General features: G+C 44.6%; 2 protein-coding genes across 7 annotated transcripts; one reads left to right on the top strand and one right to left on the bottom strand.

Moving 5' to 3' along the window:
- The first annotated feature begins 11782 nt into the window (after positions 1-11782).
- Positions 11783-33033, top strand: ppp2r3b (protein phosphatase 2, regulatory subunit B'', beta). Of its 5 annotated transcripts, XR_004611778.1 has the most exons (15): positions 11783-11980; positions 12475-12870; positions 23985-24170; positions 24483-24586; positions 25246-25348; positions 26772-26846; positions 26947-27033; positions 27533-27689; positions 28258-28306; positions 28401-28490; positions 28587-28762; positions 30064-30182; positions 30266-30372; positions 30990-31169; positions 31965-33033. XR_004611778.1 is itself a non-coding variant. In XM_034561245.1 (14 exons), the coding sequence occupies exons 2-14, from the start codon at positions 12517-12519 to the stop codon at positions 31108-31110; spliced, it is 1728 nt and encodes a 575-aa protein (XP_034417136.1). In that variant the 5' UTR covers positions 11787-11980; positions 12475-12516; the 3' UTR covers positions 31111-33033. The 5 variants fall into 5 exon arrangements, 3 of the variants coding, with proteins under 3 accessions (XP_034417136.1, XP_034417135.1, XP_034417134.1); XM_034561245.1 differs by having other exon boundaries at positions 11787-11980; positions 30990-33033; XR_004611777.1 differs by having other exon boundaries at positions 11794-11980; positions 28401-28762.
- A 770-nt stretch (positions 33034-33803) lies between these two features.
- si:ch211-269e2.1 (cohesin subunit SA-2) lies at positions 33804-48382 on the bottom strand. Of its 2 annotated transcripts, XM_034561797.1 has the most exons (32): positions 48236-48382; positions 47836-47935; positions 46949-47036; positions 46219-46374; positions 45819-45915; positions 45619-45695; positions 45460-45531; positions 44164-44368; positions 43732-43883; positions 43577-43650; positions 43360-43483; positions 43132-43230; positions 42563-42642; positions 42359-42466; positions 42126-42246; positions 41926-42043; positions 41509-41612; positions 40146-40238; positions 39950-40036; positions 39456-39665; positions 39181-39263; positions 38989-39076; positions 38808-38888; positions 38109-38192; positions 37797-37971; positions 36109-36245; positions 35419-35520; positions 35171-35322; positions 34930-35058; positions 34656-34846; positions 34481-34556; positions 33804-34394 (listed from the first exon to the last, which is right to left on the bottom strand). In XM_034561797.1, the coding sequence occupies exons 2-32, from the start codon at positions 47883-47885 to the stop codon at positions 34259-34261; spliced, it is 3549 nt and encodes a 1182-aa protein (XP_034417688.1). In that variant the 5' UTR covers positions 47886-47935; positions 48236-48382; the 3' UTR covers positions 33804-34258. The 2 variants fall into 2 exon arrangements, with proteins under 2 accessions (XP_034417688.1, XP_034417689.1); XM_034561798.1 differs by lacking the exons at positions 45460-45531; positions 45619-45695; positions 45819-45915; ... (2 more) ...; positions 47836-47935; positions 48236-48382 and adding an exon at positions 44481-45408.
- Positions 48383-51922: the final 3540 nt, after the last annotated feature.

Genomic DNA, 51922 nt, shown 5'->3' with positions numbered 1-51922 from the left:
TTTAATTAATATGTCCCTGCAGGTTTCCATATCAAATCAGTTTTAACACCGCGCCGTGCACTTTGAGCCAATAAATTACGATGAAACCCCCCGAAATAAAAACCTGCTACGGAAAAAAGATTTTAAGGTGTACAGGAGCGGCGCTCACTTGAACTGTGTTTACATAAATTGCTCATTGTTGCTTAATAAAACTGCATAATTTCAACCACATTTGGGTACGTTTGAAACAGTTTCAATAAGCCACAATGGATGTTTCTATTTTCTGCTAATAAATCTCTCTCTGCTCGCGAGATAAAAGCCTCAGCTTAGCTGGTTATCTTCAAGGGCAGCGCAGTGTTAAATGTGCTTTAAACACAAGGAGATAAGTGTAGGTGTTGTAATATTGCACACGTGTGTGCGTGTGTGTGCTGCTGGTGGCATTTAAGGACTTAAAAGTGCTTCACTTTCCATCAGAGTGTCATTTGTCTGTCAGCATTTCTGTCTGTGTGTGTGTGTATGTGTGTATGTGCACGTGTGTGTGTGTGTGTGTGTGTCACCCTGGATCCTCGAATGGTTGTTTTGTCCTGCAGCTGAGGGTGTCCCATTCATCATGTTGAGAGGGAACCGAGAGGCCCAGGATATGAGCACCGCTGTATTCCTCTCATAATCAAAGGTCATACCGGGGCTCAGTGTTCAAATTGCTTTACTTCACTGCAAAGCAGACGCACATGCACGCGCACACACACACGCACACAGATGAATTAGTTGTCATGCCAAAGTTACGGCGTGACAAATACGCTGCTCTAAAAACGGGTCTCAATCCAAACCTGCTTGAGTTTTGTCCGTAAACAGGCTGCGCGTTTCCCAGTGACCTCTGAATGTGTTCTTTATCTTTAATTCTCCATCTGCAAGCTTCTTTTTATTTTTCTGAAAAGATTATGATTAAAGTTTTTGTCCAGTGTTCACTTCAATTATGCACACAGCCTGCGTAAGAACAGCAGAGCCATCCTTTTGCACACTAACAAAAAAAATTGATATTCATGGATGGGGAGGGGAGGGGTCGGGCTAGAAACTATTTGGATGTTTATTATACTTTAAAATGAAGTGATGCGTATTTCGCTGCCTGCGAGGTAATTAATGTGGGGAAATCTTGAATTAAAGATGTAAATCCTGACACTTTGGCAGGGGGGGCGGTAAGGGACAGTGGTCTCCGAGGTCTAGATTATTCTTAGCGTATACCAATTAACACCATGTATCTTCTTTTATGTTCACTTCAATTAGGGGCCTTTACAATTTTTTAAGTTCTTTTCTTCTCCGTAGTTAGAGAATGTCAGGGAGACTGATCAAAGGCGTGAGCTGCCGTCCGCGCACCATAGGTAACGCTGCTTTGCATAAAGAAATCTGCATATCGCTAAGAAGGTTTTCATTTGGGTTTGCATGAATTACAGAGCCCGGAGACGCGGCGGCGGGCGGATCGAGATGTGTGAGGCGCACGCGTGCATACACACACGCACACACACGCATACACACCCACACACACGCACATACATGCACACACGCACGCACATGCTCACAAACAAAAACGCGACGAAGCCCGCGGCACCTTATTGTCAAACTTCTTTCAATCTTGGGAGGACGAAACATGCCCGGCACCAGTTGAATGGACCCAAAATCTTTGTTTTTCCAGCTGTTGGGGTTGTAAAAGAGAGATGGGGGGGTGTTCAGGGCTCCTGCTTACAAGCTCACCATTGAGAGTGTTAATGAGAGAGTGTACGCGCTAACATCAGCACCCAATAACTGCAGTGCTCCTGAAGTGATCGCACCCCTGATTCGCGTGGGGGTGGCTCTGAATGCGGCGCTTGTTTTCTCCATCTTTTAGATTTTAATAGGCCTGCGAATCAGACCGGGGGGCCCGATAAGCCTTCTCCTCCGCCGCGTCGCTCATTTGTTTTAACTGCACCTACTGTCCTCCTGTCCTCCTTTTCCTCGCGTTACGTAGCTTTTTTTAGCCTCGGGACCTTCTGTCTCCAGTTGAGGGTCAAATGAGAAATCGCATAACTCGCCCCAGCAGTTTGGGAGCCTCTCTTTTTTTCTTTCTATTTCCTTCCAAATAATGCAGGAGGACTTGTTTTGAATGCGCGGGTGCATTTGCAGATTCGAATGAGCGCGTGCACTCGTTAGGCCCTTCCGTTTTGCCGGCGTTGTAAAAAACCTCGACGGACGCACGGGGTGCAGAAAACAAACAAACAAGCTGTTCCCGGTCGCGATAATCACTGCTCGGCTAATTCCATTACACCGTCGGCCACCAATAGATCAATGAGCAAATGAACTGACCGGCTATGAGGAGTAGCCGTCTGTATTATGCTATTGATGTTCCTCCAACGGTCATCCCGGAGATATTGAATGCTCTTTAAGCGAAGTGCTGACATCATAATAAAAAGGGCCGCCGCTATGCGGTCTGGGAGCTCCGGGCTAAAGAGACGGACGGCCTCTGAAGAAGAGGAGGAAGAAGAAAGTCCGTCTTGAAAGTCAATACTGCGAACCAAGTGCTCTATGCGGTCGCATTTACTGCACATAATGAAACTACAAATAGCCGCTCGCACAAAGCGCACACACAGCCGAATGCACGGGAGTGGAGCTGGAGTCAGAATAATTACACAATAACTGGGATGATAGATAACGTGCGCAGTGGTTTCTTTTGACACTAATAGCACCCTTGACTTGTTTTGAAATCTGTCAGTTTAATTGAAGCCTTTTACTGATCCACAAAATAATAAATAAAATAAAAAAGTTTTAAAAAATCTCGATTCGTGGAATATATATTAAAATTGACATTGCATGGAGTTTATTTTTAAATCTACTCGCATGCACTTTAACCCCAACGAGCGTGCATCCGTACGCGACTTTTGTGATGACAGTATATTTAAACCATTGTTCATGACTTCATGAAAAAAATGAAAAAGAAATGAAGGGTTGGCAAATTCAAACATCAAAACATTAAGTCGGGCGCTACGTCTGTGTAGCTGTGTGTTTTCATAACCCGAGTGTCTGGGAGCATTATGAGCAAAAAAAGAAAGAAGAAAAAAATATAAAATCTCTTTGCCTTTGCATTTCTTGGGGCCAATAGCAGCAGCGTGAGGAGGGCTGCAGGAGGCTGCAGAGACGCAGCACAGACAGCCATCTAGTGTCGGAAGGGAGCAGATGCACTGAGGACCATGCCTCCACAGTCCGGGGCCTCATCTCATCATCATCTCCTCCGATCACCAATCCCACCGCGGGCCTCCGATCTGACGGAGCGTCACACTAGCAGTTTTGGGTTAATGCACACAGAGCGTCGGGGAGAGGGAAGGCTTCTTTAGAATTAGCACCTGCACAACACAAGGGATTGTGGGTTGGGCTGCCAATCAGTCATTTCAAATTTAAAATCATTACTTTGTGCGCTTATAGATGATGTCTGCTCGTGTGTGCGATCTGATTTTTTCCCACCCTTTTAATATTTTTCTCTCTCTCTGTTCTAACAGATTAAGGTAGACCAAGGCCCTCCGCACCCCTCCGTTATATGTTCTGCAGCCTATGCGTACATTCATTGTCTTTCTTTTTTTGCATATGTGTAAACAAACAGACGACAATGCGTGAATCTAGCGCGGCGGCCCGTACGCTGCCTCCACTCGGTTGCAAAAGGGCCACAAACGAGGAGCTTTGGGTCGGCTGTAGCTCACGGGGGAGAGCGGTCGTCCCGTAACCACAAGGTACCCCGTTCGATCCCCATAACTGCATGTTGAAGTGTCCTTGAGCAAGACACTGAACCTCCCTGGGCGCTTCACTGCAGCCCACTGCTCCTTAATTACTACAGATGGGTCAAATGCAGAGAATACTGTGGGATCAATAAGGTGTACATAATTATTATTATTATTATTATTATTATTAAGCAGGAACAGAAATAAATACAACGATGTACGAACAAACAGCCCGGATGACGCGCCGAGTTACTCGTTGTGTGTCATCATTACACCCACAAATTGGAAGAAAAACTAATTTGAAGAAAAACTCTAGCGGAGTACGCTAATGGTTCAGAACTTGTGCGTTCAGCCACCCTGGTTTAGCCTAATAGCTAGCCTGCTGCGAGAGCCTCACCTCTCCCAGGGATGCTACGAAAATAACAAGGCATCGCTTCCCTGTGTCCACCTCTTTTACCGGGAAGCCTCTTCTTTGTCTCATGTGCCCCTGTTTGCATCACAAAATGGCAACAATAATGATTATTATTATTATGTTCCCGTTAATGTATTCAACCCAAATAAACAAAGATTATAAACAAATGTGTGCTATTGTGTGCATATTGGGAGCATGAATATGTATTTGCCGAGCGCTCAAACAAAGACACAAAGGGAGGCCCAACCTGTTGTCGGCTCAGCCCCCTTTTCTTTTCTTTTTTTTTTTGTTCCCCCGCTGCGAAAAACCCTGCTCCCTTAATAATCGCACATCATTATGACAATAGATGTTAGGCAAAACACGTAAGCACAAGGAGACAGGAGCACATTAATACTGTAGGACGCGCGGCATCGTCGGAGCGTTCGAGAAATTCCTTCACCTCGAGATCCAACTCTGCCCTGTTTCGGATATCCTCCAAAACAATAAATGATCTGACACGTTTTGCTCCCACAGACGTATCATCTAATTGCTTTTCATTGATCCTGTCCGATCAGGTGCCGGACGTTCATCCTTTCTCGCGCGCCGCCTCTGCCAGTCCCGATCTGAGAAGCAGCCTTCTTTTCCCCCGATTTCACATAAAAACCCTCAGACACGGAAAAAGCAGCGGAGGGGTTGTTACGCCGAGCGAAAAAAAAAAAAGGGTCTCCGTGGACAAAACCAAACTAGAAGACAAGGGGTACATTTGCTTGCGTGTGTTTATGTGTGATTGCATGAAACGAGATATCTCCTGGCCCGTTGTCAGCTCTGAGGCCGGCCGCGATGAGGACGTTTGTGGGAGAATATTAAGGGTGAGATAACGGTGAGAGGCTTCGTCAGCGAAAGACGGGACGGCGGTCCGGTGCGTCTCGGCCGAAAAGGGAGTACGACGTCGAGCCTGTCTGTTTTGGAAGGCCAGACGGCGAAGGCTCATCCTGAGCGAGGTGAGTCGGAATCAACGATTCAGGACAACAACAAAACAAAAAGAAACCCTCCTGAAGATTACGCGACGCCTGCAATCCAAAGTGAAGGCCAGCGTGCGTTGGTACGACCAACGGAGAGCACAGAAGCCTGACTGCATTTTCATCTCGGGGCTTTCTTCTTTTCACCCTGAACCTGGACTACAGCTACGAGCCTACACACACACACACACACACATACACACACACACACACACACGCAAGCGTGCACACGCACTCACATGCAAAAAAAAAAAGAGCCGCATCGCAGCGTCAGTTTAATATGCAGGCCGGTTCTTGGTGGTATCAGATCAATGGAGAGTTTCAAATCAGACACAGCCGAGACAGACGGAAGAGACCATCTTTTGGTCCACACTAAGAGAACGCTTTCCTCCCCCCTCAAGATCACAGTTATCCCCCCCCCCAGCCCCCTCCTTTTTTCTTTTCTTTTTGATGGGGCCATTGAGGAAGACTCAACTCAAAGTCTTGTGATGCTCATTAGGAATATTAACGGCGAGTTTTTTTTGTGTGCTCTAAATTGGGTTACTTTTAAAGTAATGGGCTAATTACAGAGTCGTAATGCATTATTTTACAAACCTTTATGTGGGAAGATGCCCAATTTGCTGTTAATGCTCTACATTGTTCCACGAGTGACTGCGGCAATTTGGCAACAGAATTGCTCCAATTTGGTCTGCATCGTGCTCTTGATCTGCACATTGTGCTTCGCCGGGGATGCAAAGAAACAGAACGTGACTGTGGGAATCAAAGCTCTTTTTGTGGCTGTTCGGTCGCCTCGATGCGGTTTACCATATAAAACAGAATCTCGGAGCTGTTACCCCCACGGTGTGGCCCACATTCTAGTTTACCTCGCCGGAGAAGGCCTGTGATCTATTTATCTCACTTCATGTATACTCCTGACTGTTTCACACACATATATACGGTATGAGGAGATCATCATCAGGGCTGTTGCCGACTGTTCCAGCCCCCCCCCCCCCACCACCACCTCCCCGTGCATTATTCAGTCTTTTCCTGAAGTAACAGCCGCCCCTCTATGTGCAGGCACGCCGACCACTAGCACACCGCGCTAATGTGATGTAAAAGTGAATGATGAAATTCAAGGAGGCCAAATGAAAGAGAAACTGATGCGTGTTTGTGTGTGTGTGAGTGTGTGTGTGTGAACAAATCTGGCCCTGGTGTGAGCCTGCTTGTGTGTGTGCGTGTGCGCGCGCGCGTGTGTGTGTGTGTGTGTGTGCGTGTTCAAAGGTGAGGCCTTGGGTGATGGAGAATAGGATTCCCTTACCTCCTATAAGTACAGAGGAGGATAAAAGCCAGCTGTAATGACCTTGGTATAATGAAGGCCTTGCTGATTTCCATGATTTTCTTGCTTTCATGCCACGAATCTTTCTATTCCATAAGAGGGGCGAGAAGGAAAAAAAGGGAGGAGGAGGAGGAGGGGAGAGCTTCGTCCGGCCAAACATTAGCAGGCACAGAATCGAACAGGACCTCTCGCTCCCACGTTCAAGTCACCACGTAAACGATTATTATCTTCAGGCAAATGAACAGATGAAACACATTTTTCTTACTGGGCTGTTTAAAAAAAAAGAGTTATCTTCTTATTTAGGTAACCAATTTGCGCACGATTTCCTCAATTTTCGAGAAGTTACTTAGAGAGTGACGCAATGCTTGTTTCCCCTTTCCTTTTTTTTTAAATCTTGAGAGCAAAGGCAGCGTGTTGTCTGGGGCCCGCTCGGCGCTGCTAATATGGCACAGCGGAAAAAAATGAAAGGCTTCAAAAGAGCTCCGCCACTTGGAGCTGATGTAGCGCCGTGGCCGACCTCCAAATGTGATTAGACTGCGGTAAACACAACAATGGCGAACAATAAACAACTGGTAATTGGTGTGATCCCTCCGCTCCGACAAAATATCGCTCTTGATTTTGCCATGAATTACGAACGTTAATGTTTCTGCACGACGTGCCCCTCAGAGGATATCAAACCCCCAACACACACACACACACACACACACACACACTGCTCCGTCTTGATGGGCCTGTCTCATTAAAAGGAGGAATGGAGGCCAGTGTCGGAAAGTGATGCAGAATAACTGGCGTAAACTCACCTCTAAATCATACTGTCTCAGTGCCTGATATGAGAGGATTACACTCAAAATGAATATTGTTTTTGCGAGTCTGTCTGTCTGTCTGTGTGTGTGCGTGTGTGTGTGTGTGTGTGTGGTGAAATAGAGGGTGAGAGACTGGGAAAGGTGTAGCCCCGAAGCATCCCAGGTGAAGTGTGCCCTCTGTAGGCCCATGTCATACACTCTCTCGTACGTATGTGTGTGTGTGTATGTGTGTGTGTGTGCGTGCGTGCGTGTGTGTGTGCGCATGCGTGTGTGTGTGTGTGTCAACGTAAAGCCAAGCTGCTCGTGAAACCAGGTTCTACTCGCTCCGGCTCTCCAACTCTTTCATTAATACGTGATGAAGAGAGAACCGTCTCCAAAGGCCCCAACAGGCAGAGGCATTGTTTCCCTTTTAAAGTCATCTCAGATGGAGGGAGCAAACTTCAGAGCGCCAGTGAAGTCCCTTAATAAAAGAAGTCTCCTCCTCTCCTTTGCGGCTCGGCTTCTTTTCTTTTTTTCTCCGTGCGGCGCATTAGGAATCTAAATGTTGACTGAAGACAGTTTTGATTCTCCTGCCTGTGATACTTTCTTAAGAAATAAAAAAAAAAATGTCAAAACGGTGGCGCGTGTTTACAGTGTAGCTATGAAAGAGCAACGAGAAGGCTCATCACTAACCGGTGCCGTTTTCTTTATTTTTTTTTTATTTTTGGAAAGGCGGAGAGTGAGGTTGGCGCCGCGGTTCATTTTGTAAGCCGTATCAAACGGAGAATGTTTAAGACCGGGATCAAAGCAAAAAAAGGATATCACTAGAACAACTACATTCTTGTAACATTGTTACTTTATGCTAACAGTTATTTCAACAATGCCAGGCTATTATTGGAAAATCAGAGAGACAGAGAAATATAAGTCTATCCGGCTTCTTAAGCTGGGAGGAGCGCTGACTTTGAGGTGGTGGTCAAACATGAAGTGATGGACCAGTGCAACATGCCGCCGACTAAAAGTTCATCGTCTTCCGCTTGTTAACCAAAATATCTCGTTGTGAAATGATTGAAAACAATATTCAAATTTATTTTCGGGAAAAAAATGTAAACTTCTATGTCTAAATTGTGAAGAAAGTATATGAAACATACTGTGGGCTGCTTGGTAGTTTCTCTGCCTGAAATGCTTCCTTTTACCAGAAACTGGAAAAAAATTTACGGAAATGAGCAATACGTCATTTTTAAGAGCCGGGTTATACATAAACAGTAAATCACAATTTTCTCTTTTACCCACAATTTGCACAGTATAACTGTTTTCCAACCGCCACGAACTGCATCGTGTCACATACAACTGTAGATCAAATTTCACAATAATGTTCCACAGTGTAAGTCAAACCCCTATGTATGTTGTATTTTTTTTATGTATTATACATTTTTATCAAGCCAGTTCTTTTTTTCTTTTCTTCACAAAATTGGGGGGAAATCTGTTCAAACTATTCAGATAACGTTTTAATATTCAGAAGAGAAGAAGAACTCGTTTGACTTGTGTCTGGCAGAAAGATTTGCTGAACACTGGCTGAAAGAGCAGCTCAAACCAATGTCACCGTGTGATCTTTATGTCGCCAGCTTTAAACAGGAGATTTAATCTGAAAGTACCTTTTGTCTGAAAATTACAGACCAGACCGGCTATTTGTAACTTCAAGGTTAGCGGCCAGAATTCGCCGCGATCACATGAAGACATAAAGGCTTGGATCTGAATCAAAGGATCCCAAAACCTTTTTGCAATGACAACCATCTGGGAGTCCATTTTGTTCGAATGTCAGAATGCAATGAGTGATCGGGAAAAGTATTTGCCAAAGTACTATTCAAACCATCCATCTATGTTTAAATGAATTGTGTTATTACAGCTGTCCAAAGCCAAAAGTTACAGTTCAATTAGGCGCCTTCTTGACTGTGGTGAAATGTATCCACTTTAGTCGAGAAATTTTGAAAATTTTAAATTAATAAATGTGAATCCGTAAATGTTTTTCAAGAAACAAAAAGAACAAAGTTGTGTTTGACTTGCACAATGCGAAACGAAGTTGAACCTTAAAGTAATCGCCTGTTATGTGCATGGACAATAATAACTCTCTACAGAGCGCAGCTACAACACAAACACTTTCAACTTTATTCACTCTCCTTATTAGAGCAGATTGCTTAGCGCCTACTTCACAGAGCGCCCGTATAGCATCGCTGACAGCAGTAAGGGAGAGCTGCACACATGAACTCCTCACTAACACTTTCCTACGCTAACCAGCTGTCCCCCTGTGGTTTCAGCTTCGGCCAAACCTTTGAAATGTCCTTCAAGGCGTGAAAAAAATAAAATAAAATAACATGCACACTGCTTTGGGTAAAATCCTATTTGTACACTGTAATTACACTTTGAAAAGTTGCACAGCTTAAAGTTTCGAGACCTTCACTTTTTCTCTTCTCGTTTCTGATATTGATTAGGCTCCAAAACGCAGAACAAAGAGGTTTCTCATTATGTGCCAGGCCTCAGACAACTTTGAATGTTTCAGATTTGATTCACTGGCGCTATCAAGGGAAGCAATCAGGAGAATTCGGTCAATAATTTCCACAGCCGCACAACCACCATTAATTTGCTCTTGAGAGTCCGCAGGCACTTTGAATGTGGTTTATGAACGAGATAGAGATTTCAGGTGAGAGGTGTCCCGAATGTCTTTCGTGCTAAAATAACAGAGAAATATAACATACCATTAATAACGTACATGTATTTTTATTTATTTTTAGGTCAACATCACACAGCTGTGTGATGGTCTTTATCGAGAACCAACGCTTCGCATCTCAGTAAAAGGAAAACAAAATAGAAGCATTAGCAACAAATAAGTACACACAAAAATAAATAAAAAAGCACACGCACAAATAAAACAAGAAAGAAAAAGTTTTGTTCGGGGCTATAATCTGTCATTGCCAAAAGGGACAGATTGGTCTAGACCATTTTGTTATGTTGCCTGCATAATCGGTATAATTACCCAGCAACACTGTGTTCACAGAGACGTGGAGCAATCAAGTTGTTGTTTTTTGGTTGCAATGCTTGTGTAAGTGAAAGTAATTCCCAGTGAAATTGTTAATGCAGCATTCATTTCCTGACTCTGTGATCACGGAATGGGTCCCGATCATTTTCATGTTAGCCGCTCGAGTGTGACCAGAACGAGTTTCTTCATCTCTTAAATACGCATGCACGTTGATGGTTGGATTCAGTACGAGATACAGAGTCCGCGCAGCTGAAGTCATTCTACTCTATTCTTTTTTGGACCTCGGTGTCAAATATGGTGCCCATTATTTTCCACTGACCTCTCCTTGTGTTGCTTGCTTTCTACCCTGGGGTGGGGGGCACGGTGGGGGAGCCACGATGTCTGGGACCACTCCTCCCCTACAGAAAATCAATAAGAATGTCCAGCTCCACACACACACACAGACACCAGGTGCTGGGCCCAGCTGCTGCGATGAAGAAGGCTGCGAGGAGAGAAGAGCGGGTGGAATCAGGCGCAGATGTGTCATTGCTATTCATGCCCGGAGAGTCGGGATCAAGTTCATAAGAGGCCAAATTGGTCACACAGGACTCGTTTCCCGGAGAGGAGTCCCACAACGACGACCCAGTTGATCTGGACTGTGCATTGCAGAAACCAGACATGAGTCGTGAATTGACAAAAAGGAATGTAGATGGTAGTTTCGTAGGGGACATTGGTTGCAGCAACACGATGTATCAATATAACTGTTTTCATCAAGTGTCTCAACATGCACCAAAAAAATAAAAAATAGAGAATGCCTGCATCATACATCAGTGTCGCTATAGACAGTGTTCATGCAAGATGGACTTGGTGCATGCAGAGGTGGAATGTAACTAAGTACATTAAACATTAACTACATTAAGTATTTGAGTACAATGTTGAGGTAATTGACTATTTCTTTAAATAGGCTCCTACTTTTTTACTCCACTTAATTTTTACTTAAAAGCCACTTATTACATTTGGAATTAAGAATTTACATAAAATGCACATTGTTGATTATTACAGGTCAAACTTGCCAAACAGTCTTTGAAGTAGTGAAACTTCTCCAACTCGATCAGCTAGCTAACATTAGTAGTAGTATGCTAGTAAAAGCAGTAGCTGTTGTAGTATTAATATTAGTAGTAGTAGTAGTAACGTTAGTCTAACGTAACACTTTCAGGGGCCATTCTGCAGCACAAGTATTACTTTATTTTCTATATATTTTTAAAACGTTTTGCTAGCAGAAGTGGAAGTATTTTAAACCGGCACTAATGCTATCTTCATTTCCCCACTGAGTACTGAGGCTTATAATGAGGAAACTGCAGCAATAGAAGTAATGGTAGAGAGGATAAATCTATCTTATACACACCACGGAGAGCAGTGAGGCAGACTCTCTGAACAGGTGGGCGGTGAAAGTACATCTTGGAGGGAGAAAAAAGAAAAGCGTGGGTCTGGGACGAACCTGAGGATGAACTCTCACCCTGCGCAAGATCTCGCGTTAACACGCTGTGGTTACCAGGGGAACGAGAGCCCGAGAAGTAGCACTTGTGTGTTTTGCTTTCGCTCGGCAAAAAAAATGACCGCCGGAGATACGGCGGCGTTGCTTTTGTAATTCGGGTCAACGGATACGCGCGCAACAGATTCGCCGATGAAGGAAGTAACGTAGAGGGTCCTCTCCACGCGGTAGACCTCACCGTGCATTCACCCCCAGGTTGGTACCTCAACTACCGGGGCTAACGTTAGCTCACTAGAGCTATCGGAGCTAACAAACGCCTGCTGCTGATATAATGACCTCACACCGACTTGGAGTAACTCCGGAGACCCTTCTCGTTGTTAACGTTAGTCTGACAGCTACGTGACGCTAGCTAAGTATATACTGGCAGCTGTATTTTCTACACGTTTTTTCTAAACTAGCTAACGATACCGGGGTCAATACGTGCACTTTTCCCTGTGGGGCATTGACGCTTCGCGCTAAAAATTCAATAACGTCAGTTGGTGTCGAGGCGTGTACTCAAAGCAAAGGACGACTGACCCCGAGCAAATGCAAGCGTTGCTTTATATCAGTCACTGTGTTTATAATAACGTGGCCATGTCATCGGTTCAACAGTGTGGCCGTATTCTTTGAAGGGGGGGGGGTCGTGTTTGGAATACGGAACCCGGGTGGTGGGCCGTGATGTTAACGCCCCCTTTTGTATGTCTACACAGGTGACGTTACGTTGGCCCAGCCTCAGGCGATATCCCGGCAAGATGCCGTCCCCACAAGTCCTCCAGCCAGTTCTGAAGATGAAAGTGGACGAGCTGTTTCTCAACTGGTTGAGTGACAGCGCAACCCAATCGCTGCTCAAAGATTATCTTGACATCATCAAAAGCGGACAGCACATTGACCTGAGCGGCAGGGACGCCCAGGACAAAAGGTTGTCGACCTTCAACGAGAACAACAATGTGGCATCCCAGAAGAACCTTGCGGAGAAGAAGCCCCTTCCCCTCCGTACTCCATCTAGCCCCCCATCTGCCAACACACTACCCTCGGGCAGTAGCAGCAATACCAGAGTGACCGGATCCAATGGCAGGGTGCTACGGAGGTCTGTCAGCACAAAAAAGGCAAGTTCTCAACTGAAATGGTCAATTAGGATATTGAACAACATTTGAACTGCTGAAACCATTTCACATGTTCAAACAGGATTCAGAGGTTCTCACGAGATCATGCATCGAGGCTGTCATGTAAGGTTGCTCTTAAGAGCATCAATAACACGGCGTGTCCTGTAGTATTGGCCTTATTAATGGAGCCACCTATTACTGTGACTTCAGGGTGTGTTGCAAAGCTCTGTTGGTTTTGCAAGAGGTATTAGCGGTAAGATCTGAACGGCAGGTAGAGATGGGGAATATACATTGAATAGAAGTATAGAACTAAAATGCATCTTTATCACATAGGTTAAAATGGTTGTATTGTGTTTTCGTAGACTGTACACTCTCTCCAGTTTCTTTGGTACGCCTGTATAACCAAATGCATTACAACACAATAGCTTGGAATGAATTGCATGTTTGTCAAGCTATGTTAATAACCACCTTCAAAACAAGCACATGCTTGATCACTTTGCTTCGACCAAGGAAATGAGTACTGTTAACATCTACCTACATTATATATGCACACAGTTGCACAAGAACCGTGCCAGAAGACGTTTTAACATGTTATAGTATTTAAAGCACAGGCCCAAATAATAGATAGCTGCTTCTATTTCTGGTATTGTGCATGCTGGTGCACTGTCATGGCTTAGTGGTATATTTGAATAAAATGTAGCCAATATTAATGTTATTAGTAACACTGATGCTTTTCCAATTATGCCAAAATGTCTGCTGTGAAAGAGGGCTAAACTTAACTGCTGTTTAAGATTATGCGTTCATAGGTTTGCTAAGTGCACCGGCCATATAGCCCAAAGTTGCACCTCATTGGACATAGCATAAATATCCAATTGGAAATGGAATGAGTTACTGAGTTTGTGGTTGACTTTTTTTCCATATGATTATACCATCCTTCATGTTGGTAGCAACAACAATTGCTGTCTGCTGTAGTGTCTCCCATCCCCCCACTTGGAAATATTTAAAATCCTACACTCAGGGGCTGTATTCAGTTTATTTTAGCCATCCCGACCGTTTACAGATTTTCAATTTCTAGTTTCTCAAAGTTGGCCCTAATGTATCCTCTGGGGTCTCTATTTTCCAAGGCTTGCCACAAGGGGCTGCTGAGTAGCCAACAAGATCAAAGGCACCGAGGGGCTGTCTACTTTTCGCTATCATAGTGGAGCCTCCATGTCTGAAGGCATATGTAGTGATTATTAGGCAAATACTTTCCAAATGTTCAGGCCTTGCCCGCGAATTAGTGTGGTATGAGAGGTGGGAGTGTCTGAACTGAGCCTATCACTGCCACTCTGGCTACTCTGTTCGGTCCGTGTGTTGCTGATCTTATGTTTCCATTTAAATAGCGTTGTTGTTGTTTTTTTGATTTGGGCTGCTTCGATTATAGAAGAAACAAAGCTGCACAAAGCAGTTAAAAGGCAACAAAAAAAAAAGTATGTCTGTTGGAGGGCTCTGTCCAGATAAGAAGTTGTGAGCGTAGCTAGTGTGGTGACACGTGCTCTTAGAGACTCCGCCTTTGACATGCTGTTGACATGCTGAAGAAAGGAGGCGTTCCAGTGGTCACTGGTGAGACATCACTCTCTTTGCCTGCAACACCAGGGCTGGAGAGTGAGAGCAAAGACATCATCTTTTATATTGTGTAATGCAGGTACCTATAACTAGCCTCCATGGGTTTACAAGTCACCACAAATCAATAAAAAAAACAGTTCCACAATACCAAGAGTATATCGAACACCTGTTTGCATAACTCACATAATCATATTAGAAGTATTTATCGCTTCATATCAAAAGCAAATTTCATAGGTTTCTCATAAAGCCTAGCTTTTTAACTAACTAAACAAATGGAAGAAAAGACATGCCTAAAATGCATCAAAATGAAACCCGTCACAGTTTTTGATCCTCTGTACGCCAGGATACCTCAGGTCTAGGTGATCATACAAACATAGTCTTACTAAGACCTTTTTGGGACCACATTAGAAATGATTAATTGATAAAACAGCCTGAACACAAGAGGAGGAGGACGTAAAAGGCATTGCTGGACACTCGCTTTCTCACAAGAGTGAATCTTTACCCAGCGCTTTCCTACTTGTCTTGTTTTATGAGCCCAGATGGTGGAGCAGTAAGAGGTTTCTCAGATGGATTTGGACTTTTTGATTTTCACATCATGCTTGTATACATTTGGCCCCCAATGCCACCACTCCCAGATTAATAACATGCAACTGCTGGACAGTTTGTGCATATTCCTCTGTGATGTGTCTCATGGCATGTGGCCTCACCGTGTCACTCAATATTAAAGGGATCGTGAAGTTCTATAAAGTAATACTACTATTTAAAGCCAACAAAATGAATTCCTGCATACAGATGCATTCTTCAAAGGATTACTCAAAAATGCAATTTATGTCACGCTGATGCCGCCTGGAACAGCTGGTCTGACTTTGACATCAGACACCGATATAGATAGCCTTGGTTGCCTTGTGTTGGCATTAGACACCCAGAACTCTGCCAGTGAGATGAGGCGTGGCAGCACATTCATCCTCTCTGTAATTTTCTCGGAAACAACTTCTATTAGAAGCTGCTCATTGTCAGAATACGTGGTCATAGATTTGTCATTTGCACTATGTACAGTAAATAGCGGCTTCCTATAAAGGGCCTGGCTTTCGGTTCTGCTGTGCAGCTCAACAGCTGAAATGTCCTCTGTGGTACGAGTGCAATAGGTCACGCACAGAGACACTCGATAGTTTTAGCAATATAGATCAGTATAAATACATTTACTCTGAGGGTTTGTTTTTTTTCTTCAGTTCTCAGCGTCCGCATTTAAGGATCACAGGTTATTTCACAAGATGTATTTCGGTAACGTGCTTGGTCGTGCTCAGCAACATTGAAGCTATTTGAAGCAAGGGTCTAGGGTCACGTTATCGGTTGCCTGAACTGTCAGAAAGAACCAGGTGTTGAAGGGTTTCCCACAAGTCCTTTTTATTTTGGAGTTTTGAGTTTATCAGTATGAAGTGTACCATTACAAACGTTGTGTTTCAGTACTGATTCAGTTGATTCAGGCCTTTTGTGAGATGGCACAAAGAAAAATGGGTTGGCTACGTACGTCAGCATTTTACAAATGTTTCTGGAGCACAAAGGCACCTTGTGCACTGTTCCAGTTTTTTTAGTTTGTTTAACTCTCTGAAAAGTTATCTGATGCCTTTTTTTAATTTCCTCAACCTGTTGTCATTAGTTGCCCTCGATGGACTGGCGGCCTGTCCAGGGTGTCCCCTGCCTTCGCCCTATGTCAGCTGGGATAGGCTCCAGCGCCCCCGCGACCCTAATGAGGATAAGCGGTATTGAAAATGGATGGATGGATGGATGTTGTCATTAGTCTCAATTAACGTGTTGTTTCTGCAGCGTTTTGCTTATGCATAAACTTATAACTTAATAAGCTCAGTGTGTATAAACTCCAAACACGGTTAGCTTAACACTCATACTAGCCACATCATTTGGACTCTCGCTGTAGTGAAAACCCTTAAAACATCAAATCAATGTCATTTTTAAAGTCAAAGTATTGTCACACCTTTTCTGCAGCTTCTTTTTGTTAGGGTTCTGTCTCTTTGCTCTACTTCTGGTGCCATGTGGTCTACATAGATCTTCCAACAAACCCCTACGGCAACTGTCTGCGTTATTGCTCTTACGCAAGCCAGCTGATCTGCTCACATCATGTTCTACTCGCCAGCCTTTGCCTGAGCCCACCATGTTGCCAATCAATCAGGCCTATTTTTGGCCCACGTTCACATGTATCCCAAATCCCGTTCTCAGACATCCAATTGGGCCAGTGCTTTCTTGATTTCACTGCAGCAGCATCTCTGTACCCCTTCGCCGTGAACAAGCCTTGGCTCCGCCCCCACTGTCATGGGATGTCTGCGTTACCTCTGTGTGGGTGTACCGTGGTACATGTAACTGGTTCAATCATGTTCGTAATGCAGAAACTGAAGCCAGCTGAACATAGTTTGTGGGATGTTATGTTTGCTTGTATTGACAGTTTTGGGAAAGCCCTCTGGCAGAGTTTTAATCGGTTTTGCCACACCCCCCTGTAATATGTATCTCCACTGCGGTTGCCTGTCAGTCTTGCATGTTGTCTCTTGAATATCTCAGATTTAAAACATCAGTGTCGGCTGCCTTTTTGATGGCAGCTCAACTAAAATACCACCGCAACATCTTGTGAATAGTCATATGACTGCTGGGAGTTCTAACTTTTCAACCTGCCACTTACGCAGTGTGTTTTATAATCTCACGTGTGTATGTAATAAAAGGACATGACTGGACTCGTATTTCTGTACAAATCAGATAAAAAAGTTGAAAAGTGAGACGTACTGTGGGGTCAGTCTGAGTTCTCGCGTTTTCGTCAGTGACCCATTAGAGCAGGGTGTCAAACTCATTTTCACCGTGGGCCACATCAGCATCATAGATGCCCTCAAAGGGCCGGTTGTAACTAATACTGTATGAATATATCATATATAATTGTAACTACTCTCGAACATATTGTTAAATAACCGTCTTTGCATTTGATTATTGTTTATTCTAGTGTAAAAATATTGTACATGCATTTATATAAATGTAAAAATATATAAGCAAATTTCTCTAATATTATAACATAAATCCATTTAATTAAATTATATTTATTATAGTCCACATTACTCAAACGCATGTTATTATTATAACTTTGTCCAGAGCTTTTTTGTCTTAGTTGAGAAAGACATAACTCTGGTCCAACAAATAGTGAGCTGCTAAGAATCTGGCTGGGACCCACCATCAGCCCTGAATGACAAGCAAAACCCAAATCGAGGAACATTTTCAACTTCTCAAATTGATTTAATGAAAAGATGATGCAGTTTGAACGTGAGCTAGTAAAGAATACGCACTATGCACAAAAAAACTAGTTAGGAATATTCCTTTTTTACAGTTAATTAAAAAACCAAAAAGTGCATTTTAAGGACACAATGTAATACAACATAGATAACAATTCAGTAATTTTTCTTCTGATTACCTTTTATTAGTAGGTAAATACTGAAAAACATTAAGCAGCACTCACTTCAACCTTAGTGTAACACTGACATAGACCTGAATCTGGAGGAGTTCATAATTGGAGAACTGAAATGTTTTTTACTCCAAAGTCAATGCACAGATGTGATTAACGTGCATTTCCACTGGGCACGTGCATGACACAACGCGAAAAATGCACCTCATTCACGCAAACTTAATTTTTTAACTGCATTTTGTTACTTTTTTAAATGGCTGTGACGTTAAAGCCAGTCAGCGTTGAGATGCTCCGCCTGACATCAACGACGTCATGCTGTTGTTGAATCAGAAACAATGGAGGATGAGTTGGTAGTTTGGAAGCGGCCGTCATCCAGACACAGTTCCTGGAGAAGCTGTGTGTGGATAATATAATGTATCACATTAATATTATAAACCCAGACATGAGGGCTTGATGGTCCGACGTTTGTGGGACTTCCTCAACATGTACAAAGCAGAATTAGTGGTTACTTCTTTCATGGTGGACCGCGGTAATGAACTCTTTCCATGGCATTAAGCCACGCCTCCTCTCCGGCGCTTTTAGCGCGAATGATTACAAATAGTCCGGAGAGTAAAGCAACGTGAGAGTTCGCTTCTCTTTTGGTGTGAACGCAGCATGAAGGAGAGTAAACAGACAGCACACCGCTGCAGAAAAAAAATTACCTTCAAAATAAAAGCACAGAATATTTTTCCTTACATTTTTTTTTAAAGAAAAGGTAATCATATGTCTTTCAAGCCGTCGCGGGCCAGATAAAATGACGTTTGACACCTGTGCATTAGAGTGTACTTTAGCTGTCTGCCTGACTGGTAGTCGGTTACCTCAGAGGGTCGTTTAGACAGCCCACCTGCAATGGCCCAAGATGATTTGGTTAGTGATGAGGTTTGCTGGAGTTTGTCCTTCCTGGTTATTTACAGTCCCGTTTGTTTACATCAAAATGTAATCACATTACAGGAGCTAAAGCGCTCTAACTTCCGTTTCACTGAGACTTTAACAGGCACACACTTCAAATCGTCTTTTAGGAAGCTAACTTTCAGAACCTGTGTGTTTTGTGTCTGTGAGGGCGACCAGACATCCCGGTTGGTCCAGGATTGGTCCTCCCGAGTCCCGACAGCCATCTGTAAAACACAAAAATGTCACTACCACCATACCCCGGTTTTCACCACAATAATATAATTAATGACAGTATTACAAACGTTTTCAGTGGTCACATAGTCGTTACTCTTGCTCTTTCCCACTCATTATAACTTAACCCAGCATAAAGCCGTAAACAGTGCAGTGCACATCTGACTTCAACACTGTCCGCATCTATCGATTTGTCGTTGGCGAGGCTGTTGCTATGGCGCTTGGGGGCTCTTTCTGGCAGAACCTGCCAGTACCCTAAATGTTAGCAATCATGCCAAAGAGAAAATCGTGCTCCTCTTTCGCCAATGGCAACGCTGAATTCTTTTGTTCGCGCACAATTTATTAAGACAGCCAGATAGCGACATACATTAGCCCCCCTGTGGCATATGCATAAGCACATAGACCTGTGTGTGCATAAACGTGCAGTGCACTTACTGTAAGGGTTCTGGTTTGGGGGTTTGAAAAGAGAGTTCCTTCAGTCCACACCCTGCTGTTCACACCGCATGTGTTTTGATTTTAAAACACCAACGGGACCGTTGCCTCGTATGTAAACAAACACATCATTATCCTTTGGTGTGTTGTGAAACACACTTCTTTGTGTTTGCTCCAACACAAGGTCGGACACAACAGTATTCCTCATGAGTTGACAGTTGTGATCTACCCATGTTTTTATTTGTATTTAATTAAAACAATTGGCCATGGTGCTTTCCTTTCCATGTTTGATTTGAATTGATGAGCAGGAACAAAAGGCACAAAGTGTTAAAAAGCCGTCAAACTAACGGCTTATCAAGCACGTGCAGTGTCCTGTGTGGACAATAACAGGAACTGGGTTTGAGCAGAAACCAGTGGAAAACTGTCGACTTTGTGATCCTGTCATCTAAAAATAATATGGGCGTTCTTTCACTTTCTGTGTGAAATAACAACAATAACAAAAACATAGGTTTGTTCAAATAGCCTGCTGATGTGGACATCTCTGTACCATTCCTGCTTAATCAACACTTACAACAGCAGGAGTATATAGGGAGGCGTTAGGCTTTCCATACGTACAATCGGTGCAGTGAAGGCGACCCCAGAGCTGTTAGATCAGCACGTTTGTGGAGAATTGATGTAATTGCCATCACTCCGGGAGGAGCAGCACCCGGAAGTGGATATTTGTTTGAGGACTAAAGATACACCCTTGTTTTCCAGGTCCAGTTTCTTGGATTGCCCAAACAGCCCTTACTGGTGCTTTTAATAGGCGCAGACTTGTTTGGTCATCATTCTTTGAATTTGACATGTCCACCCCCCACCCACTATATTGCCCATCAACTATAATAAGACGTGGAATGGCTGGCAGCCCAGACTTGCAAGGGGAAGGCAAAACAACGACCACCCTTAGATAAGATGCAGAATAGTTGTATAGAATATATCTATTTGACCTACATTCTTGTTATCTATTATAAAGTAGTCGTACCATGGTTGTGTATTTCTTTGCCGACGCCTCATTAAGTTTATTTTGTCTGCCGGTTGTTCTTGTGATTCACAGTTTCAGGCAGATTTGGTGTCAGATGCACGCAGAATTAGCATTTAGCTGAAATTATATTCCATCACTTCAGGGGTTTTATTTATAATGTTCCCCATTAGCTTCAGTCCGTACTGTCCAAAAGGAAGGGGGATCCAGTTTGCAGGCCTCAGGGCACAAGCAATGTATTTGGTTGTGTGGGAGCTTTTCAGAAAGGTGTCATCGTGGTATTGAGGTGCATCCCTCATTTGGCTTCCGAAGCTGCTGCAAGCTGCAACAACAGGTCTGTCTCTTTGCATAACCTTTCATGAGCGCTGAGGAATGCAAACTGGAAAGGGCAGATCCATTTTACACACCCCTCCCATCCCACACGTACACTAAGTGACTTCCACACACAAACACCCTGCCGCCTCTTATCTCCCCACCGGCTTTGAGACAAGGGCTCCCTGACCCTGTGCGGTGTATATGTGTGCGTGCATACGTGCATGTTATGTAGGGACTGGGACAGAGCAACAGCAGCAGCAGCAGGCAGAGCTGAGATTGTGCGACCAGATCTGGAATGGGAGAGAGAGTCACAGTAGCAGCTGCTCTCTTGCATTAAGAGGCTCTCACTCTGACAGAGGACAATCACAGGGACACAGAGGACTTCCACTGCTGCCACTGCCTTTTGCTCACAGTGCTCACTGTCACCAAGTGATCTGCACAGTCGAGGGGATAAAGCCGGATTGAGGGGTTGCGTTTCGCGTGTTTATGTCTTCCCCATCCTGTCCGGAGAGAGGATGAGGATGAGGGAGCTGTCTCTGCGCCAGGACCCGGACCTGAGGAAGGAGTTGGCCCTGCTGGCACGCGGCTGTGACTTTGTTCTGCCCTCTCGGTTCAAGAAGAGGCTCAGAGCCTTCCAGCAAGGACAGGCAGGTGTATGAGTGTATGAGTGTGCCCTCTTCTACAGGCTTCTCTGGCCTGTCAGCTGGTGGACAGGTCCAATAATGTAGACTGGTATTTGTGTGCTTCATGTCTCGGTATTCAGCTTGCGTTGCTACGTATTCACTTTATTCCAGGCCACTCTTACCATGTTTATAAAGTGGAACTACAGGTGTCGTTGGAGCGAGCTGCACATTGAGGACAAACAAGGCTCAACTAGCTTACATTGCCGCGCCATTTAACAATGTGATTGTTGCGCAATCATACCCACTTTTTGCAGGTGTTTTGGGGTCAGGGTATTCTTCTGCCGAGAAATATGAGAGCCAGGGTTATTGGGGGATGTTTCATCTTGTGTGGTCTGTTGTTCTCCCGACGATTTACTGTCCTTTTCCAGACCACATCATCGTGAACGTGCAAAATGTCACAGGGCTTAGCGGTTGCGCTCAAGAGCTCTGTTAGCGTTTAGCATGGCGCGAGAGACAGAGGGACCGTCCTGGGGCAGGGCAACAGGAGATGTTTATGTCCTTTTATAGCCATGGCTGACACCGACGCACAGGACAGACAAGAGCAGAGGATCAGCAGCATTTCTCATTTCTCTGGTTGAAGTGAGCTGATTACCGCCGACGGAATACAGCGAAACCATTTCATTCAGTGTTGACACATATCTTGTAGAAATGGATATGGCTGGATTTAGTTCTCCTACTATAATTTCAAGGTTTTTTTATGATGCTTATATGTAGGCTTTGCCAAATCCAGCGAGACTTGAGAACAATTGGTAAAATGTGTAGGACCAAAAACCCAACACAATGGTATTTGTGTTGTCTCTTAGCCCGTGTGAGGCCATGGATACTGATCCAGTTGGCAAACCGTTCATGTACATAGTCTTTGGGTACGGGATGACGACAGAGTGAAGCATGCTCCGCTCAAGCTGGTTTTAGTAAGTGGCTGATATGTGCAACATAACACATTTTGATCCTAATCCATTCTGGCTCTTTAAGTGTGTGGCTTCATGGATTCATGTGCTCTTCAGCAAGGTCCTCATCGAGGGATGTTTTATAAATACATATGATCTCCTCACAGTGGGTCAGCTGTGCTCAGTTGATGTAATAAATCACACTGGTTTGGAATAAGATGTGTCGTTGCATACATGATAATTGCATTATATCATCGTTATTGGACTTAAAAAGACACTGGTTTCCACGTAGAGTCCACAAAGCGAAGCCATGGGGTCCATTGCAGAAGTAGTTAGAAGGACACGCAGAGACGTTTCCGTGCTGTCGTGTATTGGAAAACTATGAAGACCTTAACAAATTAAGCTCAGCATTATGTCTTATCCTGACTCCCAGCTAGAAGACTCCTAAATCCACACTGACCACCCCGGTTCAAAGATAACACCCACATGCGCCTCATTGACAACTACTGTCTACTACTTGCCTTTAATCAGGTACTGCATTTAAACTTGGGATGCACCGGTATCAATGTTGGGCCGATACTGTCTCAAAATCTAATAAATTCAATTATTTATGTTACTACATACATTATACACTGACATTGGAATACCTGTTTAAGTTTTGGGCAATTTGTTGGTGCAATGAAAAGATTTACATTTTAATTGTTAATTTATTTGTTAATTTATACTTATGTATTTATTTGTTACATTTACTTTTACAATGTTTGAGTTGAGTCAGTGTCTAGACTGAAAAAGGTGGATCAGTGCACCCCTAGTTTAAACCCAAAGGGTTATTTTAAGGGAACACTCATTATACACGGTGACGGTTGTCCTTTATCAGGGTTGTCCATTAAAGAAGATGTATTTTTAATTAATAGGCTTTGCCAACGCAGACAACAACAAAATGCCAATGACTGTGTGTGTGTGTGTGTGTGTGTGTGCTGGCTCAGTCGTGGCTTACTGAAATACTTGAGTAATGCTGTCTACGTGATTTAAAATGTCTTATTAAGAACATCTTGTACTTTCAGTCCATATTTATTGAACACATCATTTCCAAGTATGTTTCCACGGATCTAAACTGACTATTAATTGGTCTGTTTATGAACATAACTGGTAAAAAAACAAAAACACAATGTTAATATGTATACACAAGATCACCATATTTAAATGTTATTTATTTTCCAGACATCATTTGATAAACGGACGACATTAACAAGGTCAATTGTATTTTTCAGCAACAGACTGAAATGATTGTCACTCAAAGCATGCTATTAATGACACTTGCCCCATCTTAATTTAAAGCTATTACGGAGTAACCATCAATTAAAGGGGAAATCATAATACAGGGTAACAGATGTATGGATACTAACTATCTAGTACTTAGCTGCGTAGTCACAACTCTTCCCTGAGGAGCCTCGGGGCTGTTGAGAGGTGTGGTCGTCGCGCCAGTAATGTAGCGTTTGTGCCGAGGCGCTAGCCCGTTGCTAGCGTCAGTGGCTAACAGTGCGTTTCTGTGTGTTTTGTCTCAGGCCCAGGTGAGGACGCCGGAGCCCATCACCACAGCGCTGAGCGAAAGCATTCCAAAGTTTTACTTCCCACAGGGCCGGCCCCAAGCCAACATCAACATCGACGGCCTCATTTCCAAAGTTGAGAAAACATTTTCCCAATTCCCAAATGAAAGGGCCACCATTGAGGACATGGGGCAGGTCGCCAAGGTGAGCGAGTGCTTTGCGGCGCGGAGGTGCAGCTGCCACCCAGCAACATTGTTTTCATTAGAGCCATTTCGCTCCCTGGCTTTAACCGAGGTTTGCTGGTTTTGAAAACTCTTCGGAAAATATTATCTCCCTGGTGGAATGTGAGCAATGGCTTCAGGGTAACCTGAGTGAAGAGATAAATGACAGCTGGATTCCCTCTGGGTCTTTAAACCAACAGTGTCATTGTGTTTTTCTGCATTAAAGATCTTTTTCTGCATCTCCTCTACATCCACATCCACTTCCCCAACTCTTCTGTTTCTTGTGTCTCCCCAGGCCTGCGAGTGTCCCATCTACTGGAAAATGCCATTGTTCTGCTCGGCTGGAGGCGACAGGACCGGCTTCGTGTCCGTTCACAAGTTCGTGGCTATGTGGAGAAAGTAAGACAATGGCTCTTCTTATTCTGCCAATGCCGCCGCTGGTACACTCGCGGCCGAATGGCTCGCACAATCCCCCTTTTGAACAATGGTGACCACTCGCTGAGACTACAGACGCTGCATGCAGCGATTGCAACGTTATCCTTTTCATTTACAAACAGAAGTCACTGATCACAAAGGCCTCGCAGAATGCTCACAAAGGAGAAAGCGAGAAGGCGCACAGTAAATTTGAATAAGAACATTGATTTCAGTGCTTTTCTGCGTGAAATTGAAAGGACCGCCACGGGGCTTTTGTAATGCCGGCTGTGCTCTTAGCCGCGTGGCCGTACATCCGCACTCTTGTATTAACGCGCCAGCCTCGAGAGAGCCGGATAGACCTGGCCTCTGACTTGAGCTTGTGACCTCGCCGTTCTTAGATGAGAGGCCACAACAGACCGCTCGCATTATTTCCCCGTCGCTCGCGTAACACTCGGCGCTCGTAATCACCAGGCAGCGATTCAGAATCCTAATTTTAGAATGCATTATACCTGCACTTGCACTAATGAGGGGGGGAACAATTTTAAAATGTGTGCTCTTGAAAGAATGATTAAAACAAAGAGAGAACACAAGAGCGAAAAGAGGGAGTAACCTTGCAACCATCTGTTCTCTCTTTTCTTCCCCAGAACTCTGCAGACCTGTCACGACGACGTTTCTAAATTCGTGCACCTCTTGGCCAAGCCTGGCTGTAATTACTTGGAACAAGACGACCTTATTCCATTCCTGCAGGTACTGGCCGCAGCCCACCCAGGGAGAGGGCTGGACTTGGCGATGTGGGCATGGCAACATTGCATTGGCTTGGGGTGGTGCAAAACCGGACTTAATTTAGAGGCTGCCCTGCTTGAAGCGGCGCTTTTTTCCTGTGGCGGGGCAATAATTCAGGGACGTTACTGTAAAGCCGGTAACATGGTGGAGGAGGAGTATCATGCGTGTAGGTCTGTACACCAGTGCGGGACTAAACCTCAGTAGAAATTAACCAGGGAGGGATGGCGATGGAAATATGATACACGCATTATATCGCTAAAAATAATCCTCGAAATCATGAATTTCTGGCTTCATCAGACGGTTTCATAAACCGCCGTGTTGACTGTTTGGTCAGTCTCGACATGTGGACGTGCTGTGCTGGCTGTTTGTGTTCTCATTCCCTCTGACAAGCCGTTGGCGCTCCACACAGCCCCCCCCCCACCTGACTCATTCTCATGCTGGCAGCAGCGGCCGGGCTGTACCGAACACCCGTTAGCGTACCGGCAGAGATGCCTTGTGGCACCCGCCGTTTAATTTGTATGGTTCCTGCTCCGCGAATCGCCTTTGACTGTTTTGATGAATGAAAGGCGGATTGCAGTGGAGTAGATCTGACTGTCCCCACCTGTTTCCTGTGCCCTGTGATTTATGTGTTTCTCTATGATTTAATTTCTCACACACAAGAGTCAAGGAGGCATGACGGCTGCCCCGAAATAAGGCCTTTTAATTTCATTGCCGCCTCCGCATTTATGTCAACAATCTCTCTCCCCCTCCCCCCCGGCAGAAAAGGATTAGGGGTAGAATACAGGAAAAAAGGGGGTGGGGGGGGTTTCATGGCAACAATATAGCTCCAGTTTGGTTGAAATGCAGCACAGCCATGTGTCTTGATGGCATGAGGAAGGAGAGAAGGTTAACAGCCATCACCAGCGAGCGTCTTCTGTCCGGCCAAGTCGCTGTCAAATCAGAAAAGACTTTAAGTTCGTCCCAAAACTGGTCCACCGAGTGTTCTGTGCCTTCAAAGGAACATTTGAATTTGATGGCCTCTCCCAACAAAGCCCAGAGCCTTTTTACTTGACATAGCTTAATTCATAAAGCATATGGCATGACAGAGTGATGCAGATAGACACTGACAACTCTGAATGTCTGAATAAGCATGCACTTAAATGCCTGCTGCGATTGTCGTGTGTGCCGTCTCCCAAAAAGAGAATGCCACATGTGCGTTGCCATTTGACTCGTCTCTGTAAAAGCAACTGCAGAAATGTGTCTGAACTTGTGTTTCTGCTATTGTTGTAGGCATGTCACTGAGTCGTCCGCTCGCATTTGCGTTTGCCAGTTCTGAGGGCTTTGTTATGGAAATGAGTCAGATATTGCAATAAAGACAAAGTGAGCCGACTTTACTTTGTCCATCCAGGATGTGGTGAACTCGCACGCAGGCCTGGCATTCCTCAAGGAGGCGCCGGACTTTCACTCGCGATACATCACCACGGTACGCTACCACGTGATGCATTGAAGTGGCACTGCATTCATTGAGTTTAGCTAGCGCTGCATTCAGTCTCGCATGATGACACCGTCAACTGTTTTTGCAGGTGATTCAGAGGATATTCTACAATGTGAACCGCTCGTGGACGGGAAAGATAACGTGCTCTGAGCTCAGGAAAAGTAATTTTCTTCAGGTACATGACCACAATTGTTTTTCCTCTGATGCTAAGATATATTTTGTTTATATGCTAATGTTGTCTTTAAAAGTCTAGAAATATTGATTGTTTTAAATGTACCAGTGTGAGCTCTTTCATATGAACATGTATCTTCATTTGCACATTCACAGGTTTAAATAGAAATTTGAACAATCACTTGTTTGAAGAAAAGCCGTGTTAATAATATTATCTTTGTAGTTTGGGCCACAATTTCCTTTTCTTATGGTAACATTGTTCTCACCAAAGTAATTGTTGAAGTCTGAAGACGTAGCTACGGTGAGGTCGTGCCGGGCAAAACAAATGCATGGTCAGATAACGATGTACAACGACACCAAGTACAGTAGCTCAAAAATGATCAAGGAAGCCAGCCTGTAAACTATCATGGGCAATTTGGAGTATATTTAGAGTATGTTGATCACAAATAATACAAAAACTTCTCATGGCCATAACCGTTTTCTTCTTCTTCTTCTTCTCCTAGAATTTGGCTTTGCTGGAGCAGGAAGAAGATGTGAACCAGCTGACCGAGTTCTTCTCCTACGAACATTTCTATGTCATCTACTGCAAGTTCTGGGAGCTGGACACCGACCACGACCTCTACATAGACCAGAAGGACCTGGAACAGCACAATGACCAAGGTGTGCACAAACCTCACTTTTCACCTGGAACAACTGTACATCTTATAATCGCACACACACACAGTTCAAACAACAAGGGACAAGTGCCCATACCTCGTCAGAACACACACTTTCCTTTAACCTTCCTGGTTGTTTTGTGGGCCCAGTCCAATACTACAGGAGCGCTTGTAAACATTATTTGGTCCCAGCCTTTGTTCCCGCTCGCCCACAAACACGTTCACAAGATGCTTCGGCGCCTCCTCCCCACACACTCCACGCCACATGTTCTTGGTTGATGGTCCGTGAGGGAGAGAGAGAGAGAGAAGAGAGAAAAGAGAGAGAGAGGGGAAATGAGACACAAGATCAATAAGAGAGCAGCATTTATACTCTGCTCGAATGACGCCACGTCTGGAACAATTTCCACCGCTATATGGGCAAAAATGATGACCGGAAGATTTATAGCATTGTCAAGAAGTAGAAAAAAAAAGAGCGAGAGCTTACACTAGTCTGGATTTACAGTCTGTGAGAATTAATTGTATGTGTTGTGAATAAGTGGTACGTTATCTGTTTGCTCTGTCTGTCCCCACAGCCCTCTCCAATAAGATGATTGAGAGACTATTCTCAGGAACAGTAACGAGGTAAGTGACGAATGCGACAGAGTTCAACGGGTGCCGAGCTGTTCTTTTGTTTTAGAAAAGACACATTTTATATGTCTGTGGTTTATTCCGCCAGAGACAGAAAGGTGCACAAGGAGGGGCGGCTTAGTTATGCCGACTTCGTCTGGTTCCTCATCTCTGAGGAGGACAAGAAGACCGACACCAGGTACGAGGTGGACTCACCGATAGCATCTTCTGTTTCTTCAAAGCCTTCGTCCTCACTCACGTGCCCCGCCCGCTCCTTCCTTTTAACCGTGTCCAGTATAGAGTACTGGTTCCGCTGCATGGACCTGGACGGGGACGGGGTGCTCAGCATGTACGAGCTGGAGTACTTCTACGAGGACCAGTGCCAAAGGCTGGAGACCATGGCCATCGAGCCCCTTCCCTTTGAGGACTGCCTCTGCCAAATGCTTGACCTCGTCAAGCCCGAGGTCGAAGGTCAGACCCGTTTTACGTTCACACACACCAGAACGTCCTAACAGGTTCCCTTTTTCTAAACGGCGACATACAGATGAGAGGCGGACTGACTGGTGCCAGCTGTTGGTGTCGTCCACGCTGTCAACAAATCCCCTCCAGCACTTGGCTTTATCCCCAAGCCGTTTGGAAGACACTGGTCCACTGATAGCCACAGAGTGAATGTGACCCTCAGTCGACCTGGTGGTATGCTGCACTAGTGGAGCTGTGTAATATGAGACGCAACAACTTCTTACTTTAAGGTTTCCCCCAGCAGTTAGTCCCACCACAGTATTCAATTCAAATGTCTGATTGAATGTGATATTCTTTGGGGGATCTCTGGTCTCTGGTACAGGCATGTGAGCTTCAGCGCCCGCTGTCGATGTTACATTTGATGACAACGTAATAGGCAGATCAGATGAGTCTGGCTGGGTTCTCACAGACAGACCAGAGAGGGTCTTGAATGCTTAAATGTCGTGGAAAGCTGAACTCAATTCTCTCATCAATGGAAAGTCTCTTTTCTGGTCTTTTCAAACGCTTGCGAGGGGCTACAAAGATAACACATTTTATTAAATCGCTACATTTCACTAAGAAGTCTATCTGTTTGGTTTAGAGTTGATTTTAAGATGTTGGTACATCACTTTGAAAGCACCCTTGTGTCTTATCATGAGGCAAGTCGGACGTCTTTAAGGTCGAGCGAGCCTCGATCCCGATTTGAAGGTCTTAAAAGCTGAAGGTGATCGGGCCTTTGCTGTCAGGAGCCGTGAGCCTTCGCAGCAGCTGCAAAATCTGCAGGATATTTTAAAATCAGCTCAGTTTATCCTGATTTTGACTCACCGTTTTTAAAATGTATTTATTTGGATACGCACGCGGACAAGCATTTTATAACATCGATCCGGTAAGAATTCAAACATTTGCCGGTTTTCAAATCTGAAAACTGTGCTGCTATTCTCTTTTCACATTTTTATAAATAGAATATCTTTGTTTTGTTTTTTCAACCAAAATTATTTAAAGAACTTGACGGAGCACTCTGATAACTTGTTAGACTTTTTAAAAATAAAACACATTTTAGAGACTAGATGAGTCATTTAATTGATACAAATGATTGACAGATTAATAAATAATAAAAGCAAGAATTTGTTGGCGGCCCTATTTTTACAAATTGTGGCCCACCGTCGCACTGCTAGATGAGGTAGGGTGGAAAACCCGACATCTGGATGGCCGTGAGACCTGAATAGTTTAATAACCCATAATGCCATAACTCATCTGTCCCTCATCCTGTGCAGGTAAGATCACCCTGCGGGACCTCAAAAGATGCAAGATGTCCCACATCTTCTTCGACACTTTCTTTAACATCGAGAAGTACCTGGACCACGAGCAGAAGGACCCGTTCTCTATCATACGGGTAAGGTGCCACCAGATGTGAGGGAGAGCACCGTGACTTGTTTTCCTGTCAGATGGGATCACGTTACTTGTCCTGTTTTAAAGGAGATGGAGACCGACGGCCAGGGGGTCTCAGACTGGGAGAAATATGCTGCCGAGGAGTACGACATCCTCGTGGCCGAGGAGGCCGCCAACGATCAGTGCAACGACGCGTAAGTCAAAGACTCCTTTCCTTCACTTTGATCCCTACTCACAATCTTAAGAAAAGCTATTTATTGTATTTCATCCAACTTCAATGGAAAGACTCAAGAGAGCTCACTCACTGCCGTAATGAAACCTTCCGATGTACCACGTCGACCAGCAGTTTACTATCATTTCATCCCTATATGTAGACTATAAATATATTAGATTGTTATTAATTGCTAGTGGAAATAAAAATGTTGTTTTTTTTAAGAATACTATATGCTTTTGCAGAATAACATCTTTTATTTAATAATAATGTTAATAAAAGGCTAAATTTATTTATTTTGATGGAAGGATTTATTTAAAGAAATGGACAATATAGTAGATGTAAATCCTTGTCTCTGATTGGCTGTTCCTGTTCGAGGCATACATGTGATAAATCATGTGACCTATTCAAGTTGCTTTTAACACTTATTCCTTTTGCAGTAAGTAGGAGTTTGTTTGTGCTAAGTGTCATTTATTGAAGTTTGCTAAAGACCCTGCTTATTGTGCAGCTATTGTACAAACAAATATAAGCAGGGTCATGAGCGTTGTGGTTATTAAATGTGGAAACGTGACCAGACCATTTATGGACATGTCCTGGCAGGAACAGCCCAGTTGTAGTTGATCAGAGTCGACTGTGCAGCCCGACAGTGAAGGTTGAGCACAGAGTTCACGCGTCCCGGCCGGCAGCAGAGCCCCAAGGAGAGCGAGTCAGTGATAGATGAGGCCGATGGCGGTATGTTGTGTGCCGGTTTTTAGGAACACCACCGACTCCTAAAGACAGGTAAGACACCCAGAGAGGGAACCAGCAAGGGACTAAGTGTTCTCCTCCTCCTTCATTGAGTCTAGTCCTAAACCACACTCCTAGCCTCTACTCTCACCCCACAGCCAATCGGAGCCTCCCGTTGACAGCAGACAGTTGTTTTGTCAGAAAGCACACGTGTCCGAGAGCTGGGAGTCTGTTTTTGAACCAGGCGCTTTCTGTTTTGATCTCTTCCTCTCCTTCTGCCCATGCTTTGTGCTGCTCCTTTGTGCTGTCCGGTTGAAAATCTCCTGTCTTTTAAAGAAATAGTTTGACAAATTGGGAACTTTGAGAGAGATCGACACCGCTCCCATACTCGTATGATTAAAAAAATAAAGCTACCGCCTGGGCTAGTTAGCTTAGCACAGATACTGGAAAACAGGGTAAAAGAGTTAGCCTGGCCTTGTGAGAAGAATCCTCCACAGCTCCCCAATGAACCTGTTACTTATTGTTTGTTTAATCCACATAGAAAACCAAAGTGTAAACCCGACAGGTTGTTGTTTCACGGGGTTAAGTGCCGGACACGGTAACGTCCTGGATTCTTACCTTGAGCTGGGGCTTTGTTTTTCCAGTTTGGTTTTGTTAATCATCCGCCTTTAAAGGTGCCAGTCGGTGTGTTGTGTTACCTTTTGAACAAAGTCGGTCCAGCTGTCTTTGAGCTGAATATGCATTTGTTTCCCGGCTGTCAAACTGTTTCTTAAACACGGTGTTCCTGTGGCACATGGACTGTGTTTGAATGACCCCGCCACTGACCTTTCCCTCCGTGTGTCCGTTTAGGTACGATAACCCTTTGAGCCCTCTAGGGCAGCACATCTCCACCGAGCTGGGTCTGACAAAGAGACACTTCTTTGAGATCCCCAGTCCACACTGCAACCTGGACCTGGAGAAGTATGAATATGAAGATGACTTTGAATGACCCCCCCCCCCCCCTACAGCGTCCTCTCACACGCCTGCTGATCCCCGCACGCTCCCAGAAACACAGCTCCACCAGCAGCGCCAGTGAATGAATTCCACCGCCCCAGTTCCCAGTAACAGGACAATAAAAAGGGAGTGAACACAAAATCCTGTCGGAGCACTGGTGGGGTCGGACACAGTGTCACACATTACCAGATGTTTTATGCTTCTCACCTGCCATACTTAAGAGAAGTCTCCACATCTGACTTCATGATGTCACGAGCAAACCGTCGCTTCAACCCCACACTGGCAACGCAGGAAAAAGTAGTGTTTGTACACGTAGTGCTTTTTTTTAATAGATGTTTTGGGGCGGAGTGTTATTTTACATCCACGCGAGCAGCTACAATTCTTCGCACAGCGCAGCTCCCTGAATTGTTGGGCAGAAAGGAAGTAGATTCAGGTTTTTAAACTCCTCCTCCTCCGAAGTCATTGTTACATTCCAGTGATCCTCACGGAGAAAGGTTTCTGTAGACTGTAAAACTCATTCATGGTTGTTTGTTGGAATGAGACGCCGGGGTGTAAATGCCAAACAAGCCACCGCTCCGCCTGCTGTGCACACACACACACACACACACAAACAAGAGTACACAGCTCACACTGCCACACATACAAACTGTATATTGTACAGGTCTGTACTCATTATGATAGAATTACTTTATGCGTGAGATGGGTTTATTAAATTATTAGAGATGAATTTATAAATAACTGTAAATATTTATTTGGTGCTTGCTGTGTTGTAAATGAGTTGGGAAAAATGTTTTGAGACAAAATTCATTTTTTTTCTATGTTATTCAGTACTTATTTTGAATGTACTTTTGACAGAACAAAAGGAACCGTTTTTAAAATGTTTGCTTTTCTTTAATAATAAAGCCTTGATTAATGGAAGAGTAAAGACGAGACTGCAGTTTGATTTCATCCATCTAGTGAAAACTGGTTTGATATGTTCACCGCAGGAAAGATGATCACACAAAGATATATACAATATATTACAGCTTGGCAATATGTAACAGTTTGGACTATTTATATTTTAGTATTTAAATTAATTTACAGCAATACACAAGTAGTTTTTGGCAAACTTTAACTCAACCATATCCTATGAGGAGCGATAATAAAGTGACAGGCAGGACAATAAAACAGAAATCCTAAAAGACAATTAGACGAATCTTGGATCAGAGTGATCCAAATGTAAAAATAATGTACCACTCAAGTACAGTATGGAAATTAATATGGGAAAAAGCTTTACATATTGATTCACTCGGTCCTCTAATGAAACTGCTCTGTGAATAAAATATACTCGAGTCCGACATTATTTAAATAAGGACATGTCATTATATTTCTCTGTTTACAAACCCCACGAAAGCCATTCCCATTGTAAAATATAAAATCTTTAAACACTGATCACAAATGTATTTAACTTTATATATATATATATATATATATATATATACACACATATACACATATGCATATATGTGCACACACAAATATATATACACACATATATATATATATATATATATATATATATATGTGTGTATATATATATATATATATGTGTGTGTATATATACACATATATATATTATATACAGTGTGTATATATATATATATATATATACACACACACACATATACATATATATGTATATATATATATATATAAATACTTAGTATTTTTCTAAAACAGGTGAACTTCTTTCTTTTTTTTTAGCAAATATCACTCAAATGGGGAAGTGCATTTGTTGGGCACTATTTTCTGTTGTGGATTAATACATATCTAGTCGGTATTTGCAGTGGCGGGGCGCTGAATGTGGCATTGATTCAATTAAACTATGTAGGATGATGCCCCCCAGTGAAACACTGATGTGTTTTTAATACTTTCCAAGCAACACTTTGAAGTTTATGGCACAGAGGAGGAAGATGCATCAGGCACACGTAACAGGAGGATACACTCCGGCTGGTTTTGGTCGTTGACGCTAAGCAATATAAAGAATAACCTTTAAAACCATGTCCACATACAAGACATAGGGTACTGCATTTTAAACCTGGATTAACAGTATTGTAGGAACTAAATAAAATAAATGGGACGCTGTTATGTGTGCACTGTACTCCTAACTGTTACAGTTCCACGTCCACGGTGTCGTCCTCCGCCTCGTTGCCGGGGCTGGCGACGGATCCCTCAGAGTTCAACCTTGTTGCCGGAGGTTCAACGGAGACGGAGAAGGGATCCGCGTCGGCCGTCTTCTCCTGGTGGCTAAAAGGAGGCGGATGAGTTGTGAGTACGAGCCAGCTGGACATTTGCTGTGCGACCGGGGTTAGAAAACGAATGATGTCGCTCACCTTGGACTGAAGCCCGACCTGTGACCTTTGCTGACTTTGGAGTCGACGGGGCTGAATGGGCAGGGGGACTTGCTCCCTAAAAGAAAAGAAAAAAGAATAATAATAATAAAAATACAAACGTGAAGCAGCGGTTACTAAAATGCTGTGCTTGGTTTTCGTTGTTCGGGTGAAGCACCTTCTAGTTTCGTTCTGGAGAGGGGAGAGCGACCGGGCAGGTACAACTTCCTGTCCGAGCTTACGTAAGAGACGGCGTCTTCCCCTTCGGCCGCGGCCAGCAGGGACGCTCGGTAGTAGAACAGCGGCTGCCAGCACTCGTCCCTGGGGTCAACGATGTGCTCCGCGGTGTGCTTCTGCAGGTAGGAGAACCTGCCCGACCAGAACAAGACTTTCAGAAAGCTACGCTTTTTTTAAAAAGTATAATAATAAAGTGCACTTCACGCGGCACTCACACTACTTTCTTGTCCGGTTTGAGGAGTTTGCTGGAGAACTCGCCGAGGATGGTCAGGTAGGAGAGGTACGGCGGCGTGGGGGTGTCGGGGCTCTGACTGAACTCCTGGAACACGAAGTCGATGCCATTCCTGCGCGTATTTACACACACACAGAAAAGAAGACGCAAACACTTTTAAGAACACAAATTTGCGCCCCCCCCAAAGAAAACACAAACCCTTACACCGGCGAACGAGAGCCAACCTGTGGATCACGACGACGCACTCGCGGAACTTGACGAGGTCCCCGAAGGTCAGGGCGAACCGCCTGGCGAGCTCCTTGATGCTGGTGAAGGTCTGGACCCCTGGGTGAGCCCCGCCGCCGCTCTCCTGCTCTCGCTTCAGACGGACAAACAGCTGAGGACAGAGGACAAAAAGGCACATCAGCATATTTCAGGATGTACATATATATACACACACACACACACACACACACACACACACACACTATACCCGCTGCAAACTGAGCACCAGTGTCCGAGCGCTGTCCATCTTGTCCATCTGTCTCGTCCGGTACATCGTCTCCTTGATGATGTCTCCGAAGTCGTTGTGGTACTGGCGACAAAGAGGTAGAGATTAGCTTCCGTCGCACACGTTAGCATTAAATAAATACAGACTCTAGTAGCTCTGGAATTTTTGAAGGGAAAAAGCACTTTCTTGGTTGTTACCTCTCTACAGACGTCTGTGCGTTAAATGGAAAACAGCAGCCAGATCACTTAGCTTAGCATAGAGACTGGAAACAGCTAGCCTGGCTCAAAAGCTCACAAATTGTGACATCATGTTTGTTTAAAAAGATTTTTTGTATTTTTTATGACGGCATATTTTTCCGCGACTTTTTCCCCCGTTTCCAGTTGTTACGCTAAGCTAAGCTAACCGGCTGGTATTTGTATATGTACCCGACAGACATGAAGAGGGTGTCCATGTTCTAGCCTAGTTTTTGCGGGAAAGGTAATACACATATTCCCACCCCTTTGTTTTCTTTATGCTAAGCTAATCGGCTAAGCTAATCGGCTAAGCTAATCGGCTGTTATTTGTATATGTACCGTAAAGACATGGTGTTAATCTTCTCGCCTAATTTTGCAGAGAAAGATAATGAAAAAAAAAAGAATGTCCTGACTATTCCTTCAAGAAGTTTACCTTTACCTTCATGTAGTGCGTGTACACCTCCGCCGCCATGCTCATCTCCAGCACGCTGTGCACTATCAGTTTGCAGAAGGCCGCGAGCAGATTTCTGCGTCTGTGAAGTTCCTCCAGCCGCTCCATCTCAGAGTCCTCGCCGGCTGAGTCCAAGCGTCGCACAGTTCACAGTTGGACACCAAAAAGCGATCGAGGGAGAGAGGGGAGTGGGGGGGGGGGGGGGGGGAACAGGCTGTGTGATCAATCACAAGAAATCATGTAACCGAGGAGGAAAGAACAAAGCGGAGCGCCGCAGACAGTTTTGAGGACGATGGCTTTCGCAGGTGGAAATCAAAGATAACACTAGGCCGGAGTTATGGTTGTGACACCATGTGGCTTCAATCTTTCACAGGGCTAATAAAATGGGCTCAGAGGTGAGCCAGAGTTAATGGAATTTTCTCACGGAAAGAGATTGCCCTGATTTTATGATTTAACTCAGCGCCCTCGCCCTCCGAGTGATCCCTGATTCAACAGCTAATAGAAAACACTGTCTGTATAACAGAGCCGTTACCAGGCAAATCCAATAAAACAATAGCTCTTTTATTGCATGTTCAAAAACCAATAATCCCGTATTGTATTTGGTTGGACGTTTAGGAGATTCCCACCAGGAAACCGCCATCGACTCCTCTGGACGAGCCCATATTTGGATGCAATATGCCTCTGGAAGCGGGAGCTGTTGTAAAGATAATGCAATGTTTTAGTTACAGTCAGCCGTGAGTGGATTAACCTGCAGTACCTGCGGGGGCTTCGCAAAGACAAACAGTGCGTGTATCAGCACGTCAATCTTGTTTTGTTTTAATTTTTATCCCAGAATAGACAGTGAAGGGGGGGGGGGGCGACACACACATACCAGCCGTCAACAACTTTACAAGCTGCGTGTCTTTGCGCGACAAAGTCTTTGACGTCCTCTTGTAGAAACCGGTGCAGACACTTGGATATTAATGGCGTTAACCGGGTCGGGTTGGAAATCAGAGCCCATTTTGTGGGCGCCGGGCGAGTTATTAAACCAAACGTGTCATGGCTGTGCATTTAATATCTGCATTGTTGTTGCTTTTGAGCCACGCTGGAGAAAGAGATGGCTGAGCTCGAACAGAGCGAGGGCGCCATCTGCTGCGTTAACCCCGCGGTGTGTTCAGGCTCGCGTAGTCCCTGGGTACACAAACGCACACTGCGGTGTGTTTGTGTGCAAATGTCACACACAAAAAAACACGTGTAGGTCAACACACTTATCTTTAACAGTTAAACATCTTGACTGCAGTTTCCTCGTGTATTTTTTCCTGCTAGTTTATATTTCCACCCCACTCATTTACTATAGTATATTATACTGTACTTTTCATTTAGCATGACAGAAAAGTATTCGAACTGTCGAATGATCGATGACAAGAAGAAGCGTATTTAATATAAAAAATGTTCATGCTGATTTACCTCATGACTCTCTGGAGGAGGAGGGGGGGGGACTAAAATACCATAACTTATTATGGTACATGTCTCCTCCTAATGAGTACTGAAGTACATTTAGCTGCTAGTACTATTTTAGATGCAGCTCTTTTACTTGCAGTATTTATTTATTTATTTAATTGTTGTGTTCGTCACTCACTGGACACCTCGTGTCAAACTCGAAGTAACAAAAAGCCAAACGCATTTCCCCGTCTCACCAGCGCTCTGGCCCACACAGTCTGGCCCCACGAACACGTGCGCGCATACGAAGGTCAACAGCGCCCTCTGCAGTTTGGGGCTGGGAGTGTAGAGCAGCGGGCTGAAGGAGGTGGGATCCCACGCCTGCAGCTGGTAGGAGTGAGCCGTCAGCACGTCACACATGCCCAGGAAAGCCTGATGTGCAAAACAATAAAATACAATGAAGAGCGGAGGAGGTTATGAACAGGTGACGAAAAAGAAGAAAGAAAAAAAGAAGACCAAAAAAAAAATCAAATCAAAGGTGCCATTATTGATGGGAGGCATGAGATTACCTGCTGCTGCACGCTGTGGTCAGAGTGGGAGAGACAGCGATTACCCCTCTCACAGAAGAGACGCAGCTGGAGTCTCTCTTTCTCCTGACACACACACACACACACACACAGATAAGTAGTTAATGCACAAGCTTTCCAGAGGGACAGAATAATGTCGTTAAGGTCCTCTCTCGAAGTGCAGTCCCACTTTAACACTGTACACCTTGCTTATGCATTTTTCCTCACCCACTCATTACTTTATTGATTGGACTACTTTATTGTCCTTGAACCCGAAGAAGCTCTTAGCTGAACAACACTAATTTTGTCGACTAATAGCTGCCGATTAATTTCCGTCAATCAAATAAGGGTTGCGTTTATTCAACTACTGCAATCCCTGTGAAGAAAATTGAGAAAAATATGAAAGAAAAGAAAAAGATACATTTTATCGCAATAATAGATTTCTTTCTTTCTTTTTAATTTTTTTACAAGAAGCTTCTCTCACCAAACCAAAGCCTCTTTTTTGGCAGGAATAAATCAAATGTATGTTTTGGTTTTTATTCCACTTAATAATTCTGCTAATTGAAGAGGGTACGAAATAATTCTTTGATGATATTTTGTCGAGACTAATGCGTCACCCGTCCAGCTGCTCATAGAATGATCTTATTTCAAAATCGTTCTATATTCATACTAGTTCAAAGTACGGCAGATGCTGCTACTCACTCTGGAGTTTAAAGTTCCACCACTCGTGTTGAGGGACCAGAGCATGCAGTACGACAGACACCGCAGGACCTCCAACAGCACCTTCAGGGCGAAAAGGTGGAGAGAAGGAGGAGAGGCGCTTAGAACAGGAGGACGGTGCATAAACCTGGTTTTAAAAAAGGGGAGGGGGGGGCGTTGGCACCTCAGGTGGGGCCCCTCCCTCGCCGCTCTCCGCCGACAGCAGGGGAGACAACAGCCCGAACAGGTCCCACTTGAGGAGGTTGTGACAGCTGACAGAACACAGGGAGAAAGAAGATGTTGAACGGCCAGTAAAAACACACACACACACACACACACATACCGCGGACGGGGGGTACTGGGGGCTAGATCTCACTTGTGGAAAGCTCGTAGTTTCTTCAGCGTGGCCAGAATCTCTGCCCTTTTCTCCTTGTCAGCAGTGAAACGCGGACTCTCGCCCTGCAACGGAGAAATGCCAAATGATCAGTGTGGATTAATAGAAGGAGGTCTGGCACCTCTTAGAATAAAGGAATGTCCAGTGCTGACCCCCCTGACACTTCTGCCTCAAGAGGCCCAAAGAGGTCAAAGGGTGCAGAAGTCAGAGAAACATCAGCGCCCTAGTGGCCCGGCAGTGTAACTGCAGCTCCTCACCTGGAGCGAGTCCCCCAGCAGAGCCGTCAGGTGGTCCACCCAGCGCCGGACCAAGGAGTCTCTGGCGGCTCGGGTCACGGAGCACCAGGACGCGTCCTCCCCCACACACAGGCTGAGGTACGTGCGGGCTGCCACCTCCAGGAGGGCGGGGTCCGGGTCCGGGTGGCGGTCCAAAGCAGCTCCCAGCTCCGCCATCAGGCCGGAAGCTGCCTGAGGACGGCAACACCGCAGAGGAGCTTTAACGTGCCGGACCGAACACAGCGGGTGGAAACAAGTAAGGCAAACAAAAGGCATTCTACTTGTCTCTGTTATTATTTTGACAGTGGTCAAATAATGAGGCGCTTAATTGCATTTATTGTTAATAATGATTTAAAGTAATTTATTCATAAAGAAAATAGCACCTTTAACCTTTAAGTTAAAAGGTGAGGGGAACTGTGTCACCACGTTTATAATTCATGTAATGTTTCCTGATGTTTGCGTCCGTTGATGCCGACCTGTGTGCCGCCGGCCTCGGGACACTCGGGGAGGAAGTACTGAGGGATCTTCATCAGGGAGGCAACGGTGGCACAGCTACCTGAAAACTGCACAAACACCCCTTTTGGATTGAAGCCGGTGCAGCAAAAGAGATCTGAATGCTCCTAACACAGAATCAAAGGGACTAATATGTTGACACGAGGAATAAACACATACCTTGGACAGTAACTGAGGAAGCACCACGAGGAGATGAGCGGTCAGCTTCGTACAGTCCTCCATCTGGACTTTCTTTTCCCTGGCGCTCATCACCTGAAACATGGAAGACACAGACTGGTGCTTTAAAGCAGGATCGAATGCTTGAAGTGTCCATTTTCTGATACTTTCTACATCCACCCCACTACACATGCCAGCGGCTAATATAGTACTTTTAACTCCACTACATTTTTAACAGCTTTGGTCACTAGTTACTTCTCAGATTAAGATGTTACATTCCAAAAAAACAAACATGATAATATTCGAAAATACAATAAATTGTTTAACATTCAACCTGTGGTTTCTGATCTTTTCAAAGTCCAAAGTGAAAAATGTGTAAAGCCGATCTTCTTTTCTACCCCGTTAATAATCTCATGACCCCTCAGATGTATCTTGTGACCCATAGGAGGGAGCCCAACCCCTATATTGTGGGACTGGCTCCCCGTCCCACAACGGATCCAATACAAAATCCTTCTCCTCACTCACAAAGCCCTCCATAATCAGGCCCCCTCCTACCTCACCGACCTGCTCCACCACCACACTCCATCCCGTCAGCTCCGCTCCTCTGATGCCGATCTACCTGTCCATCCCACATAGGACCAAGCACCGGACGTGGGGTGACAGAGCCTTCTCCATATCTGCCCCCTCCCTCTGGAACTCTCTCCCCAAACTCATCCGAGACTGCGCTGATCTTTCCTCATTCAAATCGCAAATCAAAACCCACCTGTTCAGAACTGCTTTTAATGTGTGATTGTTCGTTTTTTTTGTTTTCTTTCTTATCAGGGTCCGAGCGACTCAAAAGTCCCTATTTATTTGTTTTATTTGTTTTACCTGTATTGTGTCTTTGAGTGTTATGAAAAGCGCTATATAAATTAAAGGCATTATTATTATTATTATTATTATATTGTAACCACTGGATTAAGTAGGTAAAGCTACAATGAGGAGCTTTCCTTTGTGTTGATTCTAGAGCTCCTTGTGGACAAAGTGTAACTACACAACTAGGGAACTACACAGAATTATCCAACCTTCATGTGAAGGCCTCGTTTACTCATGAAGGTCAGACAGAGGCATCAGGATTAAGTAACCGCTTCAAAGTTAATAAACTTTAATGTAGTTCCACCTCAACAGTAAAATGCTGCATTAGTATTCAAAACGTCATGTTCAATATATATTAATATGTCTGTTCGAGGGGCCATATAGTATGTTTGCTTTAGATACTTCTAAAGTGGGATTTTGAATGCAGGACTTTTACTTGTAGTGGAGTACTTTTACATTGTTGTATTGATACTTTTATTTAGTTAAAAGACCTTGATACCCCCCCACTGACCTTCTTGGCTCCACTCCTTCCTGGCAGCGCTGGTCCCTCCGAGGCCTGACGAACCGAAGCTACCAAGACCTCCACAAGCACCGCTTGTTCTGAACAAGTGAGACCTGAATACACACACACGGCAACAATTACAACTTTTTTTCCATTTTTTTGGGGAACTTTTTCCTGATTTGATGTGAGCTCCCGGGACAGGGATGTCGTATGTGTACAGATTGTAAAGCCCTCTGAGGCAAATAAACTGAATTAAATTGAATTTGAATTAAGATATTTTTTTAAATGATAAAAAATACACAACGTGTAACAAGCACAGAATTGTGTTTATTAATTTTTGCAAATTCCAACTCAACGGCATCATCGGTCAACCCTATCCCTATCGTGGTCTTTTAGGGTTTTAAGGACATACGACGTCCCACTCGCCTGGACCGTGTGGGGAGGGGTCCTGCAGCAGTATAGATGTGAGTGTGGGCCAGTCCTTCAGCAGGGCTCCAGCACAGTCCCACAGACTGTCCACAAGGTACACCACATGCTTGTGCAGCTGAAAGACAACAGAGACAAGTTGGTCCCTCCATTTTCTTCAGCTCAAACAGGAGGTTGGTATTGGGTTTTCTTTTCTCCACCTCAGACTCCTGGTAGAAGTGCAGCAGAGCCCTCAGTCTGGAGGATGCCTGTCGCTTGTGTGCCGCCTCCTCGTTTATTTCATCCTGGGTATCGGACGCAGGGCCTACGGTGTCGAGAACCCTAACACACACACAGAGAGAGAGACACCGGCCGCATTCAGAAAAAACACACAAATTAATAATACACATTTTGTTTTGTTTTTTCCTTTTCCAAGTGATGAAGATGAACGCACCGGGCGAAGAGCAGCTTCCCCGCTGCGACAGCAAGAGGGCGCTGTGAAGAGTAGACGAACTGCAGCAGCTGCTTGTAGTCCCCCGGGCCGAGCGCACCGTCGGACGCTCTGAGGAGTCAGAGGGGGTTCGATGCCACGAAATGTAGTCGGAAAGCATGGCGGGATGGATTGGAAAATGACTGAGAAAAAAGGCTTGCGACTCACTTGGAGACGAGAAGCAGCAGCTTCATGGTCTGCACCGCCACTTCGCTGTCCTTGTCCAGGGTCATGGAGATCATCCGGTCCTGGAGGACAAAACATGAGCGAGCACGCACTTCTACAATGTCGCAAACGTGCATTGGTCGTATTTTGGACAATAACACTGGATCAACTCTCTGGAACGTGAAGAGGCTGTTTATTATTTATTTGAAAGGTCAAACACACAGACATCTGCATCTCTACAGAGATTTTTTTTTATCAAATTATTGGTAATTCCCTATAAAGCCCTGCAAGGCTGACCCTTTTTACATCACAACGTTTTTCCATTCTCATTTGGTACATGATTGTGATGAAAATATTGATCAAAACTTAAAGAAAGTCAAACATTGAGCAGCAAAAGAGGCCAATAGTATATATTTAATAAATAAATAAAATGAGCTACAGTGTTCTGCTGAATGTGTAAATAGGACACTTCCTCCATACAACTATATGTAACTGTTGATACTGATATTTGTGTTTCTTCTGCCCCCTGTTGGTCATAATACGTGAATGCACCTTGAAGCAGATCTGTTTACCTTGAAGCGGGTGGTGAACAGGTCCAGCTTCGGGAGGAGCGGAGGAGCGCCATACAAGCCCTGGAGGCCTAACACACACTTGAGACGCACGTCCGGTACCTGAAACCGTGATACGCACGTTCGGTTTCACAGCAGTCTGTTTACATGCTGAAAGATTGTATTTTTCACAAACAATATCCAGACCATATCTATCTGTGTAATCTTTGCGTTGCGACACATTACGTTTACCTTGTCGTGCATCATCCAGCCCATGTACTTGAGGTAGCTGTCGTTGAGAAACGCAGAACTGTAGAGCTTCATCCACAAACCCAGCTCCTCCATACAGATGGAGCGGATTTCTGGAAGCACATCGCTGCACGCACACACACACACACACACATACAACAATCAGCTCTACACTCATGTATACGCATTCTGAGACCAACAGTGTCAGGGAAACACTCACCGATATCTCTTGAGAAAGATCCCTTTGAAGATGACGTCCATCATAATCTCTATCTCCGCCCTCTTCTCCCGCAGCTTGAAGGGCACGGGTCAGACATTACTTGCGGAGCAAAGATAAATGCCTTCAGATCGCTGCTGAGTAGCGGCGGTCATTACCTCCGTGATCTTCCTCTGAATCCTCTCCGGTTGCGGAGGGCTCCTCTGTCTCATCGTCTTGGTCTTCTGCACCTGGTACAGCTTCTGACTGTTCTCGATGCCGCCGCTCAGGCTCAGGGCCACGGCCACCAGGGAGCTCATCAGCTTCACCGCTAGTCAGCGATAATTTAAACAGGGAATCATGTTATATAATAAGAATAAGAATAAAAAAGAAGTAAAAAAAATTAAATAGGGCATTAATAGAGCATTAATAGGGTCCACCCCTGCTTTTCCTTTTTCTCCTTGTATTCAGTTTTCTTATCTTTTTCTCACGACTGTCATTGTCTTTGCCCCTGAACCCAGACTTTTGGGAGGGAGCTGGCCCCTGTGTGTGTGTGTGTGTGTGGGTGGGTGTGGGTGTGTGCGTGCGTGTGTGTGCTTTTTATCCCTTACCCGCTAGCGTGCAGGTGTGTCTGAAAGCCCGTACGTAGGAGTCCGACAGCTCGGTGAGCAGAGAGATGAGGGTGGTCATCAGGTAACTGTCAAATACGACACTGTGCTGACACCGAGCCACCAGCACCGCCACAAAGTCGCAGAACTCAGAGTGGAACCAGCGGCCGTACGGTCCGGGCTGTGTCAGAGGATACTCCACACTGTCCTACAATGAGAGGGGAGGGAGGAGACGGAAGGGAGAGAGAAAAAACACTTTGAAGGGCAGCAATTACTTGTAGGTTAGAGAAGGGAGTCGCTGAGGTATTTGGCATCTTTACTTTCCTGGAGGCGGATGAGTATGTTGGGACGGGTCAGGGATCACTCTGGAGCTTAAACCAATTGGATATCAGTTCAGTTAGAAGCAAAGAAAGAAAGAAGTTGGTCATCCTCAAAGGTCAAAGGAGAAATGCTCTCCATATGAAGTACTGAACAGGGGAGAGAAATGGTGTCCCTTCAGAGCTCCGGCGTACACAGTAGAAGAAACAAACAGGTGAGAAGAATACAGCAGCATTAAGTCGTATTAACATTTCATTACGCTATCTTTACACCTCCAGCGTCCTCGCTCGGTGCTTCAGGCTGTGAACAGCTTGCAGTTCAGTTGAAATAATTATGAATGAAAAGTGTCTATTGTGTCAAATGACCGCTATTGAGTCTTTATTATGAATAGACGGAGTGAATTTGAGTCATTGTATTTCTATCTCCAGATCCGACACGTTTTGCTCCATAATATCTGACTATGTGATCTCAATGAGGAACTTTCTTGGTTTATTCATTTTTCTTTTTAATGGTGCTCCTGTTGTTTTTTTAGCTGTGTTGAATGTATTTTAGGTACTTGTGGATTTTGGGCCTTTTTTTGCATGTTTCTCTTTAGTTTTTTGTGAAATTTTTTTTGACTTGTTGTCATTTGTTGTTATTATTGTCATTTGTGGTTTTATTGTTGTTTGATTAATTGTTTTTTGTTGTTGTTTTGGTTTGCGCTTTCCGCTTTTCGCCTTTGTGTTTTGTTCCATTTTTTGCTTTAGGTTTTGATTGATTTGTTTTTACATTGTGATGTAGTGTTGTTTTTTTGTACGCATCCCAGAACGAGTAGTTTCTACTTTGGTAGTAACAAATGGGGATTCCGGATAAAAAAAGATAGAAAACCAATATAATAATGTCGATCACTGTTATAAACCTGACTGAAGAAATGGTTGGGCATGAAGCCAAAACCAGATGCAAATGTCAGGAGAAACTATTAAGCAGGGAGGTACTACTGACTGTGTCCATGGGCCACGTGACTGTGAGGATCCACGGAAAGGCCAGGAACTTCTTATACTGCAGACCAGCAACCTGAAGCAAACACCGTCGTACGGTTTCAGTACAAACTGTTACATTTGATAAAGACACTGGAAGAAGCAGAGGTTGAAGACCTCTTACCTCATCCAGCGCCTCCACCATCTTGCTCATGACTTCCCTGTCATCCTTGCTCTGACACATCTCTGCTGTGACCACACCTGGGAGAGACGGGAGGGAAACACACGCCTCATTGTAGTGTTCTCTGTGTGTGCTTGTTTGTGTGTGAGTGTGTGTTTGTGAGAGTGTGAGTGTGGGTGTGAGTGTGTGTGTTGTCTGCTTGCCTTTGCAACCGCAGCATTGGATGAAGAAGCTGATGAGATCGAGGAGAGAAGAGTCTCTGTTCGTCCCGTAAGCCTCGATCCAATCATCAATCACCGCCTGTTCAGACATCAAACAAGAGTCAATTAGTGTGTTTACTTTATATATTCATCTATTTCAGCTACTATGTATCCAGGTGTTTCTAATAATCAGAATATAGGCCCATTCTTGACTTTTGAAAAAAGTGTTGCAACGTTTCATGAGGTGAATAGAACCAGAATACCAATGTGCATTGTAACCTAGCAACAGAGTGATAACCTTTATGTCATAAAGCCGTGTGCTCTGCGCACGTCTCTCGCACAGCCTCTGAGAAAACACAGAAGAACACCTTGGACTGTCAGATTGAGGGCGAGCTGGCCTTACCTGCATGGCGCTCCTGCCCATGGTGAGCACCTCGAACAGGGTGACGGCCTCCACCCGTTTCCGTTTGCCGCGGCTGCCCCCTGCGCCGCCACGGCCGGCACTGGCGCTTTTGCGCTTGACATTCTCGGAGCCCTCTTGTGGTCGCTTTCTTCGCCTCTGCAGGTTTCGAAACGAGCGGTTAATAAGTTACTTTTTTAAAACCGCGTCCTGAACGGGCCAAAAGCACGTTTCTAAAAAAGACAGATTCCTCATTAACGTTGAAGCACCTCGAGGATTCAAGGCGCAGATTCAAGGGAGTGAATCGTTCACATATGACTAACGATTATTTTCACGATGAATTAATCTGCCAATTATTTTCTCAATTACTCAAATACGTGATTTGTCTGTAAAATGTCAGATAACAAAGCTCATTAGAACGTCCCAGAAGCCAAAGTGATGTCTTCAAATGACCAAAACTCGATATTTACTTTATTTACTTATTTTAGTCCTCACATTTGGCATTTTTTGCTTTAAAAATGAGTGAAATGTCAAAGAAAGTTGCCAATCAACTTATCAATTCATCACTGATAATGTGCAATCAAAAGTTGCCATAATCAAAAATACAATATCAGCAAGAAGGCCCCGTTGGGTTGTGCGTTCATGCTTTAACTAGCGCCGCTCTGCCTGTGAACGGTCGCTCTCTGGCCCTGTTCGACCCCGCACGCTGACTGACGAACAGACAAACACCCACCGCACTCTTCCGCCTGTTCTCGTTCCCCGACTCGTCCTCCGATTGGTTGACGGCCCCGGAGGAGTTTGCCTCGTCGTGAGAGTTCTTACTGAGAAGTCAAGACATTTAATTAGATCACGAGACGAGAACGTCAAGTTTGCCGTACAAGGGCCAGTGGTTTCAAAGCGAGTAAGAACACATTCTCAACTAGTTTAGAGGTACTTGTGCTTTGGGTCACTTTATACTTCTACTCCACTACATTTCAGAGGGAAATGTTATACCTTTTACCTCACTGCATTTATGTAACTGCTATAGTTCCTTTGAGTTCACAAACAAAACATGATCAACTTCTTAAATATGATAAGCATGGTTATAGATTAAAGGGCCAACAGACCCAGGTTATGTTGCTGATTAGACCAACTGGGATTTCTACTCCGAATAATAACGTTGATTCTTTTTTAATGTATTATTATTATTATTATTATTATTATTATTATCATCTTATAAAACATGATGACAACTTGTCCGTACAAATTGTGTGCATAAATAAAAAAAGTCATTTCTGCACAAGGAGGTGCTTTTACTTAATGATACTTTAAAGTAGATGTTTGCAGATGATACTTCTTGCACCTCTACTCTAAGTAGAATGTTGAATGCTGTACTTGTAACAAGAGTATTAATACACTGTGGGGTTGCTAGTTTTACTTACTAAAGTACTAAAGGATCTGAGTACTTCCTCCACCGCCAGGCGTGCCCATACCACTCTTTCTTATGCTAGTTTACTATATGCCTCTTATATTATTCTTGTTTGTTTTACGTTCTCTAGTTATCTGTACTATTGCTGTCTTTGTCTTTTACAACCGACCCCCCTGCTCTGATAATCAATAAAGGTTCCCTCTTGATCTTACTTCTGCTCTGTGGCCCTGGATGCAGCTGCAGCTGTGGGGTCCAGGATCATCTCCTCCTCCCTCAGGTCTCAACACGGGGCTCAGGTGTTCCTCTCTGCATCTGGAAGTCCAGAGGAGGGGACAAATAAGGAGGGCATGTCAGACCGCTAGAGCAACAGAAACAAACAGTAGCTGCCAGGGTGGGTTAAAGGGTGCTCGTGGACACTCCGTCAGAGCTTTTCAGAGACCAACAGACTTTTTTTTAACGCTGCCATCATGCGGCTCTGTCGTTTTCTTGAGCGTGGAACACGTCCGATACACTGGTCCCTGAAGCAGCCCTGCGGTGTGTTTACGTCGCAACAAAGATGACGGACAGGTAAACAAACGGGTCTGTCGCCTGTTCGAAACTTTTCAAACTCACCTTCTTCACATTTATTCACCCTTCCTTGGTGTTCATTGATATCTTATTTTAAATCCGACGGCTGTCACGTTTAATATTTTTATATAAATATATATATATGGTTTGTATAAAACGTTTTCCACCACGAATATCCCTCCTTCTTTTCCTCCCGGCTCTCACAGTCAAGCTGCCGGGACCAGCCCAGCGCGCGCCTCGATTGGCTGGCGAGCCAAAGCGACCGATGCGATTGGTTCATAACCAATGCGTCACTCACATTTCAGTCCCTCCCCCCCGGTGGCTGTCACAGACAGACGAGCCCGTCCGGTTTGTTTTTCCTTCATACTGTAAACATGTGTTAGGCGCGTGAGACATGAGGCCGTGTGCAGACAGGAGGCAGTGTAGCGCTTTAATGAACGGTTGTATTGTATCCTTCCTGCCATAAGAAGGTCTCTGCGTGGCGCTGTTTGAGACGATTATTTTAATTAACCTGTGGTAGTATTTTCAGATTTAACAGTAAGTCCAGGTAGTTACAGAATGTGTCTGTCGGTAGTTGTTACCGAGTGTTACCTGCTTACATTCAGGTTTAATTGAGGCAAATGAAAGGGAAGTTATAAACTGTCTCCATTGAGCGAGTGTGAACGAGCGAATTCGAAAAACAATAAATAACTATCGACATCTCTCTATTCTTTGCATTAATATAGATTATTATAATGTTTTTTTTCCATTGAATGGTATAGTTCATCTTTATCTCAGTGATAGTGTCCAAATAAGCATAACATATTACTATGACCTTGAAATTCTGTCTCTTGTGTTATCTTGTATTTGTCTCTCACCATTGATATATTTTAATGAAATAAGGTGCCGTGGTGGTCCAACAGAATGGGAGGGTCTATTTGAACAGTGATGCGACACTTAGTTTGAGCCAAAAGGTTCATTAACAACAAAGTCAGTTACTACAAATATGAACTGAACACAGTGATTCTCACCAAAGTTGCATTGAGGTTAATTTAACCTTTGTTAAAAATAGTATATTTTTTGGACTGGTTGTAGAGTGAGATGGCAGCTGGAAGGAAGGAGCCCCTGGAGCGGATCTGGATCAGTCTCTTACTGAAAGTGCTCGACCGGGTGGACCCTGTTCTCCACCACCACCTCTAATGGTTCCAAGATGGTTCACAATTATGAGATGCCCTTGTCATCTCATAAATAATTTCCTTTTGATATCGTGACATCTCAAATGATTCATGGATCTATTTAGGCCAGTATGTACATGGCAATACTGTTTGTTGCAAAGTAAAAACACAAATGTACCTTGTAGTTATTTTCAATACATTTCTTTATTTTGTAGAAATACTGTACAGGCAGTGTACATGAACATTCTGTATTTTGTTCATTGTATTGACGAATAAAATACTTTAAAGCTTTTAGAAGGATTATTTCTCGTTCAGCCTGAACCGTCAGTCTCCTTGATTTCTTGTCAGTAGATGGTTTAGATGGTTCTGCTTCTTCAGCACAGAAGAAGCAGATGGAAACAAACTACGTCCTCTGTGCTGGTGGGGACGGGACCCTCCTCGTCCTCTCGGCTGGCGGGTGGGGCTGGTGGTGTCGGGGTGGAGGGGCAGCAAGGACCGTACTCACTGGGTCTCGGACTCTCTGGGGTGCTGAGGGGTTCAGAGGTCTGCTGTGGATCTGGGTCGTCCTGGGTTAACGAGTTGGTTGACGTCCACCCACAGTTTCCCCAAGAGAGAGACAAAAGCCCAGAGGAGTCCTTCCCTGTGAGACACAAACACAAGAGAATACTTTTGTACTCAACTACACAGCCTTTACATTGTTGTGTTGAATCTGGCCTCCAATGATGGAATTGTATGAGTGATACTTCTGTAATCTTGGACAGGGATTACTTACTCAGCCCACTGAGTAAGTAGTGGTCCTCCGTCCTTCTCATCTGCTCTGTCGTCAAGGAAACCCTGGATGTTGCTTCTTGTGTCACGGCCATCGATACCTGAGTAAAAGAGACTTGGAGACTTTTCTTAACGTTAGTAGTTTTTATCACACATCTGTCTGGTTCAGCCACCTTCACCTAACTATAAAAATAAACAGACTAAAATGAACACCGGGAACAAATCTGATTTAATGCAGAGAATACAAGCACAGCTCCTACTGCAGTCGTACAGAGACCGGATAGTCCGGCCCATACTCCCGAAGCACCTCCCACAAAAACCCCAGAGGAACCCAGATGAAAGCCTTCTCTAAGTCCACAAAACACATGTAGACTGGTTGGGCAAACTCCCAGGACCCCTCCAGTAGTTTTGCGGGGGTAAAGAGCTGGTCCACTGTTTCACGACGAGACAGAATACGCGCCTCTTGAATCTGAGGTTCGACAAACGGTCGGAGCCTTCTCTCCAGCACCCTGGCATAAGCTTTCCACGGAGGGCTGAGTAGTGTGATACCCCGATAGTTTGAGCACAGTCGAGAACTATGGGGTCGGCAGGCGGTGCCCTTTCCAGGACCCCTCCCACCGACTCCAAAAAGGCCGGATACTCTGAACTGCTGTTCGGTGCATAAGCAGAAACAATAGTCAGATCTTTACTCCCCCGCAACCCACAGGGAGACAACCCTCTCCTTCTCTGGGGAAAACTCCAACATGGCGGCGCTGAGACGGGGGCTCGTGAGTCCAGGCGACGTAGCTAAAGTCTGAAAGATGAACAATTCAAAATACTACTTACAGATTTTTTTAGGTGAGAAGTTAGTTGTTGAGACATCAAATCTGTGGTCAGTTTGTCAAGATTAAGCCTCCTTAAAAATGTGCTCCGACGATTTGGTGGTTTGATGGTAAGAATACTAATATGATGTCATCAAGTGAGCTGCTGTTCTAATTGCAGAATGAATCCCATCCCTGGGACTCTGGACTCTCAAGTCCAAAACTCTGCTTGCATTAAAGCTTTTAGAAGGATTATTTCTCGTTCAGCCTGAACCGTCAGTCTCCTTGATTTTCTTGTCAGCAGATGCAAACAGCAGATGACAGCTTCCTGTGTGTGTGAGGAGCTTCCTGAACCCTTCAGCACAGAAGAAGCAGATGGAAACAAACTACGTCCTCTGTGCTGGTGGGGACGGGACCCTGCTCGTCCTCTCGGCTGGCGGGTGGGGCGGGTGGTGTAGGGGTGGAGGGGCAGCAAGGACCTTACTCACTGGGTCTCAGACTCTCTGGGGTGCGAGAGGGGTTCAGAGGTCTGCTGTGGATCTGGGTCGTCCTGGGTTAACGGGTTGGTTAACGTCCACCCTCAGCTTCCCCAAGAGAGAGACAAAAGCCCAGAGGAGTCCTTCCCTGTGAGACACAAACACAAAAGATGAATACTTTTGTACTCAACTACACAGCCTTTACATTGTTGTGTTGAATCTGGCCTCCAATGATGGAATTGTATGAGTGATACTTCTGTAGTCTTGGACAGGGATTACTTACTCAGCCCACTGAAAGAAAGGCGACCGCCGCTCTGCATCTGGTCCTGTGGTCCTCCGTCCTTCTCATCTGCTCCGTCGTCAAGGAAACCCTGGATGTTGCTTCTTGTGTCACGGCCATCGATACCTGAGTAAAAGAGACTTGGAGACTTTTCTTAACGTTAGTAGTTTTTATCACACATCTGTCTGGTTCAGCCACCTTCACCTAACTATAAAAATAAACAGACTAAAATGAACACCGGGAACAAATCTGAT

This window comes from Cyclopterus lumpus, chromosome 21 (genome assembly GCF_009769545.1).
Source record: "Cyclopterus lumpus isolate fCycLum1 chromosome 21, fCycLum1.pri, whole genome shotgun sequence".
Classification (NCBI taxonomy): domain Eukaryota; kingdom Metazoa; phylum Chordata; class Actinopteri; order Perciformes; family Cyclopteridae; genus Cyclopterus; species Cyclopterus lumpus.
The sequence above is the reverse complement of the archived record's forward strand: the minus strand, read 5'-3'. Positions and strand labels throughout refer to the sequence as shown.

Excerpts from the sequence above, each read along its gene's own strand:
- ppp2r3b (XM_034561243.1), top strand. The coding sequence starts at position 12,517 with ATGCCGTCCCCACAAGTCCTCCAGCCAGTTCTGAAGATGAAAGTGGAC. Across the intron at positions 24,171-24,482 it reads ACATGGGGCAGGTCGCCAAG|GCCTGCGAGTGTCCCATCTA; the intron begins GTGAGCGAGTGC and ends GTGTCTCCCCAG. Across the intron at positions 25,349-26,771 it reads ACCTTATTCCATTCCTGCAG|GATGTGGTGAACTCGCACGC; the intron begins GTACTGGCCGCA and ends TTGTCCATCCAG.
- si:ch211-269e2.1 (XM_034561797.1), bottom strand. The coding sequence starts at position 47,885 with ATGATCCTGGACCCCACAGCTGCAGCTGCATCCAGGGCCACAGAGCAG. Across the intron at positions 45,532-45,618 it reads TGGTGGAGGCGCTGGATGAG|GTTGCTGGTCTGCAGTATAA; the intron begins GTAAGAGGTCTT and ends TGTTTGCTTCAG. Across the intron at positions 41,613-41,925 it reads CCCCTCCCCACACGGTCCAG|GTCTCACTTGTTCAGAACAA; the intron begins GCGAGTGGGACG and ends GTGTGTATTCAG.